The sequence below is a fragment of the Lolium perenne genome, chromosome 6 (assembly GCF_019359855.2).
Source record: "Lolium perenne isolate Kyuss_39 chromosome 6, Kyuss_2.0, whole genome shotgun sequence".
NCBI classification, from domain to species: Eukaryota; Viridiplantae; Streptophyta; class Magnoliopsida; order Poales; family Poaceae; genus Lolium; species Lolium perenne.
The window spans coordinates 61143363-61215451 of NC_067249.2; the positions used below are offsets into that span (position 1 = coordinate 61143363).

At 43.5% G+C, this 72089-nt stretch overlaps 3 protein-coding genes across 3 annotated transcripts; all 3 read left to right on the plus strand.

The window, feature by feature from the left end:
• Positions 1-24654: 24654 nt before the first annotated feature.
• On the plus strand, positions 24655-25269 carry LOC127310517 (uncharacterized). The gene has a single exon (XM_051341186.1). It carries the CDS (start codon positions 24655-24657, stop codon positions 25267-25269), a length of 615 nt encoding a protein of 204 aa, XP_051197146.1.
• A 3709-nt stretch (positions 25270-28978) lies between these two features.
• On the plus strand, positions 28979-30840 carry LOC127309686 (desmethyl-deoxy-podophyllotoxin synthase). Its single transcript, XM_051340440.2, has 2 exons — positions 28979-29898; positions 30134-30840. The coding sequence occupies exons 1-2, from the start codon at positions 28984-28986 to the stop codon at positions 30749-30751; spliced, it is 1533 nt and encodes a 510-aa protein (XP_051196400.1). The 5' UTR covers positions 28979-28983; the 3' UTR covers positions 30752-30840.
• A 25685-nt stretch (positions 30841-56525) lies between these two features.
• On the plus strand, positions 56526-58280 carry LOC127309687 (zealexin A1 synthase). The gene is made up of 2 exons (XM_051340441.2): positions 56526-57509; positions 57607-58280. Exons 1-2 carry the CDS (start codon positions 56592-56594, stop codon positions 58231-58233), a joined length of 1545 nt encoding a protein of 514 aa, XP_051196401.1. The 5' UTR covers positions 56526-56591; the 3' UTR covers positions 58234-58280.
• Positions 58281-72089: the final 13809 nt, after the last annotated feature.

Below are 72089 nucleotides of genomic sequence, written 5' to 3' on the forward strand. Positions count from 1 at the left end.
TATCTTATGATTTATCTCAATGTTCAGATGGCCCCTCCAACCCGCAGCAACAACCAAGATGCAATGCTGCAGATTCTACAAATGTTGGTGGCAGATAGAGAAGTCGAAAGAGCTGAGAAGCAAGCCAACCTTGTCGTATTGCAGCAGCTAGCCCAGAACAACCAAGGACATGGACCTCATGATCATCCTGGATCTAAGTTGAAGAATTTCCAGAATACTAATCCCCCCATGTTTAGAAAGACTGAAGAGCCCTTAGATGCAGATGACTGTCTCCAATCAATGGAGAAAAACCTGGAAGTTGCAGGAGTTGAAGCCGCTGAGAAGGTGTTGTTTTCCACCCACTATCTGTCAGGACCTGCCAGAGCCTGGTGGAACATTGCCTGTGCAATGAATGATGGATAGATGATGACTTGGGAGGACTTCAAGCTCAAGTTCGGCAGATACCATGTGCCACCGGGTTTGATCAAGAAGATGAGGGATGCGTTCAGGGAACTCAAGCAAGGAAGGATGTCTGTGGTGGAATACCGTGACAGGTTCCTCACTCTGTCTAGGTACGCCCCGGATGAGACCGACACCAATGAAAAGAAGAAGGACAGATTTCTGAATGGGCTGCATGATGAGATGCAGACAGTGCTAGTGAATATTCCGTTTGCTGACCTAGAAGCCCTAGTTGATTCTGCCATCCAGATGGAAGGAAAGCTACACCAGGAAAATGAGAACCGCAAGCGCAGAATGATGCACCAGAATGGACCCAACCATGCACAGAAGTACCGCACCAGTTCACCTGCAGGATTTGCACCAAGATCCAACAAGCCACCTGTTCCGACGTTCCGTCCAAACTTCACCAACAAAAATGGAGGACACCCGAAGCCCGGAGGTAACAACAACAATAACCACAACAACAACAACAACAACAACAACAACAACAACAACAACAACCATACTAGCAATAACAACAACACCAACACTGCCCCAAGGACTGGAAGCAATGCTGTACCCATTGCTCCAAAGGACAAGTCAACTGTGACCTGTTATGAATGTGGAGTTATTGGTCATTACTCCAATGAGTGCCCCAAGAAACTGGCAAAGACAGCCCCCAATACCGCTGCACCTGCCCAGCAGCAACGCCGTGTCTCAACTGGAAGGAACCCGAACAACCGCAATAGTCGTTTCTATCGCATGAATGCAACAAAAGCCCAGGAAGCGCCAAATGTCGTGCTGGGTATGTTTTCCTGTTAACCCATTTGCCCAATCTCTCTTAGGTTCCTATCTTTTCTTAAATCTCGGGACGAGATTTTGTTTAAGGGGGGAAGGTTTGTAACACCCCAAAATTTCAAAAACAAAGAAGAATCAATTTCCATTTATCAAAAATTTAGAGTCAACAAAAAACTTGCCTATTTCAAAATATTTCCTATTATGTGGATGAATGAATGTTTGCTTAGGCCATGATTGTGTTGATAGATGAATTTGAAAACCATTCTAAACTCAATACACTACTTTTTAGATCAAAGAGGAACAAAGCCAAAGAAAATAAAAATAGACACATATATGAGCATATGGCCATTTTGCAAATATCAACCTATGTCATGTTTACTTTACCTAAATGGTTTGAAACCATTAATAAACTCAACCTAATACTCAATGAGCCCAAAACAATCACATTTGAATCAAAGAAAAGCAAAACAAAAGAAAATAATAATAAAAACCAAGGCACATATGATAATAGCCACTTTTGCAAATTCTTTCCCTTAGTGTTTGTGAGTGAATTGTTTGCCTTTGCCATGTTATCTTTGTTTAGATTATTTGCAAACAATAAGAAAATCAACATAACACTCACTGAACCAAAAACAAACAAAAGAGAAAATAAAACTATGCACTTATATGCATATGGTCATTTCTGCAAGAATTATCAGGATACCTACTTTGAGCCCTTGTGGTTAATCTTTTCTAAACTAAACTTCCCATCTCTTTGCCCATCATCCAAGAACACATCAAGGTGATCATCTTGGAGTTAGCCAACCTTGCTGATTCATTTTCAATTGCTTATAATAAACATCCAAAGTAGCAACATTGAAACAGATTTAAGATCATATCAAATTTAATTTTCATCAAACCAAACCCATTTTGCAAACCAATGCCACCAAGGTATGTCAAACAATATTAGAGTAACACCCATAAAATATTTTGGCAAAATTCAATTTAAAGTTCTTGCGGCCATTGTGTCGAGCACCTTATGTGCATGTTTCAACTATGAGCATACACTCTAAAATCCAATGTATATTAGCCTAAACCATCACCCCATTTGTGATCAACAGTACCTCCTTGCACCCTCTGGACCAAGCCAAGTCTTGGCACCACTGTTCCCTGGCAAACCATGACCATGGCATGGCCATGTCCCCCTCCATGCCACTCACCATGCTCCCCATGTCACTCTCCCTCTCTGGTCCCTCTCACCTTGTCAAATATACGTGCCTGACTCTGCTGAACCTACCAGTACTATCCCTGGTCGAAGAGGAGCTCTGCTCGACCCAGACCAGCCCGCGCCCATGCCGGCTAGAGACGCCAGCGCGTGCATGGCCACGTCCACGGGCACACCAGAGCGCGGACTCGCCCCGTCGCTGCTGACCTCCCCTCGCCCTGCCCTCTCTCACCCACAACCACCACGGTTCCAGCTACCCCCAGGACACCTCCATTTCCCCGCCCGAGCCCTGTAGCCATCGTCACCGTCGACGACCACCCTCCACGGTACTGCAAGTACACCGACGTCACCGCACGCTCCCGTCCACCCCCGGCTGCGCCAGGACCACCACAAGGACCGCCAGATGACGCAACACCGTCCCCGCTCCTCGCCTTGCCCCTTCGCAGCCCAGAGAGCCACCTCCATGATTGATATGTCTCCAACATATCTATAATTTCTTATGTTCCATGCTTGTTTTATGACAATACCTACATGTTTTATTCATACTTTATATCATTTTTATGCATTTTCCGGGACTATCCTATTAACAAGATGCCGAAGCGCCAGTTCCTGTTTTCTGCTGTTTTTGGTTTCAGAAATCCTACACAGAAAATATTCTCGGAATGGGACGAAACAAAAGCCCACGGTCTTATTTTCCACGGAGCATTCCAGAACACCGAAGAGGAGATGAAGAGAGGCCACGAGGCGGCCACACCATAGGGGGGCGCGGCCCCACCCCTGGCCGCGTCGCCATATGTGGTGGGCCCCTCGGGCGTCCCCCGACTCTGCCCCTTCGCCTATATAATCCTTCCGTCGCGAAAACCCTAGTACCGAGAGGCACGATACGAGAAAAGTTCCTGAGACACCGCCGCCGTCAACCCCATCTCGGGGGGTTCTGAAGATCGCCTCCGGCACCCTGCCGGAGAGGGGAATCATCACCGGAGGGCTCTACATCACCATGCCCGCCTCCGGACTGATGCGTGAGTAGTTCATCCTTGGACTATGGGTCCATAGTAGTAGCTAGATGGTTGTCTTCTCCTCTTGTGCTATCATGTTTAGATCTTGTGAGCTGCCTATCATGATCAAGATCATCTATTTGTAATGCTACATGTTGTGTTTGTTGGGATCCGATGAATATGGAATACTATGTCAAGTTGATTATTGATCTATCATATATTTGTTGTTTATGATCTTGCATGCTCTCCGTTGCTAGTAGAGGCTCTGGCCAAGTTGATACTTGTGACTCCAAGAGGGAGTATTTATGCTCGATAGTGGGTTCATGCCTCCATTGAATCTGGGACAGTGACAAAAAGTTCTAAGGTTGTGGATGTGCTGTTGCCACTAGGGATAAAACATCAATGCTTTGTCTAAGGATATTTGTATTGTTTACATTACGCACAATACTTAATGCAATTGTCTGTTGTTTGCAACTTAATACTGGAAGGGGTGCGGATGCTAACCCGAAGGTGGACTTTTTAGGCATAGATGCATGTTGGATAGCGGTCTATGTTCTTTGTCGTAATGCCCTAAGTAAATCTCATAGTAGTCATCATGATATGTATGTGCATTGTTATGCCCTCTCTATTTGTCAATTGCCCAACCGTAATTTGTTCACCCAACATGTTATTTATCTTATTGGAGAGACACCACTAGTGAACTATGGACCCCGGTCCATTCTTTTACATCTGAAATACAACCTACTGCAATCATTGTTCTCTGTTGTTCTTTGCAACCAAACATCATTCTCCACACCATACGTTTAATCCTTTGTTTACAGCAAGCCGGTGAGATTGACAACCTCACTGTTAAGTTGGGGCAAAGTATTTTGATTGTGTTGTGCAGGTTCCATGTTGGCGCCGGAATCACTGGTGTTGCGCCGCACTACACTCCTTCACCAACAACCTTCACGTGGCCTTCATCTCCTACTGGTTCGATAAACCTTGGTTTCTTACTGAGGGAAAACTTGCTGCTGTACGCATCACACCTTCCTCTTGGGGTTCCCAACGGACGTGTGCTTCACGCGCCATCAATGATCGACTGCCGGTGACCTCCACCCCGCTCGACGCGTCTATAAATAGAGACCTCCCCGACCTCCATTCTTCACACCACTCGACTCCCCTCTCCTCCTTGAGCACTCTAGCACACTCGCCCCTCCACATTGCTTCCCGGTTCGCCGGAATTTGGCCGGAGTTCGCCGCGGCAGTAGCCAGAAGGAGGCGACGCTCCCGTCTTCCTCAGCCTCTCCCCCGACCCTCGTTCGCCTCGCCGTCGTCTTCCACGCCAGTTGCCCACCTCGCCGACCCTCACCGGAGCCCTGGTAATCCCTCAGCCACCCCATCTCGCCGCTAGTAGGGTTAGAGCTCGCCGGAGCCTGTTCATAGATGGAGACGAGCCCTCGCCGTCGATCTTGCTTTTAATCCAACGGTTCATGCTGCGTACCGTTTCGGGCTGGTTAAATAGACACTGACCGGTGGGGTCCATTGTCAGGCCGCCCATGCGTGCGAGACGCGCTGCTGGGCGGACCCGTTATTCTTTTTCCCTGGCCCATTCCATTTCCCGCCGAAGCCTGCGAATTCAAATTCGTTTAATTCTTTTTAATCAAAAATTCAATACTGCTGCCCACTTCCAAATTAAATAGAAAAATATCTACTAAGCCAAAATTTATGAATTAAATATTTCTGGAAATCTTATGAAATTATCTAGCCAAATAAATTGGTTTCAACATCAGAAGAATTGTAAAACACTGGTAGTAAAAATAACAAGATAGTACCTTTTCAAATTTCAAACATTTATTAAAAATCAACTATAAATTATTTTGAGTTGATTCCACTTCTCAAAATTGACATTTAAAAAACTCTTCATGAATATGTAAAAATATAATATTAGTGTTTACCATGATCATGGGCTAGAGTAAAATAATGGCTATGTGGCTATTTCTAGCCCATTTAAATTAATTAAAAATGGTAGTTAAATATTATAAGAGGATCCCCTCATTTAAATCACCTTTCCAAGTAATTCAATATGAGGTGATGACATTAGTCTACATGACCTCATATTTTATTACTTGAGAATATTAAATCTTTTCCAAAGTAGTATTTAAATTATATGAGATGTAGTATCTCATTTAAATCATTTTCCCAAATGAATAAATATGAATTGGTGACTTTGGTCAGCATGATCCATACTTTATTATTTGAGGATATTAAATCTTAGTAATATTCAATGAGAGGAAATTACTGTTCAAAAGAAAAAAATGGGAACCCTAGTAGGTATTAAATCCTAGCATTTATTTTTCAATGAGAGGAAATTATTTTTCAAAAAGAAAACAAAGCCAACCACAATATTAAAAATGGTGTGATGCTAGATTATCTTGTGTGAGCCATCTGAGTGTTAAGTATAGTACTTAAGCATTTTTTGGTGATTGTATACCCCGTATCCATTTTTAGATGCTAGTACCAAAGGCTACGAGGAGGAGGAGGTCTTCTACGAAGAAGAGGAGGAAAACTTTGATCACTGTACCAATCAAGGCAAGCTATTACCAATGCAAGCTCTACTAATGCAAACTATACTATTGCAAGATACCCTTGCAATACCATTGTGCTTAAGGATTTGTCCAAACCCAAGTTTTTATCTTGCAATCTTTTACTTTGTTTATCAAGGCTTATTTTATAGTTAACTTTGGTCTAAATGTAGAGTACTACAAGGGCATCAAACTTAGCCTAGACAGCAAAAATTTAGTTAGCACCCCTCATGACTAGTTGCTAGTGCTAAAACTAAAATTGACTACTCTAGATGGGAACATGTAGATTGATGACCCACAAGTATAGGGGATTGCAACAGTCTTCGAGGGAAGTAAAACCCAAATTTATTGATTCGACACAAGGGGAGGTAAATAATACTTATAAGCCTTAACAACTGAGTTGTCAATTAAGCTGCACCTGGAAAAGCACTAGTAACAGGGGTGATGTGAAAGTAGCAGTAATATGGGAGCAATAGTAACAGTAACACAGCAGCATTAATAGTAACACATAGGCAATGACACCAGAAAATAGTTGATACTACTTCCAATGACATGTAGGAACGAGTATATGATGATGAAAGATGGACCGGGGTTCCCAGCTATCTACACTAGTGGTAACTCTCCAATAACAAGTGTTGGGTGAACAAATTACAGTTGGGCAATTGATAGGATTGAAATAGCATTAAGACAGAACATCAAGATTATTAATCATGTAGGCATGTTTTCCATATATAGTCATACGTGCTCGCAATCAGAAACTTGCATAACATCTTTTGTCCTACCAGCCGGTGGTAGCCGGGCCTCTAGGGAATCTACTGGAAATTAAGGTACTCCTTTTAATAGAGCACCGGCGCAAAGCATTAACACTCCGTGAAAACATGTGATCCTCATATCTAAGCCTTCCCCTCCAGTTATCCCAGTTGCTGTCACTCTGGGGCCTCGGGTTTCGGACATAGACATGTGCAAACAACTTGTAGATACAATCTAAGCAATAAGTATAGAGCTTAAATCTAAGATCATGCCACTCGGGCCCTAGTGACAAGCATTAAACACAACAAGATTGCAGCAACAATAACTTCACAAACTTTATAGATAGACTAATCATAATGTAATGATGTCTACGTGTGCTTCTATTCTTGTAGACAGTGTTGGGCCTCCAAGAGCAGAGGTTTGTATAACAACAACAAGTTTCCCTTAAGTGGATCACCCAAGGTTTATCAAACTCAGAGAGGAAGAGGTCAAAGATATCCCTCTCAAGCAACCCTGCAATCACGATACAAATAGTCTCTTGTGTCCCCAACACACCTAATACACTTGTCAGATGTATAGGTGCACTAGTTCGGCGAAGAGATAGTGAAATGCAAGTAATATGGATGTATATGAGTGGTAATAGCAATCTGAATAAAATATGGCAGCGAGTAAACATGCAACAGAACAGTAAATAAACGGAGATTCGATTTTTGGAAACAAGGCCTAGGGATCATACTTTCACTAGTGGACACTCTCAACATTGATCACATAATAAAACCACTCTACACTCTCTTGTTGGATGACAAACACCATTAATTGTGTAGGGCTACAAGAGCACCTCAATGCCGGAGTTAACAAGCTCCACAACATTCGATGTTCATATTTAAATAACCTTAGAGTGCATGATAGATCATTGCAATTATACCAAGTACTAACATAGCATGCACACCGTCACCATCACACTATGAAAGGGGAATAAATCACATCAATACTATCATAGTAATAATTAACTCCATAACCTACAAGAGATTATGATCATAACCTACGCCAAGAACTTCACGATGCACACACTGTCACCATTACACCATGAAGGAGGAATAGAGTACTTTAATAACATCACCAGAGTAACACAACTAGATCACAAAGAGAGAGATGAACCACATAGCTACAGTAGAGCCCTCAGCCTCGGGGGAGAATTACTCCCTCCTCATCATGGAGACAGCGATGGCGGTGAAGATGGCGGTGCAGATGGCTTCCGGGGGCACTTCCCCGTCCCAGCAGGGTGCCGGAACAGAGACTTCTGTCCCCCGAATTGGAGTTTCGCGATGGCGGCGGCGTCCCTGGAGTCTTTCTGGAGTTTCGTCAATCCGTCTCGATGTTTTAGGTCAGGACGGCTTAAATAGGCGAAGAGTCGGAGTCGGAGGGGCCACGGGGCCTCCTCACACTAGGGTGACGCGCCCCCCTTGGGCCGCGCCGCCACCACGTGTGGGGCCCCCAGGGCACCCCTCTGGTCCCCCTCCGACTTTCTGGAAGGTTCCGGGAAAAATAAGATGTTGGGTCTTCGTTTCGTCGAATTCCGAGAATATTGCCCGAACAGCCTTTCTGGAACCAAAAACAACATAAAACAGCAACTGGCCCTTCGGCATCTCGTTAATAGGTTAGTTCCGGAAAATGCATTAAAACATTATAAAGTGCAAGCAAAACATGTAAATATTGTCATAAAACAAGCATGGAACATCAGAAATTATAGGTACGTTGGAGACGTATCAACATCACCAAGCTTAGTTCCTGCTCGCCCTCGAGTAGGTAAACGATAAAACGAGATAATTTCTGTAGTGACATGCTACTTACATAATCTTGATCATACTATTATAAAGCATATGAGATGAATTCAGTGACTCAAGGCAATGATCTATAGTTGCTAACAAATAGATAACATATAGCAAAACTTTTCATGAATAGTACTTTCAAGACAAGCATCAAAAGTCTCGCATAAGAGTTAACTCATAAAGCAATAAATTCAAAGTAAAGGCATTGAAGCAACACAGAGGAAGATTTAAATTTCAGCAATTGCTTTCAACTTTCAACATGCATATCTCATGGATAATGATCAACATAAAGTAATATGATGAATGCAAATAAGCAAGTATGTAAGAATCAATGCACAGTTGACACAAGTGTTTGCTTCTAAGATGGAAAGAATTAGGTAAACTGACTCAACATAAAGTAAAATAAAGGCCCTTCGCAGAGGGAAGCAGGGATTAAATCATGTGCTAGAGCTTTTCAAGTTTTGAAATCATATAGAGAGCATAAAAGTAAAGTTTTGAGAGGTGTTTGTTGTCGTCAACGAATGGTAATGGGTACTCTAACTACCTCGTCAACCAGACTTTCAAGAGCGGCTCCCATGAAGGACGTTATCTCTACCAGCAAGGTAGATCATCCCTCTTCTCTTTTGTTTACACATGTATTTTAGTTTTATTTATGGTTGACACTCCACCCAACCTTTTGCTTTCACAAGCCATGGCTAACCGAATCCTCGGGTGCCTTCCAACATTCACATACCATGAAGGAGTGTCTATTTGCAAAATTAAGTTGCTTACTGATAGATCAGGGCAAAACATGTGAAGAGAATTATTAATGCAAGTTAATTAATTGGGGCTGGGAACCCCTTTGCCAGCTCTTGTTGCAAAATTATTGGATAAGCGGATATGCCACTAGTCCATTGGTGAAAGTCTGTCCGAAGTAAATGACAAGATCGAAAGATAAGACACCACATACTTCCTCACGAGCTATAAAACATTGACACAAATAAGAGATAATAGCTTTTGAATTGTTTAAAGGTAGCACATGAAATATTTGCTTGGAATGGCAGGAAATAGCACATAGTAGGTAGATATGGTGGACATAGATGGCATAGGTTTTGGCTCAAGGTTTTGGATGCACGAGAAGCATTTCCTCTCAGTACAAGGCTTTGGGCTAGCAAGGTTGTTTGAAGCAAACACAAGTATGAACCGGTACAGCAAAACTTACATAAGAACATATTGCAAGCATTATAAAACTCTACACTGTCTTCCTTGTTGCTCAAACACTTTTACCAGAAAATATCTAGACCTTAGAGAGATAAATCATGCAAACCAATTTCAACAAGCTCTACGGTAGTTCTCCACTAATAGGTTCAAACTACATGATGCATGAGTAAACATGATCTACTTGAGAGCTCAAAACAATTACCAAGTATCAAATTATTCAAGACATTATGAAGCACTTTCTGTTTCCAACCAAATATCGATAAATGCAGCAGTTTTCAACTCCGCCATGAACATTAAAATAAAGCTAAGGAACACCAGTATTCATATGAAAAAGCGGAGCGTGTCTCTCTCCCAAACAAGGATTGCTAGGATCCAAATTTATTCAAACATAAACAAAAATAAAAACAAACAGACGCTCCAAGCAAAGAACATATGATGTGACCGAATAAAAATATAGTTTCAATAGAAGAAACCTGATAAGTTGATGAAGAAGGGGATGCCTTGGGCATCCCCAAGCTTAGACGCTTGAGTCTTCTTGAAATATGCAGGGATGAACCACGGGGGCATCCCCAAGCTTAGACTTTTCACTCTTCTTGATCATATATCATCCTCCTCTCTTGACCCTTGAAAACTTCCTTCACACCAAACTTCTCATAAACTTCATTAGAGGGGTTAGTACACAAAAAACTTTAATCCACTTTAGCCCTGTAGTGACACATTGCAAGAACTCAATAAAACATTAGCTACAGCTCTCCACATCTAGAAAGCCTTGCTTAAAGTCCACAAGAGACAATGCAAAAAACAGAGACAGAATCTGTCAAAACAGAACAGCCAGTAAAGACAAATTTTTAAGAGGTACTTCCGTTGCTCAAATCAGAAAACTCAAAACTAATAAAAGTTGCGTACATATCTGAGGAACACGCACGTAAATTGACAGAGTTTTCTGAGTTACCTACAGAGAACCCTGCCCAGATTCGTGACAGATAGAAATCTGTTTCTGCGCAGAAATCCAAATCTAGCATCAACCTTCTATTAGAGACTTCACTTGGCACAACATTGCAATAAAATAAAGATAAGGAGAGGTTGCTACAGTAGTAACAACTTCCAAAACACAACAAAACAGTAGCAAAATAAAGACATGGCTTATATCCCAAGAAGTTCTTTCTTTATAGCCATTAAGATGGGCTCAGCAATTTTAATGATGCACTCGCATGAAATAAGAGATGAAGCAAAAGAGAGCATCAAAAAGCAAGTATGAAACAAATTTAAGCCTAACCCACTTCCTATAAAAAGGAATCTTGTAAATAAACAAGTCAATGAAGAACAAAGTGAATAGCATAGGAAGACAAAACAAGTGTAACTTCAAGATTCTCAACATAAAGAGGGGAAACTTAATATTATTAAGATGCATATAACCATGTTTCCCTCTCTCATAATAACTTTCAGTAGCATCATTGATAAAATCCACAATATAACCATCACTTAAAACATTCTTATCATGGTTCATATGCATAAAAGTATCATTAATTTTGGCATAAGAGGAATTCTTCTCATTAATAGTAATTGGAGCAAGATCATTATCAAGAATTTGAACATGGTAAACAAGTTGCATACTAAGGAATTGTTTTTGGCAATCCAATCATAACTATGACAAGTTCCATAAGGATAGTTATAACCTATATCATAGCATTCTTTATAATAATCATCAAAGATTGGAGGCACAGTGTCATCATAAGAAATAGAATAGTTGTCTTTCACAGTATGTTCATCTGTGACCATACCATCATTGTTACTAGAAGGAGATGTATCAAACATATAATGATCAGTAGCAAAAGTATTTTCAAACACCTCATCCCCAAGCTTAGAGCTTTCTATATCATTATGGGAGGAAGCATGGATAGTACTGGTACTATGGCAATTATTAACATTATCATTTTCAGAATTAGTTTCCCAGAGATTTGCAATATCAAAAGTAGTGTGCTCTTTCAAATCATGATCACTAATGTAGGTAAAGGGCATAGGAAGATCATTGTACTTAGATTCATTATCATAATAATCATCAGGAGCAACATACTTAAGGTTACCTATCGTTATCTCATGCATGCGGGGATATGCTGTTACCTCTTTCTTTTTATTCCCCTTCTTCTTCTTCTTCGTTCCATTCTTCTTCTTCTTCTTCTTCTCATTCTCCTCGTTCCTTTCTTTAGGAGGGAGAGGCTTGATGAGAGGCTTCTCCACATAACCTGTTTTATTTCCAGAAACAATAGAAGAAACTTGGGAGGATTCCTCCTTTTCATTAATGAGTTCAAAACACACAGAGGTCCTATCATATTTTGGCAAAGTGTCGTCTTCTAAAATATTTTGTATGTAAGTATTTGTATGGCAATTATTAATACAATAAGAAAAACACCCATGCAGGACATCATCAATATCAAGATCACTCATATGTAACAAAGAGATTTTTCTTGATAACTCTTCACACCACAAAAATAAAGTAAGTTCATCATGCTGATTAGGAGTAATTTCATCATCACAATACAAATTTGCAGCACTCATGGGGTTCGAATTATCATTGGAGGAGCATTGAAAATTAAAATGACCCGCTCTATGGCAAAGTTCACAAATAAAAGGATAGAGGGCACAAACTTTTTTACCAAGGTCATCTAGAGCCCTAGACCACTTTCTAGTTTTTTCATTAATATGATGGATACAATATTCATCTTCGATTTGATTAATTCCACAAGGTCTATGCATTCCACAAAAATTAACATGCTTATAAGAAATAGTATTTTCAGAAGTTTGGGCATGCTTATTGCAATCATTAATAACGATTTCATCCTTCATGCAAGCGTCTTTAAAAGGTTCATGATACTTATCAAAATTCTTCCTAGGCAATTCAAAATGAGAGGCAAAAGCTTTATAAAGATTTGCAACAACTTGAGAGTCAAGACCATATGTAGCACTCATATTTCGAATTTTATCAGTATCCATAAAAATTTCAATGCATTCATAATCATAATTTATACCTGACTCTTTACCTTTGTTGTTCTCCCATCCTTCAGCGTTCTCCTGAATCCGATTAAGAAGGTCCCATTTAAACTCTTCTTTATTGCGCGTGAATGATCCAGAACAAGCAGTATCTAGCAAAGTTTTATCTTGAAAAGAAAGTCTTGCATAGAAATTATCAATGATGATATTACCAGGAAGCTCATGATTGGGGCATTTGAGCATTAAAGACTTTGATCTCTCCCATGCTTGAGCAATACTCTCTCCATCACGAGGCCAGAAATTATATATGCAGTTTCGGTCTTTGTGAATTTCACTTGGAGGATAGAATTTAGAATAAAATAGAGGCACAATATCCTTCCAATCAAGAGAATGCCCATCCTTCAGCAGTTATGCGCCGCTTCACCAGACAACGACATAGAGAATAATTTCTTCTTCACTTCATCCATAGAGATACCTGCACACTTGAATAACCCGCATAATTCATGCAAAAATAGTAAATGATCTCCAGGATGGATAGTTCCATCCCCTTCATAGCGGTTATCCATAACACGTTCAATAATTTTCATAGGTATTTTATATGGAATACTTTCAGTAGGTGGATTTAAAATATCACAAGCATCATTAGAGTTATCGCATATGGGAGATAAAGTATTATCAGAGCAAATTTTCTCCCCTAAAGATGGGAAGCTAAAAAGATCACAAAAACTAGCTTCCCCAAGTTTAGACTTCTCCATAGCATTAGCAGTAATTGCATTCATACTAATAACATCGCTACTAGCATGCAAATAAGGTTCCATAGGTTTTTTAATTTTTGCATCAAACAATTCTAACTCAGGAAATAGCTTAAAAAGCTCACAGTTGTTTTCCATTATGCCTTACTAGTGTAAAACAAGAAAAAAAAAGATGCAATTGCAGGATCTAAAGGAAATAGCTTCGAGCGCACACACAACGACAACAGAAAAGTACTTAGTTACCTGGGACCAGAGTATGAGTGCCTTTTACCTTTCCTCCCCAGCAACGGCGCCAGAAAAGTGCTTGATGCCTACGTGTGCTTCTATTCTTGTAGACAGTGTTGGGCCTCCAAGAGCAGAGGTTTGTAGAACAGCAGCAAGTTTCCCTTAAGTGGATCACCCAAGGTTTATCGAACTCATGGAGGAAGAGGTCAAAAATATCCCTCTCAAGCAACCCTGCAATCACGATACAAGAAGTCTCTTGTGTCCCCAACACACCTAATACACTTGTCAGATGTATAGGTGCACTAGTTCGGCGAAGAGATAGTGAAATACAAGTAATATGGATGTATATGAGTGGTAATAGCAATCTGAATAAAATATGGCAGCGAGTAAACATGCAACAGAACAGTAAATAAACGGAGATTCGATGTTTGGAAACAAGGCCTAGGGATCATACTTTCACTAGTGGACACTCTCAACATTGATCACATAATAAAACCACTCTACACTCTCTTGTTGGATGACAAACACCATTAATTGTGTAGGGCTACAAGAGCACCTCAATGCCAGAGTTAACAAGCTCCACAACATTCGATGTTCATATTTAAATAACCTTAGAGTGCATGATAGATCATTGCAATTATACCAAGTACTAACATAGCATGCACACCGTCACCATCACACTATGAAAGGGGAATAAATCACATCAATACTATCATAGTAATAATTAACTCCATAACCTACAAGAGATTATGATCATAACCTACGCCAAGAACTTCACGATGCACACACTGTCACCATTACACCATGAAGGAGGAATAGAGTACTTTAATAACATCACCAGAGTAACACAACTAGATCACAAAGAGAGAGATGAACCACATAGCTACAGTAGAGCCCTCAGCCTCGGGGGAGAATTACTCCCTCCTCATCATGGAGACAGCGATGGCGGTGAAGATGGCGGTGGAGATGGCTTCCGGGGGCACTTCCCCGTCCCGGCAGGGTGCCGGAACAGAGACTTCTGTCCCCCGAATTGGAGTTTCGCGATGGCGGCGGCGTCCCTGGAGTCTTTCTGGAGTTTCGTCAATCCGTCTCGATGTTTTAGGTCAGGACGGCTTAAATAGGCGAAGAGTCGGAGTCGGAGGGGCCACGGGGCCTCCTCATACTAGGGTGGCGCGCCCCCCTTGGGCCGCGCCGCCACCACGTGTGGGGCCCCCAGGGCACCCCTCTGGTCCCCCTCTGACTTTCTGGAAGGTTTCGGGAAAAATAAGATGTTGGGTCTTCGTTTCGTCGAATTCCGAGAATATTGCCCGAACAGCCTTTCTGGAACCAAAAGCAACAGAAAACAGCAACTGGCCCTTCGGCATCTTGTTAATAGGTTAGTTCCGAAAAATGCATAAAATCATTATAAAGTGTGAGCAAAACATGTAGGTATTGTCATAAAACTAGCATGGAACATCAGAAATTATAGGTACGTTGGAGACGTATCAAGCATCCCCAAGCTTAGTTCCTGCTCTCCCTCGAGTAGGTAAACGATAAAAAGAATAATTTCTGTAGTGACATGCTACTTACATAATCTTGATCATACTATTGTAAAGCATATGAGATGAATGCAGTGACTCAAGGCAATGATCTATAGTTTGCTAACAAATAGATAACACATAGCAAAACTTTTCATGAATAGTACTTTCAAGACAAGCATCAAAAAGTCTTGCATAAGAGTTAACTCATAAAGCAATACATTCAAAGTAAAGGCATTGAAGCAACACAGAGAAAGATTTAAGTTTCAGCAGTTGCTTTCAACTTTCAACATGCATATCTCATGGATAATTGTCAGCACAAAGTAATATGATGAATGCAAATAAGCAAGTATGTAAGAATTAATGCACAGTTGACACAAGTGTTTGCTTCTAAGATGGAAGGAAGTAGGTAAACTGACTCAACATAAAGTAAAAGAAAGGCCCTTCGCAGAGGGAAGCAGGATTAAATCATGTGCTAGAGCTTTTTAAGTTTTGAAATCATATAGAGAGCATAAAAGTAAGGTTTTGAGAGGTGTTTGTTGTTGTCAACGAATGGTAGCGGGTACTCTAACTACCTTATCAACCAGACTTTCAAGAGCGGCTCCCATGAAGGACGTTATCTCTACCAGCAAGGTAGATCATCCCTCTTCTCTTTTGTTTACACAAGTATTTTAGTTTCGTTATTTATGGATGACACTCCTCCCAACCTTTTGCTTACACAAGCCATGGCTAACCGAATCCTCGGGTGCCTTCCAACATTCACATACCATGAAGGAGTGTCTATTTGCAAAATTAAGTTGCTTACTGATAGATCAGGGCAAAGCATGTGAAGAGAATTATTAATGAAAGTTAATTAATTGGGGCTAGGAACCCCATTGCCAGCTCTTTTTTGCAAAATTATTGGATAAGCGGATGAGCCACTAGTCCATTGGTGAAAGTCTGTCAGAAGTAAATGACAAGATCGAAAGATAAACACCACATACTTCCTCATGAGCTATAAAACATTGACACAAATAAGAGATAATAGCTTTTAAATTGTTTAAAGGTAGCACATGAAGTATTTACTTGGAATGGCAGGAAATACCACATAGTAGGTAGATATGGTGGACACAAATGGCATAGGTTTTGGCTCAAGGTTTTGGATGCACGAGAAGCATTCCCTCTCAGTACAAGGCTTTGGCTAGCAAGGTTGTTTGAAGCAAACACAAGTATGAACCGGTACAGCAGAACTTACATAAGAACATATTGCAAGCATTATAAAACTCTACACTGTCTTCCTTGTTGCTCAAACACTTTTACCAGAAAATATCTAGACCTTAGAGAGACCAATCATGCAAACCAAATTTCAACAAGCTCTACGGTAGTTCTCCACTAATAGGTTTAAACTACATGACGCAAGAGCTTAAACATGATCTACTTGAGAGCTCAAAACAATTTCCAAGTATCAAATTATTCAAGGTAATATGAAGCATTTTCTGTTTTCAACCAAATACAAATAAGTGCAGCGATTTTCAGCTTTCGCCATGAATATGAAAAACGAAGAACACAAGTGTTCAAATGAAAAAGCGGAGCGTGTCTCTCTCCCACACAAGGATTGCTAGGATCCAATCTTATTCAATCATAAACAAAAATAAAAATACACAGACGCTCCAAGTAAAGCACATAAGATGTGGAAGAATAAAAATATAGTTTCACTAGAAGTGACCTGATAAGTTGTTGATGAAGAAGGGGATACCTTGGGCATCCCCAAGCTTAGACGCTTGAGTCTTCTTGAAATATGCAGGGATGAACCACGGGGGCATCCCCAAGCTTAGGCTTTTCACTCTTCTTGATCATATATCATCCTCCTCTCTTGACCCTTGAAAACTTCCTTCACACCAAACTTCTCATAAACTTCATTAGAGGGGTTAGTACTCAAAAAAAAACCTTAATCCACTTTAGTCCTGTAGTGACACATTGCAAGAACTCAATAAAACATTAGCTACAACTCTCCACGTCTAGAAAGCCTTGCTTAAAGTCCACAAGAGACAATGCAAAAAACAGAGATAGAATCTGTCAAAACAGAACAGCCAGTAAACACGAATTTGTAAGAGGTACTTCCGTTGCTCAAATCAGAAAACTCAAAACTAATGAAAGTTGCGTACATATCTGAGAATCACGCACGTAAATTGGCAGATTTTTTTGAGTTACCTACAGAGATACCTACTCAAATTCGTGACAGATAGAAATCTGTTTCCGCGCAGAAATCCAAATCTAGCATCAACCTTCTGTTAGAGACCTTACTTGGCACAACAATGCAATAAAATAAAGATAAGGAGAGGTTGCTACAGTAGTAACAACTTCCAAGACACAACAAAACAGTAGCAAAATAAAGACATGGGTTATCTCCCAAGAAGTGCTTTCTTTATAGCCATTAAGATGGGCTCAGCAATTTTAATGATACCCACATAAGGATGAGAGTTGAAGCAAAAGAGAGCATCAAAAAGCAAGTATGAAACAAATTTAAGTCTAACCCGCTTCCTATGCATAGGAATCTTGTACACAAATAAATTCATGAAGAGCAAAGTAACAAGCATAGCAAGATAAAACAAGAGTAACTTCGAAATTTTCAGCATATAGAGAGGCGTTTTAGTACTATGAAAATTTCTACAACCATATTTTCCTCTCTCATAATAATTTTCAGTAGCTTCATTAATAAACTCAACAATATAACTATCACATGCAGCATACTTTTCATGATCCATAAACACATAATTTTTATCAAGCTTAAAAATAATAGGATCAGAACTTTCAAACCCACTTTTATCAATAATATAACAAGATGATTGATCAATCTCAAAAGATATGGGACTCCTAGATAAAGTCAAGACTTCTCCAATCCCATTTTCATTAGTAGTACAATTAATATTATCAAGTAACATAGGACCATCATCTAGAGCTTTATCATAAACTTTTGCTAAGCAAAACTCTTTAGTATCATGCATTTCGATATCAGGCACAAAAAAAGCATTATCATAAGATTTATCAAAATAGCATGGATTATCATAGATAACAGTAGCATAATTATTCTCACAAGTTTTACTCATAGGGAATATTTCAAGAGAATCCACAGGACCATGGAGGACAATCAAATAGTGTAAGAGATAAAGAGTTACTCTCATTAGAAGGTTGGCATGGGTAGCTAATCCATTCTTCCTCCTTTTGTTCATCACTCTTCTCCTCTTTTTCATCCAATGAGCTTTCAGGTTCATCAATTTCCTCCTCTTTTTCATCCAATGAGCTTTCAGGTTCATCAATTTCTTCTTCCACTGGTTCCTGCAAATTGTGAGTGCATTCTTGTGCATTAATGAGCCTCTCTTTATAATCAATGATATAAGGATTATCACTGTAACTTTCTATGAAAAAATTAAGGATAGAAGAGACATAATCTTTAAGGTCCTTACAAACAACACAAGTTTCATAATTTTTAGACATGAAGGATTCTATCTCAGAAGCTCCCATAAATAAGACAAATTGTTCTACTTCTTCGAACCCAAAATGAATATAGTTATTCCAATTATAGTTCTTAATTAAAACTTCTTCACTAAAGCCACATTGGAATTTAAGATGTTTAGTATCCTGTTTAGAGCAACAGTTTATATCATGGCGTTTAAGCAAGATTTTAGCAATTGTATTCAATTTTTCTATCACAACACTCATAACTTTTCCCGTTCTTGATTCTCTATAATTATTATATAATTCAATAAGCTCCAAATAGGTTGTGGGTTCTCCCATAACAACAGTTTTTAATTTTTCGGTTTTTCAAATTTTTATGGATTTTTGGGTATATAGGGAAAATAAAACAAAACAAAAAGAAACTAGACAAAAGTAAACTAAGCAAAACAACATAAAATAAAAACAGAGAGAGAGAGGTAGAGTGTACTCCTCAGGTGAACTTATGAGTAGAGCTATGCCTCCCCGGCAACGGCGCCAGAAAATAGTCTTGATGACCCACAAGTATAGGGGATCGCAACAGTCTTCGAGGGAAGTAAAACCCAAATTTATTGATTCGACACAAGGGGAGGTAAAGAATACTTATAAGCCTTAACAACTGAGTTGTCAATTCAGCTGCACCTGGAAAAGCACTAGTAACAGGGGTGATGTGAAAGTAGCAGTAATATGGGAGCAATAGTAACAGTAACACAACAGCAGTAATAGTAACACAGAGGCAATGGCACCAGAAAATAGTTGATACTACTTCCAATGACATGTAGGAATGAGTATATGATGATGAAAGATGGACCGGAGTTCCCAGCTATCTACACTAGTGGTAACTCTCCAATAACAATTGTTGGGTGAACAAATTACAGTTGGGCAATTGATAGGATTGAAATAGCATTAAGACAGAACATCAAGATTATTAATCATGTAGGCATGTTTTCCATATATAGTCATACGTGCTCGCAATGAGAAACTTGCATAACATCTTTTGTCCTACCAGCCGGTGGCAGCCGGGCCTCTAGGGAATCTACTGGAAATTAAGGTACTCCTTTTAATAGAGCACCGGGGCAAAGCATTAACACTCCGTGAAAACATGTGATCCTCATATCTAAGCATTCCCCTCCAGTTATCCCAGTTGCTGTCACTCTGGGGCCTCGGGTTCCGGACATAGACATGTGCAAACAACTTGTAGATACAATCTAAGCAATAAGTATAGAGCTTAAATCTAAGATCATGCCACTCGGGCCCTAGTGACAAGCATTAAACACAATAAGATTGCAGCAACAATAACTTCACAAATTTATAGATAGACTAATCTTAATGTAACAATCCATCGGATCCCAACAAACACAACACCGATTACATCAGATGAATCTCAATCATGTAAGGCAGCTCATGAGATCATTGTATTGAAGTACATGGGGGAGAGAGTACCAACTAGCTACAGCTAGAACCCGTAGTCCATGGGGGAACTACTCACGGAGCATGATGGAGGCGGTGGCGTCGATGGAGAAGGCTTCCGGGGGCACTTCCCCGTCCCAGCGGCATGCCGGAACAGAGATTCTGTCCCCCGAATTGGAGTTTCGCGATGGCGGAGGCGCCCCTGGAGTCTTTCTGGAGTTTCGTCAATTGGTATCGTGTTTTTAGGTCGAAAGGGCTTATATAGGCGAAGAGGCGGCGCAGCAGGGCGCCTGGGGGTCCCACCCCATAGGGCGACGCGCCCCCCTTCCAGGCCGCGCCGGCCTATGGTCTGGGGGCCCTAGGCCTCCCCTCTGACTCCCCTTCGGTGTCCTGGTCCGTCTCGGTGAATTATGATGTTTGGTCTTCGTTTCGTCGAATTCCGAGAATATTGCCCGAACAGCCTTTCTGGAACCAAAAACAACAGAAAACAGGAACTGGCACTTCGGCATCTTGTTAATAGGTTAGTTCCGAAAAATGCCTAAAATCATTATAAAGTGTGAGCAAAACATGTAGGTATTATCATAAAACTAGCATGGAACATCAGAAATTATAGATACATTGGAGACGTATTATAGATCAAATGACTTTGAAAACCTTAGAATGATGAGTCATTCTACTGAAAGTTTTGAATGTGAATATGAATTTTAAATGACAAGGTGAATGTGACAAAAAAAGATGGTTGGGTTCGGATGCGATACCATTCCAACTTTAGAGTACCCCCACAATACCTGATAATGGGTAGGGCTTAGCTGGAAATTTATGTGCTTTAGTATGGGTTCCCTCTGAACAAGCGTCATAGGGGTTATGCCGAGGCTGCCTCCGTGAAAAGTGAAATGACGTGAAATAGAGGTGAATGTCCTACCCAAGCCCTGTGCAGTTCCCAGGATGGCAGATTGCTATCGCTGGGAGGCCAAGCTCATAGGGGAGGTGCCTATACTAGGGTATGTAAGTGAAAGGTTAATGGTTGATGATCCGCATACTGAGTATGATTATTCAGGGCTATCCCTGACGGATGTAATTACAAGTTGTGACACAAGTGTACAACCTCTGCAGAGTGTTAAACTATTCGAATAGCCGTGTCCGCGGTCATGGACGGTTGGATGGCCATACTGTTCCGTTGTCAGATGTTTTCTAAAAATGACTTGTGACTTGAAAGGTGAATCTGACTTCATCACAACAGAGTTGTGGGTATGACACTAATGTTCCCACTTGAGTAAAATTTAGACAACTAAAGAATCTTTGACTATTAAGCATTTATGAAATAAAACTAGCTTTGTGCAAATAAACCTAAAAGCTTAGAACCATGATTAGAGCTACTAGTTCTTCTATTAGTGATAGTTTGCGAGTACTTTAAAAGTACTCATGGCTTTATCCCTGGCTATTCAAATGGCCATACTATGAAGAGGAGCACCAGTACCAGGAAGATGGACAGCAGGACGTCTATGATAACTAGGATCACCTCCTGACGTCAAGAGTTGCCTGTGGAACAGATGGACCGCTACTACGTTTCTTCCGCTATGTGGTTTGTAATTGATCTTTAGATCAACTGTTGTTGTAAGTGGAACATGAGATCCCGTGTTGTAAGACGATTATGGTTTGTAATGAATAATGTCTATGATATCAACTGTTGTATCTCGCAAAAACAATCTTCCTGCGATTGCGATGTATGGCATAATAGGCATCTGGAATTAAAAATCCGGGTGTTGACACTGCTTTTTTCAACTCCCCTGATCGGACCTGGAAGAAAATACCAACGATGTAATTTAATTTGCACGTCAGTGGTACGGGATGCGGAGACCAGTCGACGAGCTGATCGACTTTTTTTTTCCCCGTTAGCGATTCGGATTACCAGTGGTGCACTTTCGATTTTGCACCATTGATACGTCTCCAACGTATCGATAATTTCTTATGTTCCATGCTTGTTTTATGACAATACCTACGGATAGGGTGTTTCTGCACCCGGGTGCATATGCACCCTTTATTTGAAATGCATATTAAACATATTTCGAAATATCAAAAAAATACAAATAAAAATGTCTCGTGTATACCTTGATATGTTACATGTTCACAAAGTTATTTCAGCAAAAACCGATATGTTTCGTGCCCTGTACTAAAAAGACAATTTTTTTATGTTAAAATAGTATATTTCTTGAGGCATTATTTGTCTTTTTTACACAGGGTATAAAAATTATTAGTTTTACGTGAAACTTTGCGTGTACATATAGAACATGTCCCTCTACATGCTAAATTTTTTTCCTAAATTTTTTACTTTTTGAAATATGTTTTATACATACCGGGTGCATATGCACCCATGATCAGTTTTGGTTTTCCGCAATACCTACATGTTTTATACACACTTTATGTCATATTTATGCATTTTCTGGAACTAACCTATTGACGAGATGCCGAAGTGCCAGTTCCTGTTTTCTGCTGTTTTTGGTTTCAGAAATCCTAGTAAGGAAATATTCTCGAAATCGGACGAAATCAACGCCCAGAATCTTATAATTCCATGAAGCTTCCAGAACACCGGAGAGAGACCAGAGGGGAGCCAGGGGGCCCCACACGCCAGGGCGGCGCGGCCAAGGGGTGGGGCGCGCCCCCCTAGTGTGTGGTCCCACCAGGGCCCCTCCGAGGCTGCCCTTCCGCCTACTTAAGGACTCCGTCGCGAAAACCCTAAAAGAATAAGCCACGGGACGAGAAAAGTTACGCAGCCGCCGCCATCGCGAAGCCAAGATTCGGGGGACAGAAGTCTCTGTTCCGGCACGCCGCCGGGACGGGGAAGTGCCCCCGGAAGGCATCTCCATCGACACCACCGCCATCTTCATCGTCGCTGCTGTCTCCCATGATGAGGAGGGAGTAGTTCTCCCTCGAGGCTAAGGGCTGTACCGGTAGCTATGTGGCTCATCTCTCTCTCCCATGTGATCTTTATGTGATCATGGGCTTTGTGATCTAGTTGAATATCATCTATGTGCTACTCTAGTGATGTTATTAAAGTAGTCTATTCCTCCTTCATGATGTAATGGTGACAGTGTGTGCATCATGTAGTACTTGGCGTAGGTTATGATTGTAATCTCTTGTAGATTATGAAGTTAACTATTACTATGATAGTATTGATGTGATCTATTCCCCTTTCATAGTGTAATGGTGACAGTGTGTGCGCTATGTTAGTTCTCGGTATAAATTGCAATGATCTATTATGCACTCTAAGGTTATTTAAATATGAACATCGAATGTTGTGGAGCTTGTTAACTCCGGCATTGAGGTGCTCTTGTAGCCCTACACAATGAATGGTGTTTGTCATCCAACAAGAGAGTGTAGAGAAAGTAGTATTTGTTTATTCAGTTATGTGATCAATGTTGAGAGTGTCCACTAGTGAAAGTATGATCCCTAGACCTTGTTTCCGAATAAGTTACACCACAGAGAATTGCTTCCCACGCCAGCAAGCTATTTTCTGGCACCGCTTGTTTACTGTTTTACTGCATCTTTACTTCCTGCAATATTACCACCATCTATACCACCTGCGTTTTAATATCTCTTCGCCGAACTAGTGCGCCTATACATCTGACAAGTGTATTAGGTGTGTTGGGGACACAAGAGACTTCTTGTATCGTGATTGCAGGGTTGCTTGAGAGGGATCTCTTTGACCTCTTCCTCCCTGAGTTCGATAAACCTTGGGTGATCCACTTAAGGGAAAACTTGCTGCTGTTCTACAAACCTCTGCTCTTGGAGGCCCAACACTGTCTACAGGAATAGAAGCGTGCGTAGACATCAACCATGCGAGTTTTTTTTTTGGTTATAAGCATTTTCCTAGTAGTGGCAGTTTCCCGAGGCAGTGATGGTGAATCTTCCAATTATGAAGTTGCTTGATTTCCTTAAAATCTTCATTAAATGACTTGATGTCTTTTCTAAAGTGTTTAATACTTGACACTAGTAGAAAAAGGGCCTTTGGTCAGGCACCTTTGGTCCCGGCCGTGTCCTGGGCTGGGACCCAAGGCCTGGCCTCGTCGTCTTGTAAACGCTACAGCGTACGGCACACGTAGGTCCCGGTTCGTAAAGACCCAAAGGTCCCGGCTCGTCTCCCAAACCGCGACTAAAGGGTTTGCGCCACGCGGTGTGTGCGGCACACCCTTTAATCCCGGTATGTATTCCCAACCGGGACCTAAAGTCAAACGTTCAGTTTTCCGCGGAGCCCGATCACGCGTCGCCATTACTGGCCGCGTCGAAACCGAGCGTCGGCGTGGAATCCGAGCCGCCGGCGCCGGTGCAGCCATCCAATGTTCATCTTCCTCTTCCCATTGCTTTATATGCTCACCATTTTCTTCACCATTGCCACACACTCTCTCTCCATCCGGCCTCCTCTCCTCATCCACCATTTGCAAAAGCCACTGTTCATCCGACCCTCTCTTCGTCGATGGAGCACCTCGTGCGCGACCCGGCTCATCGGAGATGAGTGTACTACCTCAAGGCCGAAGGGATGGAGGCGGTGTTCAAGGTCACGGTCACGCTCCGCACAAGAATGGTGGACAAGTGGATCCGGCGCGTGAAGAGGGACATTCTCGACGCCGCAACGACCAAGTGCGTCGGGTTGGACTGCGAGTTCACTGACCCTCGCAAGAAGGCCGGTGAGGAGCAGCGCGCCACCTTCCTTCAACTCTCGGTGGCGTCCGAGATGTTGGTGTTCCAGATGATTCATGCCGATATAAAAGTGCCACGAGTGCTCAAGGATTTCTTGGAGGACGGGAACATCAGATTCTGCGGCGCCGCTATCGGCAACGATGTGAAAAAGCTAAGACTCGAGGGCATTCACATCACTTATGCGTACGACCTCCAGAAGGTAGTCCCGAACCCCACCACCAAGACCACTCCAAGTCTATATGATTTGGCAAACCATACCACTGGGACAAACCTTGAGCAGAAGAAGAAGTACAACCACAAGAAGATGGACGTAGCCGCGCAAGAAAAAGAAGAGGAGCTGATTTTTGGATGGGTCAATTATCCATTGAGCTATGAGCAAGTGCACTATACAGCACTAGACGCTCACCTGGGCTTCGAGATTGCTAGGAAGCATTTGATGCTAGTTGGCTACTAGCCATGTTGATCATCTAAATATTTAGAGATGATGAGTAGTGGTGGTCTTCTATATTTGTATGAACTATGAATCGATCGTTTCAATATATATGAACTATGTGTCTTTCATATATATGAACTATGTGTCTTTCATATATCTAAACTATGTGTCTTTTCATATATATATATGAACTATGTGTCTTTCAATATATATGAGCTATGTGTCTTTCATATATATGAACTATGTGTCTTGTGTCCGTGCTTGCTTGCTTGCAGCACAGCGTGCCTGCTTGCTTGCTGCTAAGCGCAGTCCTTTTACCATGTGGGAATGAACCAAATGTATTCACTAAACCAAGTACAATTTAGTCCAATTTAACCGTCATGATAATTATGAAGTGAAGATAGAGATCTTTATCCAATTGTTTCCTTCAAAATGTAGTTGACTGCACTTGGATCGCCGATATAGTAGGGCCATCGAGCGCTCTGGCACTGCGCCACCTACTCACAGGCTGCTCGTTCTCCAGGATGGTTTGGTTTGAGGTCCCGTCGTGGATTCGATCCACTTCAGGTCCTCCCACGGCTGAGGGCGACTTCGCGAAGTGGTGGTCGCTGGTGGTGCGGACCGCAGTGGTCTTTGACAACGCACGGCCTTCGGTGACGTCCCTATTCAACGACATCGTGGCAGAGGCGCGGGAGCCCGGGATGTGCGCCACCTACTCACATTTTTCTAATTCCGGTTTACAGATTATTTCATATTCAAATCACTCACATTTTTTAATAATAAATCATATATTATTTATCCAATTCCGGTTTACAAATTCGAAGATATTAATTATTTGGTAATATTATATGAATAACGCATATATTATTTGATAATAATAATAATATATTAAGAAATACATAATTATTTCATATTCAAATCACTCACATTTTTATAATAATAAATCATATATTATTTGTCCAATTCCGGTATACAGATTTCAAGATATTAATTATTTGGAAACATTATACGAATAATACATATATTACTTGATAATAATAATAAGAAATTAATAAATACATAATTATTTCATATTCAAATCACTCACATTTTTATAATAATAAATCATATATTATTTGTCCAATTCCGGTTTATAGATTTCAAGATATTAATTATTTCGCAATATTATATGAATAATGCATATATTATTTGATAATAATAATAAATTAATAAATACATAATTATTTCATATTCAAATCACTCACATTTTTCTAATAATAAATCACATATTATTTGTCCAATTCCTGTTTACGGATTTCAAGATATTAATTATTTGGCAATATTATATGAATGATGCATATATTATTTGATAATAATAATAAATTAATAAATTAATAAATACATAATTATTTCATATTCAAATCACTCACATTTTCTAATAATAAATCATATATTATTTGTCCTATTCCGGTTTACAGATTTCAAGATTAATTATTTGGCAATATTATATGAATAATGCATATATTATTTGACAATAATAATAATAAATTAATAAATACATAATTATTTTATATTCAAATCACTCACATTTTTCTAATAATAAATTATATATTATTTGTTGAATTCCGGTTTACATATTTCAAGATATTAATTATTTGACAATATTAAATGAATAATACATATATTATTTGATAATAATAATAATAAATTAATAAATACATAATTATTTCATATTAAAGTCACTCACATTTTTTTAATAATAAATCATATATTATTTGTCCAATTTCGGTTTACAGATTTGAAGATATTAATTATTGGTAATATTATATGAATAATGCATATATTATTTGATAATAATAATAATAAATTAATAAATACATAATTATTTCATATTCAAATCACTCACATTTTTCTAATAATAAATCATATATTATTTGTCCGAAATGTGACACAATGATATAAGAATTAATAGAATTGTGATGCAATGGTATAAGAGTTAATAGAATTGATATGGTAGTATTTACAACAAGGTACAATCACATTCGCGGGAGCGCATCAGGAAAGAACCAAAGAGTTAAGCGTGCTGAGGGGTGGAGTAGTGTGCGGATGGGTGACCAGCCGAGAAGTGATGACCAAGTCTACAAGTGTAATTAGTATAAAAAATGGTCCAAGCGAGAGAGTCACAAGTCAAACAAAAATAAAAAATTAAAATTAAAAATAATATGAAATTAAAATGAAAAACATAATTACTGAAAATAATATCTAGTCGCGATTGGAGTTACGGGCCGGGACTGAAGGTTCTCCAGCCCAAAGCCTGTGACGCGACCACGTGGATGACCATTAGTCCCGGCTGGTAACTGGACCACGACTAAAGGCCCCCCTTTTAGTCCCGCCTAATTAATCGCGGTTGGCCAACCGGGATCAAATGCTCTTACGATGCGGGACTGAAGGCCGATCTCCACTAGTGTGAAACTCACATGAATAAGTCTACAAAGACAGAAACTACCCAAATACAGAAACACCAGACAAATGATAGGAGAATGAGTTTCGACCTAAATTTCTAACAATTAAGCGAAATATGTACTTTACCTAAATACAGAAACACCAGACAAATGATAGGGGACAGAGTTTTGACTGGTGATGGAGAGGTTGTCGGTAGCAACATTCATTTACTAATTTGGTTTTTTGGTTTTGAACGAGTCAATACATATGGAGACAAATCGGGATTCACTGACGGATCAAACCGAGTCGACTGATCGAGCATCGGATCGAGATCCAAGTGATGCCGTCGTGTCATTGTGCTATATATACATGCTGCTAGTAAGAACGATGGATATATAGATATCCCTTTACAAACTAGAGAACGAATGAGTCGCTGCTGCCCGTGGCGCGACCTAATTGTCAGGCTTGGGATTTCTGCTGTCGCCGGAGGATCTGGTCTCCGCGCCTGCCGGCCGGCCTTAGGAAAGCGGAGGACTTGGCCGGCGAGATCGACGTCGCGTGATGTTGACAAGCGTTCGTACGGCCAAAACGAAACCACCGTCGCATGGTTTACGATTGTGCCCTCGCTTAACGCGAAAAAGAACGAGCGCCTCCCCTTTCCTCTATCCGTTCCGATCATGAGCAGGTGTGAAGCCAGTGAACTGGTCTAGCTTGGATGAAAACAGTTTCTTACGTCAGTGTTTATATGAATATTCATGAGCACTCTACAGGTTACCACTTAAGACCATTTGATCGAGTCACCGGAAAGCGGCATACAACTATACCAGTATGGGACGCCAAATGGGCATCTCGTTTCGACCATCCACTAGCTCACGTGGAGAAATACCCAATCTTTTATAATTCTTGTTCTACTTTTACTAGTACTCTCCTTCCGTTCCACGAAGATTGTTCAAGGTTTGTTAAAATTTAAATGTATCTAGATGCTATTTAGTGTCTAGATACATCCAAAACTTAACATATCTTCGATAATGATCGCGAGATGGAGGAACTAATTTAAATTTAAATTGAAACCACAACAATAGTTATGATACTTTGGATATGTTCGGCAACTTTCCATAGCTAAGTCTCCTTTATTCGACACTGAAAACGAAAGCTGGGTTCAATTTGATCGCATGCGCGTCAGCGCGTGTACTAAAACTTGTGCTCTGCGTTCAAACTACTAACCCTACCGTACGTTGTGGCGCTATATATAAGACCTGACTGACGGAACTTAAATCACTCAAAGTCTCAAACACTGCCCATCAGTCCATCACCATGGAGCAACAAGCGCACTACCTCTACCTCTTCCTGGCTCTAGTCGTCCCTCTCCTGCTCCTCAAGCTGCTCAGGAAACACGGCGGCGGCGATGACGGCGTGCGTCTGCCTCCTGGCCCGTGGCAGCTTCCGATCTTCGGCAGCCTGCACCACCTGGCCAGCAGCCCGCTTGCTCACCGCGTAATGGCCGACCTCGCGCGCCGACTGGACGCCCCGCTCATGTACCTCAAGCTCGGTGAGGTCTCCGTGGTGGTCGCCACCTCCCCCGACGCCGCCCGCGAGGTCATGAAAACGCACGACGCCGTCCTGGCCACCCGCCCCTGGAACCCCACCATGAAGATCATGATGGCCGACGGCCAAGGCGTCGTCTTCGGCCGCTACGGCGCCCTCTGGCGGCAGGTCCGCAAGATCTGCATCCTCGAGCTCCTCAGCCCGCGCCGCGTTCAGTCCTTCCGCGGCATCCGAGAGGAGGAGGTCGGCCGGCTCGTGTCCGCCGTCACGGATTTGGCATCCACCGGCCAGCCCGTCAACGTCAGCGAGCGGATCGCCGTGCTCATCACCGATTCCGCCGTGCGCACCATGATCGGGGACAGGTTCAAGAAGCGCGAGGAGTTCCTGCAGATCCTCGAGGAGGGGGTCAAGCTCGTCTCTGGGTTCACCCTCGGCGACCTCTTCCCCTCGTCGCGGCTCGCGGGCTTCATCAGCGGCACAGCGCGGCTTGCACATGAGAGCCACCGCAAGTGCTTCGAGCTCATGGATTATGCCATCAAGCAGCACGAGGAGCAGAGGGCAGCTGCAGCAGCAAAGGGTGCGGTGGAAGAGGGAGAGGACCTGGTGGAGGTGCTCTTGAGGATACAGAAGGAGGGTGGCCTCGAGGTGCCTCTCACCATGGGAATCATTAAAGCGGTTATCCTTGTAAGTACAACAATCTCCCATCTTGTTTCTTCCGAGAAATGCTAAATGTATATTTGATTGTCTCTTCTTTTTGTTCCGTCAATTCGAGATTTTCAATCCCACTTCATTCCATCCGTTGACACTTATGTCTAGGCTGTCACTTAGACTACGTAATTAAAGTACTAACATGCAACTGCATGCAGATTATTGAGTGTAATTGGCTTCCCCTAATCTGTTTATACTGGTATCTTTGTAGGATTTATTTAGTGCCGGGAGTGAGACGTCAGCGACAACTCTCCAGTGGGCGATGTCGGAACTTATGAGATACCCGGTTGTGATGCAAAAGGCACAAGCAGAAGTACGCAATAACCTCAAAGGAAAACCTAAGGTGACAGAGGATGACTTGGCCCACCTCAAATATCTCAGACTTGTCATCAAGGAGACGCTAAGACTGCATCCGCCGGCCCCGTTGCTTATTCCGCGGGAGGCCATGGAGTCGTGCAAAATTCTCGGGTATGATGTGTTGAAAGGCACAACCATTCTCGTGAACGCATGGGCGATCGGCAGGGACCCAAAGCACTGGGCTGACCCTGAGGAGTTCAAGCCGGAGAGGTTCGATTCTGCTACCGTAGACTTCAAGGCCACAGACTTTGAGTACATACCGTTTGGTGCGGGACGAAGGATGTGCCCCGGAATTGCGTTTGGACATGCCAGCATGGAGATCGTGCTCGCCTCGCTTCTCTACCACTTCGACTGGGGGCTCCCGGGAGGGATGAGGCCAAGTGAGCTGGATATGGTGGAGGAGATGGGCATCACTGTGCGACGGAAGAACGACCTGAACTTGCATGCTATCGTCCGCGTGCCACTGACTTGATTCACAATTTGCTTATTTGCGGTCACACAATTCTCATTTATAGGTTGCCCCTTTATGTGACTCTATCGAATGTCGGGATATATAAATAATGTTAAGTACATCACCTTAGAAATATGTTTTTTAAGTTAATTATCAAGCTATATCTATACACATTTGCGTCATTTAAATTGTCGATGACATCAAAGAAAATGTTGGTCACATTGAATTTAATAAAGATTGAGAAAGAAACTTTCAACCATTTTTTATTGAAATCCATAAACATCACAATTGGACACAAAACTACAGCAAGTACTCATTACAACAGTGGTTGCACAATCATAAATTCGATTTTGTTTGTTCTATTGTTTCCTATTTTGCATTTATATTTTGGAGGATTTTGATTTTTATTTATGTTTGCCTATATTTTTTGCAACTTTTGTTAGTTATAAAAACTGTTTAAATTTTTTTAAGTACAACTTTTTATGGATTATACGTTTTGTGCGTAGTTACACTTTCTATAAATTGTAAATTTTCACTACGGTAGTGCAATTCCACTATTTTGAATCATGTGTCCTGTAGTTATAGTTTTATTAGTGAAATTGATCTATTGTTTTGTGTCCAACTAAATGACACACATGAGATAAAGAGGAAACAGACTAAGTAATGGAACCACATAGAAATTTAATGTAATCGACCTTACCTATAATTTGACAATAACTACTGAGAGTGATCATTCTCTGATCCTAAAATTTTATATTCTAAATTTTATTGTAGGATGTTTGAAGTTAGGTGTAGTTGAATACTATCAATGATCGGCGCGGCGGCACGTCGCGCTGGTTGACTGATTGAACTTTTCTTCAATCATCTTATTGTGTATGCCTGCTTAAGTAAGGAGAGATGCTAGTTTAGGGTTGCGACATTTGGTCATCCTAACATTGTAAGAGGATAACATGAGTCGTTACACCTTACGGATCCCTTCAATGCGTGTGCATGACACACACAAAATAGTTGGAGAAAGAGGTTTGTGAGGAAATAGAAAAAAGATAACTGAAGAAATAAATTTTTAACTTGTGCAATAGCAAGCGGTTGGAAGATGGTCCACCATGTGTAATTTTTTTGCGACATTTTCTTTAATACGTCCACCTCGTTTTCTTATACCAATCACATGCAGTAATAAATTCGAACTCGATGAAGAAGCGCGCTTCATCGCGCCGCCTGTATGTTTTTAAACGGAAGGCACGAGTGCCCAGCTTTAAATTAATAAAGCCTTTTACGGCCAGTACAAAGGTGCTGAAGAACAGCTTACAAACCAACGACCAAACAAGCACAACAAGAAAGAAAACTAAGCATAGCTTGAGGTAACCGAGGCCCTCATCCACGAGCAGCAGCGGATTCTGGAGAGGCTAGCTGAAGAAGGATCCAGCAGACCTGACGCCATGGATTGCACCTGGGCACCGGAAACTGCACTCACACCCAGTCCATGGCCGAAGAAGGCTCCCTGGCTCCTCGTCCTGGTTCGAAGGACGCCGTACCGTCGGCCGATGGCAGCGCTCTCCCTGAGCGCCTGGATGGGAAGTGCAACCGAGACCCCCGGCGGACCACCGTGCACAGCCAGACACTGCTAGCACACGTCCTGAGGAGAGCCTCCCCGTAGTCCCGTCGCTCGCCTCCGAGAAGAAACTGCACGGAAGCCGGAGAAGAAGTGGGCGCTGCCCACCGCTGCAGCATCGCCCACCGGACACTAGCACACCTCCACAAACCGCCAGCGGCCACAGACCCCCCTCTCTCGCCCAAGGCCGCGCCTTCAGCAAGGACAGCGACACCACCGGCGCCGCCGCGGCCCAATCAAAGATCTAGGCTTTCACCTGGGGAGGTAGGGGGAAGGGAGAGGAGAAGGACAAACCACGATGGCGCCCCCAAGGAGGTAAACGGCGCGAAGGGCGTCGCCGCCGTCGAGACCAGCAAGCTGGTCAAGGATTTCTCCCGGTCGTCGATCCCCTCGCCAGCACCCCGCCAGATCGAGTGCTGGACGCACCAGCCGTGGATCTGGAGGAGTGGGACGAGGTAGGAGAGGGAGGGGCTGGCGCTTCGGATCTGGGCACGGCGGCCACGCGGACCACCTGGCCGAGACCGGCCCCCGTCGGCATCGCGCCACCCGCGCGGCCACGAGGCCATCCCGCACCTGCGAGCACCGGTCGCCGCCGAGCCGATGTTGCCTCACCAGACGAGGCCGCCGCCTCGGATCCGGAGCCCCCACCGTGGAAGCCACCCGTCAGCTCGCCCTTCTCCTCAGATCTAGCCAGGGCCAGCCGTCGGAGGAAGGGGAGCCCGTCGAGCAGCCGCCGCGGTCATGGCGGTCCCGGCGCGGAGGTCCTCCACCTAGACACCGTGCGGGGGGCCAAGGGCTCAGATCCCCGCCGCCCCCTTCACCGGCGTCGTGGGCTTAGCCCAGCAACGTCTCTGGGGGCGACGAGGAGGAGAGGAGGAGGGAGGGAAGGCGGTGGCGGCGCGGCTAGGGTTTCGCCCCCTCGGTCGCCTGGAGGGGGCGACCCGAGGAGAGCGAAGCGGCTGGAAAGAGATGAACTCGTAGTAGTCTCCGTTCCGCGCCGCCTGTATGTCATTCTGATATAGTGCATAGTGAGATTACAGGGGTAATGCCAGCGAGAGAAGCAACGAGGGGACAACCTAAGAGGAGTTTTTGAGAGCGAGACTGGAAAAGGCGACGAGAAGGGGCGAAAGGCGATGACTTGAGCGCTGCCGCCGCCGGAGTTAGCTTCCGCCGCCGTGTCCTGCTTGCGATGACGCCGGAGCGTTCAGGGGAGTCCCCGCAGGCGGCGGAGACGCCTGAATGTATCCGAGGTCGACGCTGGGCGGACGTGGGGGATGAGGCCGACGCCGAGGAGGCCGCCCGTGCGGAGGCCATCGCGCGCTGCACGCCGCCTGGGGTGGCGACGCTTGGGGACTACCTGGCCGTTGCGCGTCGTGGTCGCCCTCGCCGTTCGCCTCCCCAGGTTCGGCGACCTGTGGGGCGGGGGCGCTATCAGCCGCAGGTGGCTCGGGCTCCGCCGGCGCGGCGCGGGTCCTCGACCCCGTTGCCGGGCGGCGCTGCCCTCCCCACCTCGCCGTCGACGCCGGCCTTGGGCGGATTTGGCTTGCTGGGTGGAGCGCCGGTGGTCGGGAACGGGCGGCGCTGGTGACCCCGCGGCGGTCGCCGCCGCCACCACCCTGGTCGCGTTGGGTCGACGGGTGCCCCTCCTCGTCCGGCTGGGCCATCGTGGCGTGGGCCGGTGCCGGCTGGAGGCGCCAGGCCACTCGCGAGGTTGGACCCGCTGGGCCCGTAGGGCCCGCTCGCCCTCACTTGCCACGTTGGCTGCGGGTCCGTCGGGCGGACGCGACCTAACCCTAGCCAGCGCCGCGCGCCACGACCAGGTCCGCCGCCACGCCGCCGGTGCCCGCTCCATCCACGTCCATTCCCCCCCCCCGCCGCTCTGCGAGTCGTTCGCCGCCATGGTGCTCAAGCGGCCGCGCGCCTCCTCCCAGCCGCTCGCCGCCGGAATAGCATCACCGGCGGGTGCGGGTCGCCTCCCCACAGCAACCTCCGCAGGAACCTTACCGACCCCCGGCTCACCGCTCCCCGTCGCGCCGCGGCTCCTCCCCGCGTCGCTCGTCCCCGCCTCACCGAGGCACCTCCCCGCGCCGCTCCTCCCCGCGCCGGAGCTCCCCCCGCCACCTCTCCCCACGCCGGCAGGCTGAACGGCCGCGCGCCTCGGATTCGGCCAGGGGCAGTGCCCGGGACGAAGCCCACGGTCCCCTGGGTCGTGGCGAAGACCAGGGGCTGCACGCCCCGCGCCGGAGGTCGCCGGCACACCGCGCGCCTTCTCCCGGGGGAGCACGCAGGGAGGCTGCGGGAGGAATTGGCGTCGCATGACCAGTACTCCTCGCGGGGCAGATACAAGGTGACGTGGCGTGCCGAGCGGGGTCGTTCGCCGCTGCGCCGTGAGGAGCAGTTGCCCCATGCCGCTGCCCCTACCGCGACGAAGAAGAAGAGGAAGCCGAAGAAGAAGAGGGTCGGCACAGGTGGTGCTGTGGGTGGGAGCCAGGTTGGGCACCCGCCTATGGCACCTCTGCGGGGACAGGTTTTCGACGGCCGTGCCGACACTCAGTTGGCGGTGTCGGCGCCGCCGGAGAAATCCCCCACCTCCAACATCGCTTCAACTGTGGAGAGATGGGGCACTTCCAGTCAGACTGCACGGCGCCGGAGCAGTGCCTTTTCTGCGGTGACCCTGCCCACCTAGCCGCGGCATGCAAGGAGCGCTTCAACAACAGAAGAAGGAGGGAGGTCATTGAGTACCTGGGACATGGGATTGATGGAGGCTTCTACTACATCGACCCGGGGGGGCGGAGCTCAGTACCCCTCAGCACCTTGCAGAGATCACCGTTCTCCCAGAGCAGGACCCCCCGTTGCAGATCGAGGTGACAGTCGACACGATCCGCGCCGAGCTCGCTCAGTTGGAGTCGACTTGGGTGTGGAACGTGAGAGAGATCTCGCCTACTGAGTTTGCAGTGGCGTTTCCCTCGGCTGAGCTCCTTCGCGCCCTATCCTGGGGCAACTCGACCATCCTTCCGACCAACAACATCAACGTCTCTGTCAAGCCGTCTTGTGTGGATCCCGATACTGTGGCTACTTTGTCTGAGGTTTGGGTCCGGGTCCACGGCATTCCCGAGGAGGCTAGGAGTGACCATATCATTGAGCTCATTTCCCAGACCATTGGCAAGCTTGTCACCGTGGACCCCCTCTCTCTCCCAGGCACCGGGCCGGTGCGCATGCTGATCCTCTGCCCAGACCCCGCGAAGCTCGCCTGCACTCTTCCACACGTCTTCTTTGGGAAGGGTGGTCGGGCCCTGACGGTTGAGGTGGAGGGAGATGAGGCCCTGGAGGGGTCTCAGACTCCTCCCCTCGACCCCTCTCAGTCCCACCATGATGACGATGCCGAGGATGATGATGATTCTTCCGACGGAGACTCTGAGGATGACTTGGGCGGCGACGGTGAGGAGTCCTCCTAGCGACAGATTCCTGGTGCCGGAGCCGGGACTTCAGCAGCTCTGGACGCCAGGCCTGGGGCGCAGTCGGCTCTGCCTGGGTCGGCACGGACTCACAGGAGCACGCCGGCCAAGTTGGGGACGACTTTCCCCCGCGCCCCTCCAGCCGTCACCGTGGAGTCCTGCGGCCTGTCCATCTTGGAGTACGGGTCCAACTTCCCCCAGGAGTCGTCGTCTGCGAGCGTGGGGCTGGACGTGTGCCCCCCGCAGTCACCGAGGTCGCCAGGGCTGGTCTGCTACACGCGCTCCCGAGCTCTACTCCCACCTCGCCCCTGGGCCCTGCGACCCCTGGCCCTACTGTCCTAGAGCCAGCCTCGGTCTTCCCCGACACTCCCGTGGCTGGTGCCAAGGTGAGGGCCCAGCGGCGTCAGCGCCAGTCCACTCAGCCGGCCCGCCACAGCGCTAGGCTCGCTCGCTCCCGCACCGGGACCGAGGCGATGGAGCCAGCTGTGGCTGAGCAGGCAGAGCGGCGGGTGGCAGCCCGCAACCTTGACTCAGGTACCCGCCCCACGCCCCGCCCCTCCCCCTCTGTTCCTCCTTCTCCCCCCTCGGGCTCTCGGTTCTCTGTTCTTGCTACGGCGTCGCACGACCACCTTGGTCAGGTGGCGTCGGATTGTGGTGTGATTTTCAGGGGTGAACGCGGCCCTCGGGCTGAACAGCTGGCGGCGATTCAGGCTAAGGAGGTCTACGATGGCATGCTCGCAGCCTCTCGCGCTCAGTTGGAGCGCGAGAGGGCGACCTCCGCTACCCTGACCGACCCTGTGCAGCTGGCACCTGGGTCTGGTCTGGAGCCTTCCAATGGGTCTATCCCTTTGGATAGCTCTGACGCGGCCCCCCAGGTAGGGGGACCACGAGGGAGACCTCCTAGACCTCCGGCCGGTCCCTCGACGCGTAGTAGGGCTCGATCGATTCCCAGTAGGGGAACCCCCCAATCGGATGTGATCCAATGAGTGATCCCTTCTTCTCACTCATCTGGAACATCAGGGGGTTCGAGGCCCCGGGTCGCAAACAACAACTGAAGGAATACATGCGGCGCGAGAACGTGGATATTGTAGGGCTCCAAGAGACGATTAAGGAGTCTTTCCTCCTCCACGAGTTGGAGGGTCTTAGTAGACACAAGTTCGCCTGGCATTGGCGTCCTGCTTCGGGTCACTCGGGCGGCATCCTCCTAGGCGTGAGGGAGGATACCTTCGAGGTCGAGGATATGGAGCACGGCGAGTTCTTCGTGAGTATGGCCGTCACCCATAAACGATCTAACCTCAACTGGGAGGTTATTATTGTTTATGGGCCGGCGGACCATTCGAGGTCTCAGGCCTTCTTGGCGGAGCTGCGGGATAAGATCGACCGGTGTACCACCCCCGTGGTGGTGGCCGGCGATTTTAACTTGATACGCTCCCCGGAGGACAAGAGCTCGAGTCGCGTGGACATCCCTAGGATGCGGATGTTCAACGATTGCCTTGCGGATCTCGCCCTTAGAGAGATCACAAGAGTGGGAGCCCGGTTCACTTGGAGCAACAACCGCATTGACCTGGTCCAGAGTGTGCTGGACCGGGTCTTTGTGTCAATTGAATGGGAAATGGAATTCCCATTATGCACCCTCAGGGCGGCCACCATGATCGGGTCTGACCACTCCCCACTTCTACTGTGCTCGGGGGGCTCTACCCCCCCGAGGCTAAACCGCTTCCACTTTGAAAACTTCTGGCTCAATCTGCCAGGGTTTGTGGAGGCGGTTGGCTACAAGTGGGAGCGGGCGGCGGAGTCCCCACCGCGAGTCATCAACGCAGTTGATGTTTGGCATCACAGCACGAAGCTTGCCCGCCAGTTTATGAGAGGCTGGGGGGCTAACCTCGGGGCGGAGGTTCGCCAGAAGAAGGACCTACTCCTCCGCCAGATCCAGGAGTTAGATCGCGCCGCGAACGAGGAGGGCTTAGCCGCTGAGGAGTGGCTTCAGCGCTATGCCCTTGAACACTCGCTCATGGAGATCTACCGTGGGGAGGAGGTCTTCTGGCGACAACGGAGTCGCCAGAATTGGCTCCTCCAGGGGGATGCGAACACTGCATACTTCCATGCGATTGCGAATGGCCGTCGCCGGAGGTGTTCCATCCCCTGTCTTTGGGATGGTGATCTCCTTTTGGAGGAGGCCGGGGAGATCACCACCCATATCTATACCTTCTATAAAGGTCTCTTTGCGGCTGGCCCCAGAACAGGGGTTGCCCTCGCGGTAGATCTATGGCTAGCTAGGGCCTGGGTCTCAGACGATGAGAATGCCGCTCTTACCCTTCCGTTTCTCCCAACGGAAGTCCGGAGCGCACTTGAGGGCATGAAGGCTAGCTCGGCCCCTGGCCCTGATGGTCTTCCGGTTGTCTTCTTCCAGAAATTCTGGGCGAAACTTCAGGAGACCATCATGCCAATGTTTCAAGAGTTCTACGTTGGAACTCTTGATATGGGGCGTCTGAACTACGGTGTTATTACCTTGATCCCCAAGTTAGTGGGGGCCACGGATATACGCCAGTTCAGGCCAATTACTGTCATCAACGTAATCCAGCGGTTGTTCTCCAAGGTGTGCGCGGTGAGGTTGGCTCCGGTGATGGAGCGGATTACGCACCAATACCAGTTTGCCTTCCTTAAGGGCCGCCACATCCATGATGGAATTCTAGCTCTGCATGAGATTGTGCACGAGGTTAGGAGTCGACACCAGAGGGGTGTCTTCTTAAAACTAGAATTCCAGAAAGCGTACGACCGTTTGGATTGGTCCTTCCTCCGACAGGTCCTTCAGAGGAGAGGCGTTGACGACCGGATGATTGGCTGGATTATGCAGACGGTGATGTCTGGCAGCACGGCCATTAACATTAATGGGGAAGTGGGTCCCTATTTTAGGCCGGCGTGTGGAGTGCGACAGGGTGACCCCCTCTCCCCTATCCTCTTCAACGCGGCGGTTGACTCCCTGGCCGAGATCCTGGAGAGGGCTAGGATCTCGGGCCATATTACTGGAGTGGTCGGCCACCTCATCCCTGGTGGAGGGGTGACCCACCTCCAGTATGCGGACGATACCATGATCATGTTTGAGGGTTCGGACCTAGATATCCAGAACACCAAGTTCCTACTCCTCTGTTTCGAGGCCATGTTGGGCCTCAAAATAAACTTTGACAAAAGTGAGGTAGTGGTCTTGGGGTACCCTCCGGAAACTCAACAGCGGATCGCTGACAAACTCAATTGCAGGTTGGCAACCTTCCCTGTGAACTACCTGGGAGTACCTGTTAGGGATTCTAGGATCCTTATTAGAGACCTCGCCCCCTTAGTGGGGCGAGTTAGAGCGAAGGCTGAACCGTGGTGCGGGAGGTTCACCTCCAAGGGTAGCAAGACGGTTCTCATTGATTCGTGCCTGTCTAGTCTTCCCATGGATATCATGGGCCTGTACATCCTTCCTGAAGGGGTACATGCGGCCTTCGACAAAGAGCTCTCACGCTTCTTTTAGCAGGACAGGATAGGCCGTCAAAAATACCACATGGTCAAATGGGCCGATGGGTGCGCCCCCAAGGATCTTGGGGGCATAGGGATTATCTCCTCTCGTCACATGAATGTGGCCCTCATGCTGAAATGGGTTTGGAGGATCCTCTCTGATGACGGGGGTCTGTGGCTTAAGTTAATTAAGGCAAAATACCTACGGGGCCGGCCACTGCTTGCTTGTGACCGTCGGGAGGGATCTCAGTTTTTGGAGGGCCCTCCAGGACATTAAGCATGAGATTAGAGCGGGACTATCCCTCTCCATAGGCGATGGTAGAGGGACCATGTTCTGGCTTGACCCGTGGTTGGGCGCTCGCCCCATTTGCCTTGACTTCCCGGACCTTTTCGCCATTTGCGCCGACCCCCCTATTCTTGTTGCCGACGCCGCCCAGGGGGGCTGGGATACCCTGTTCCGTCGCGGTCTTACCCAGGGAGAGGCCCTGAGTCTGGCCCTGCTGCGGAACCTCCTCCCGGACGTTCTGCCGGGAGGACTAGATTCGCCCTCTTGGCGCTTGACACCATCCGGTTCGTTCTCCGTGCAGACTGCCTATAGGGCCTTGTTTAGGGGGCCCCCGCTGCTCTGGACGGCCCCTCTTTTCAAAGCGTCTATCCCGCTTAAGACGAAGATTTTTCTATGGCAGTTGCTTAGGGATCGCCTTCCCTCTGGGGTGGAGGTTGCGAAGAGGCACGGGCCGGGCGACGGGCTTTGTCCATTGTGTGCGGTCCCGGAGACGACGACCCACATAATGTTCTCTTTCCCCGCGGCCCGTTTCCTCTGGAGCTTCCTCCAGGAGGCGCTGGGGCCTGAGTGGCAGGCCTCAGTCCTCGGAGAGTTTATTGAGGCCCATGCGAACAACACCGGTAGGAGGAGGCGCCTCTTCTGGTTGGTGTTCGCGGCCTTAACCAGGACCCTGTGGACTGTGCGTAATAAGACGGTCATTGAGCGTATCTTACCTCGACGCGCTTCTGACTCCTTATACTCTTTCTTGGCTTTGTTGCAACAGTGGTACCCGTTGTGTAGGCAGCGGGACAGGGAGCGCCTGGACGACATGTTGGAGGATCTTCTTGCGGCTGCCCGTCGCCTTCCTACGTCGTCCAGCCTCTGTGTGGCCCTTCTCTATGGGGTTGTATCGCTTTTCTAGTTCTTCTGGGCACGTTGTGCTGTTGCCCCAGCAGACTGTTGTTGTGTGTGGTGTGATCGTGGTGTTGTATCTGAACCTTGTATGGATGTGGTTGCTTTATTTATAAAGCGGGGCGAAAGCCTATTTCGAGGATTACAGGCGTTTTGATATAGAATGGCCAGTGTAGTACACAGTGAGACGCTTTGTTTTGTGACACCATCCAGCACAACACGCTTGTGTGTTCAATTCTTATTTCTTAGTAGCACTCAGTAGATGTAAGCAGCTAATTGGAGCGGTCTATGCAGTACGGTTTATGTGTGGGAGATGCCGTGCATGTGCCATCTGACCTACCGTTGTTTCTGCTTGAGAGGTTATCATATATTTTATCAACTTAATGTTTAATCTTAGATTCATTATTTTTCTTAAATAGCTAGCTACTTTTTGCTTAGAATATAACTGAAGATTTCTCTAACATGTCATTTCTACTTACAAATTAGTAAACCATGCAAACATTTTATGAAAGAACCATGCAGAGTGGCCCTTATTGGTATCTGACATCCCATCAAAATTTCCTACAACAAAGCAATCTATTAGCCTATTTATAACATCAAGTAGCTTAAACATGAGCAATATCAGTACAACTACAGAGGGCCGGCATTACATTGTGAATTTACAGGCATAGTAGCCTGATGAAGTTTTGAAAACACACAACGACATGGCCTACTTTACACGATATTGTACATGTCTAAGCACACCATTAACAAAACTCATGGTTATCAAAATAATGGTAAAAGAAACAGATAATTCCTAGGCAATAGTGTGTTCCTTCAAGATCAGTACCAGAGAAGATCCCTGCAAAAGAATAACAATCGGAATAAACAAAAAAGACAAACACATACTAAATTAGGAGCCTTTGAGGAAATGCAGGCCCTGAACTGAAAACTAAAGGATGAAATCCTAGGTATGGGTTCTGGTGTACCTTTCAGTACTTCAGTGGCAGCAAGCAAAAAAAACTCCAGTAAAAGTTAAGAAAGTCAATACTTCTAAATGTAAAGATTTTAAGTAATAGCATTCAAACCAAAGAACTCAACAATTCAACATCACAATCAAGGGCTTGGTGCACGGTGCGACAGCGCCCACCCTCCGAGAGTTGCAGCATGTTCCACCACTACGGGAACCAGTCAAGGTGCCGACGGCCGGCGGCCGTCGGCACAGCTTGCTTTGCCTTCGGCACAGGCTTGTGCTGACGGCAGCCGTCGGCACCTTGCCGTCGGCACAATAACGCCTCGGCACAGGCAAAGGTGCCGTCGGCACAGGCTGGCCGTCGGCATAGAAATAACGCCGTTTGGTAATTCTGGCTCGAATTTTTTCAAAAAAAAATTTTTTAATGTTTTTTCAAAAAATTTTAATCTCTCACATGCACCATTTTAACTCTAACTACACTTAATATTAGGTCCAATTCCACTCATGGTCAAACTTCCCGGTAAGTCACCCATCCTCACACTACTCCACCCCTAGCACGCTTAACTTCTTGGTTCCATTTAGACTAGATCCCATGAAAGAAATGACACCTTGTTGACAATAATACCATATCAATACTATTAACCCTTATTACTTGATGTTACACATCATTATTTTTTGAATTCCAAAAAATTACCTACATAAACTACAAGAATAAGTATATTAATCTTGAATTCAAATGGACAATAAAATGATTTATTTTTTTCTTTTTTATTTAATATGGAATAATTAATATCTTTAAATCTGTAAATCAAAATTTGACAAATAATATGTCTAAATCGATTAGAAAAATGAGAGGAATCCAAATATGACATCTATATCATATTTTGAATCTAAAAATAATTTTTCCAAAAAATCTTGAGCATTAGATCATGTACCAGTATTTTAAATCTGGCCGGCCTCCTACCGATTCGGCAGGAATTTGTCTTTTTTCATGAGGGATGGACGTAAAAGTTCCAGATACACCGGTTGGGAAATTTTACATCTTCGTTGGTCTAGTATTTTAAAAAAATATGTTGGTACCAATGTGAAACTTTAATTTGGTGGTTGCTTCACAAAACACCCCATTTTCGGCACCTCAAAAATGGAAAATGGTTTTTTCGTGCGATGAAATGGAAAACTTCCTCCTGCAATATCATAAGACATCCCAATATGCACATGTATGCACAATATGGGCATATTATCACAAACTATGTCGCAATTCTATCCATAACATGGTCGTTTGACCTAAATGTCATTAAACCTCGAACATGATAGCTCATTTTGTGAAGGATTTTTTTGTGATGTTCGCATTTTTCCAACTTTAATATTTTTTTCTTGCAACTATGACACATAATATGACACCACACGAAGGTTTCACATTGTTTGGATCGTTTTCGAATTTTTTATGCCTATTTCAAACTATATTCAAAACGGCGAGCATGAAGATCCTTTGCCTGGGGTTAAGGCTCGCCAAACTTGCACTGGATCTCTGATGAAATAGCATGTTGTGAATCTAAAAATGATTTTTACAAAAAATCTTGAGCAATATATCATGTACCTTTAGTTCAAATCTGGTCGGCCTCCTACCGATTCAGCAGGAATTTGTCTTTTTCATGAGGGGTGGACAGAAAGGTACCAAATACACCGGTTGAGAAATTTTGCATCTTAGTTGGTCTAGTATTTTTTAAAAATGTGTTGGTACCAATGCGAATCTTTAATTTGGTGGTTGCTTCACAAAACACCCCGTTTTCGGCACCTTAAAAATGGAAAATGGTTTTTTCGTGCGATGAAATAGAAAACTTCCTCCTGCAATATCGTAAGACATCCCAATATGCACATGTATGCAGAATATGGGCATATTATCACAAACTATGCAGCGATTCTATCCATAACATGGTCGTTTGACTTAAATGTCTTGAAACCTCGAACATGATAGCTCATTTTGTGAAGGATTTTTTGTGATGTTCGCAATTTTCCAATTTTAATATTTTTTCTTGCAACTATGACACATAATATGACACCACGCGAAGGTTTCACATTGTTTGGATCGTTTTCTAATTTTTTATGCCCGTTTCAAACTATATTCAAAATGGCGGGCATGAAGATCTTTTTCATTTTAAATATTTCAAGTTTGATATTTTTCCAAGATAGAACTTATTTTTCTGAAAATTTTGATATATTATTTGTATTTTTCTGAATTATAATGATTTAGTTATGATTTTTTTAAGATTAATGTGGTAAAATGGAAAATATATATGCCGACGGCAAAGGGCTGAAATATATGCCGACGGCTTTGCCGTCGGCACAGGCCTGACGCTGTTAGCTCGCCGTCACGGCGGAGAGGCTGTGCCGACGGCCGAAACTGTGCTGACGGTTGCCGTCGGCACAGACCTTCATGTGCCGACGGTTTACCTGTGCCGACGGCTGACCTGCTGGCCTGACCAAAATGAGTCATGTGCCGACGGCCCCGATATTTTGCCGTCGGCACAGGATCTGGCCGTCGGCACCTTGACTGGTTCCCGTAGTGCACAACGATGATGTGCCGTACATCTCTACCTCCAATGCACCTTGGAGCAGCTGTAGAACATACACCGTTGTAGCCTTTACAACAACAGCTTAATGGTGCAATATAGAATCTGTTATGTTGCATACATAACAGCACTTTCCAGTTCTTCTGCATAGTTTTGATGGTTGTTCACTGAAACAATTACCATGGACTCAAGTTGTTCCCTGGTAAAAAGCAATGACGACTGGAATAAGATTGTACAAAAGTATTTCCGATAAGATACATCAAATACTTTTGAGACGATTGAAAGAATCAGTAATCATATATCATATTTTTCTGAGCTCAACAAAAGGTCTTGCATAGAGCTAGAGCTATATACAAACAAAAATGTTGATCAAGTACACAGTCGTGGAAAATCTTACAGTGCCATTTCCCTTAAATTAGGTGAGTCTAGTGGTCTCACATCTTCAATACAAAAGATTGAAAATCAATATGCGTGTATAGATGCTCAGGCTAGCAACTTTAAAAAATAAAATAAAATAGTTAGGTTTATGAAAAATGTGTCATTTCATAATAATATTATTGGAGTTAAAATGTATGCAGAAGGGTAATACTATGCTGATATAGGCCTTCATGATCACTTAGAGTGGCTGATACAGATCTAACTGGCAGAAGTCGCCCTCGCGGGCGGTTTTACGACCTATCAATGGTAGTTTATGAAACTTGCATAAACAGAACCATTAATTTAACATACAGGTGTAGCATGAGCTGCACTTTGTCAACAGAAAAGAGTACATATTGTTTAGATGAACCGATTAGAATGTCCAATTAAGTGAGACGAAGAGCAAGCAAAGACAACATTACATGACTTACAACTATATGACAACTGGGGTTTCATGAGGTAGTAATAAATTATCACCTGATAATACTGAACAAAACTTGGCATTCTTATTTCTCATAAATATCAGTAAGAACTCGTTATCCCCTTGGACACCTTTGAGTCTAGAATTTAAACAAAAAAAAATGGAGACACACATATATTTAAAACAGTTAGATATGCAAGATGCTTACCAGGGAATGCCCATCGGCATATGAAAGTGTGGCACATAAATTCACATTATGAATTTATCATTGTACCTCAGATTTACCTATGGTCAGCAGTGCACAATGACTCACTACTATGAATTGATATTGAAGTAGAAATAACCAAACTATAATTCAAAAGAGCAAATTGGGGCACTTGATACATGCTCTTAGCTCTAAAATGGGGTACGTTATTTCAAGTTACCCAGACTGCTCTGATCTCAAAGGTGACATGCGACTTGGGCAATAACTTCTAAAATGAGTGACAAAAGAAAATGTGCTACACACTCACGTCTCGGGGTGGAGCCGTTTTTTTTTTATAATGGGAGCTTTATTACTTTGAATAAGCAATTACACCCGACATCTTCATAGCTAAGATGCATACAGACGTTCGAATATCATAAAAGTTTCAAATGAAAATAAAAAAGATGAATTACATATCGACATGAGCAACTGTAAGACACCTAAGATGAAAGCGGAGGCCTAATCCTTAGATCATGTTGCCACCCATGTAGGAAAAAAGTATCCCTCGCTGTATCCTCCAACCGTGTATAGACCTTCGTAAAGAGGTCGCGGTTCTCCGCATTTTGCAGCGCAGACCACGAACGGAGAGTAGCGGTACATCTGTAGATAACCTGCAAGAGAGAATAATTCTTATCATTAAAAACTTTGTTATTTCTACACAGCCATAACAACTGTATAATGGCAAGCGCTCCCACCCTAATAAACGTTCTAAATCTATGATCAATACCATGAAGCTAATTACCGAAGATATTGGCCACACTAGTCGGGGGATACAGATCAGAAGCTACTTGGATGCATGACCATATAGATCGGGCAAAGCGGCATTGGAAGAACAAGTGTTTAATCGTCTCGTTGTGATGATAGAAAACACATTGCGTACTCTCATGCCAATTGTGTTTCATAAGATTATCTTTGGTTAGGATTACCCCTCGACGCAAATACCAGCCAAAAATCTTAATTTTAAGCGGTATTTTCATCTTCCAAATCTTCCAAATCTTCTTGTTCTTATCAACTGGTATTTCCGGTTAGATGATTGCATTGTACAATGAACTTACAGAGAACTTTCCATTGGATTGTAAGTTCCAACGAAATTCATCCTGCCCTTCGGACAATTGAATGAATTCCAAACGAAGCAGTAAGGCATTCCATGCAAAAAGTCTCGGGCCGATTAAGTCTCGTCTAAACGTCACTGCCGGAGGTGAGGTTGCCATTACTAAAGCAATGGTATCACTTTTGCGACGAACAATGCTATACAACGCCGGATATTGCCTAGAGAGAGGTCTATTCCCTAACCAGAAATCCTGCCATAACCGTATCTGCGATCGATCCTTAATATTGAAAGTACCATACCTGAAGAAAATTTCTTCTTTTCCATTTGACCAGCCCAGAAATGCGAGTCTCCCGGTTTCCAAAGGATTTGGGAAAACGCTTTCTCGCCAATGTACTTTCTTCTAACAATGGTCTGCCATACGCCATCTTCGGTTAGAAGCTTGTAAAGCCACTTACCTAATAAGGACGAGTTTTTGTTACCTCAAGGTCATGAATCCCTAGCCCACCCACATCTCTAGGTCGGCATACAACAGACCTCTTGACCAGTCGATATTTCTTTTTCTCACTATCCCCTTGCCCAAAAAATCTGGATCTATAATAATCAAGCTTGTGTAATACACCTTTTGGCAGAATGAAGAGGGATATCATATACAGCACCATGTTGGTGCACACTGTATTAATTAGTACTAGTCTACCTCCAAGGGATAGTAATTTACCTTTCCAACTACTAAGTCTCTTCTGAAGTCTTTCCTCGACTAGTTTCCACTCATCAATTGTTAATCTCCGATAATGAATCGGGATTCCAAAACAGTTGATAGAAACTGACCTTGCCCACAACCAAACAGTTTCATATATTCGGCAACTGAGTCCTGAACCTCGCCAAAGCAGAACAATTCACTTTTATGGAAGTTTATTTGAGGCACGATAAATGTTCAAAAGCCGCCAAAATTAGCTTTAAATTTCGAGCTTTATCAAGATCATGTTCCATAAACAAAACTGTATCATCAGCGTATTGTAGGATTCATAAACCCCCATCGACTAGATGTGGAATCTCCCCTTCAATTTGGCCATCAGATTTAGTTCGTTCGATCAAAATAGCGAGCATATCAGCCACAATATTGCATAAAAGTGGTGATAGAGGGTCGCCTTGGCGTAAGTCTTTTCTTGTCTGGAAGAACCGTTCAGTATCATAATTAACACGGATTGCAACGCTTCCTCCATACATAAAATCATTGATCAAAGCTCGCCACTTAGGTGAAAAACCTTTCGTCCTAAGTGTCTGGTGAAGAAAAGACCATTTTACTTTATCGCAAGCCTTCTCGAAATTAAGTTTTAAAATTACCCCATTCATCTTTTTGGTGTGCAATTCATGAACCGCCTCATGTAGAACCACTACCCCATCTAGGATATTATGTCCTTCCATGAACGCGGTTTGCGACGGCCTCACGACATGATCATCCATTGTATTCAGTCTAATGGTGGCCACTTTCGTGAATATATTAAAACTTACGTTTAAGAGACAGATATGTCTATATTGTTGGGTCCTTTCTGCCTCCTTAACCTTGGGTAACAAGATAACCTCACCAAAATTTAGACGGATAAGTTCTAGCTAACTGTCCAGCGTGTAAAACATTGAACATTTGTAGAAGGTCCTCTTTAATTGTATCCTAAAATGTCTGGTAAATTTAGCAGGGAAACCATATGAACCCGGGGCTTTGTTATGTTCCATTTGAAAAATTGCTTTATTAACTTCCTCCTCTGAATAAGGAGCCGTTAAAACAGCATTCTCCTCCTGAGACACTTGGGGTATGTTAGCTATTTGGGACTCATCTAGAGATAAGGAACTCTCATCCGGTAGACCAAATAGACCCTTGTATAATTAGTAATATAGGATTTGAGTTGCTCATGGCCTTCAATTAGGCTCTCATCCCATACTAGAGATTGAATACGCTTTTTCTCGTGACGGCCATTGGCAATCCCATGAAATTATCTCGTATTTGAATCTCCTTCTAGAATAAATTTGGATTTTGACCGCTTGGGTCGGTTGATCGGGGCATGGAGGGATCTACGCCGCCCTCTACCTGTCCTTCGCCTCGGTCGACTGTTCTTCCATCTTCGGCGAGGGAACCTCCTTTTCGTTCTCAGCTAGTGTGCCACCCTCATACTCTCCAGCCGAAGCCTAGGCGGAGTGGGCGACATGCTTTGGCTGAGGGTGGGTCGAGGGTCACGGACAAGGACATGATGAAGAAGGCGATCCGTCGCAAAGCTACCAAGAACTTTGATTCGTCTGGTATGAAGAGTTCTACCATATCTTTTATTAATTTTCAGATTCTAAAATTACATCTAATTTGAGTAGTCTAGGTGTTTCCTTGGGTCGATTTCCTGAGGACATTGCGGTTCGGCTAACGTCTTGACGCACCTGAAATATGACCGTATCACGGTTATTCCCAAGGCTTCGACGGGCCTGAAACACCTATTACTGAGGATGAGGAAAGTTATGTCGTCTCAAATGGTCGGCTTCTCTCCACTCTAGTAGCTAGCACTTCAGAGGTGGACCTGGAACTGTTGGGGGCTTGATTCCTTTTTTGATCTACAAGCTTCTCGACGTAATTCCAGTCAAGAAAAATAAGCGTAGGTCTGAGATAGCTGCAAAGTCCAAAATAGTTTCCAGATGAATGGCATGATTAGAAATAGCAGAGGTCTTCGGGACTTGGCTAAACATTCTCATATTGCCGATTGTTGTAAGGATTATAATTTGGATTTTGTAGCTATTTCTAAGACGGGGAAGAGAGATTACTCTCAAAGTCTTTTAAACTGTTTATCCCAGGGATTAGACTTTGATTGGTTTTCTCACCCTTCTGGTGGTAGGTGGGGGGGCCGGGGGGCCTGCGTGTCGGCGTTCGATCAGACACAATGGAAGTATTGACTAGTTTTGGTGATGAGTATCATATTAAACTCACTATGCAGAATAGGTCTAATAACTTTGTTTGGAGTCTGGTTGCCATATATAGTGTAGCCCATGATGAGTTTAAGGCCGACTTTTTACGTAAATTGGTTAATTTAGCGAAATATAACCCTCACCCAATTCTTATTGGTGGGGATTTCAATTTTCTTAGATTTCATCACGAAAAAAGTAGAGACCATTTTGATTGCCATTGGCCTTTCCTGTTTAACATTGTCATCGATAGCTTAGACTTGCCAGAGGTCTCGATGGTTGGTCGACAGTTTACATGGGCTAACAGTTTAGTTGACCCAACATACGAGAAACTAGACCGTGTCTTAATGGACACAGATTGGGAATATAATTATCCTATGGTGTCTGTACGTGCGCTAGAACGTATTGAAAAACTGTGATACGGTCGACAACTGGAGTACCAAGGCCGTTGTGTAAACGTCCGTTCAAGTTTGATCTTGGATGGTTACAGCTGGATGGTTTTCAGGAAATGGTAAAAAATGTATGGGAAAGACCAATGTCTGGTAACACCCCGATATTAAGGTGAAATAATAAAATGTGTGCCCTACAAACACCTTTCTAGATGAGCTAGCCATACAGCTGGTATTCTTAAAAAAGAGAAGGCTTCGCTTATTAGCTATTATTGATGGGTAGGAGGCTTTCGCTGAAGTAAGACCGCTATCGAGTCAGAAGATTGACATGAAGAGTCAGTCCAATGCTCAATTAGCGGGTCTTCTTAGGGAGGAAGAGTTGAAATGGTATCAGCGTTCAAAGGCTCAATCAATTCTCGAAGGAAATTTGAATACTAGATATTTTCATGGGATTGCCAGTGGCCGTCACAGGAGAAAGCGTATTCAATATCTACTGCAAGAAGATGAATTGACCGAAGGACATGAACAGCTCAAATCCTATATTACAAATTACTACAAAGGCCTATTTGGATCACCGGAGGAGATCTCTTTCTCTCTGGATGAAGCTCAAGTAGCCGATATACCTCAAATATCTATGGCGGAAAATAATTATTGACGGCTCCTTACACAGAGGATGAGGTCAATAAAGCAATTTTCCAAATGGAACACAATAAAGCTCCGGGGCCAGATGGTTTTCCTGCTGAATTTTATCAGACAGTTTGGGAAACTATCAAGGTAGACCTTCTCCAAATGTTCAGTGTCTTACACGCTGGACAACTAGAATTATTTTGGTGAGGTAATATTGTTATACCGAAGATTAAGAAGGCAGAAAGGATTCAACGGTATAGACCTATCTGCCTTTTAAACGTAAGTTTCAAGATTTTAACAAAAGTGGCCACCATTAGATTGAATACTGTAGCTGATCATGTGGCCCTTCATGGTCCACGTTCATGCAAGGACGTACTATCCTTGATGGGGTAGTTGTTCTACATGAGGCGGTAGATGAACGGGGTTATTTTAAAACTTAACTTCGAGAAGGCTTATGATAAACTCAAATGGTCTTTCCTTCAGCAAACGCTCGGGATGAAAGGGTTCACCAGAGTGGTGCGTGTTGATCAATGATTTTGTTTTTGGATGTAGTGTTACGATCCGTGTTAATGATGACACTGGGCGATACTTCCAGACACGAAAAGGTTTGCGCCAAGGCGATCCTCTAGCACGACTGTTATTTAACATTGTGACTGATATGCTCGCCATTTTGATCGAACGTGCTAAGGCTGATGGCTAGATTAAAGAGGTTATTCCACATCTTATTGATGGTGGTTTATCAATACATCAATATGCTGACGACACAATTCTTTTTATGGAACATGACCTCGAAAAAGCACGAAATCTCAAGTTAATCTTGGCAGCTTTTGAGCAATTGTCGGGTCTCAAAATAATTTTTCATAAAAGTGAATTGTTCTGTTTTAGCGAAGCCCAGGATTCAGCAGCTGCATATGGAAAATTGTTTGGATGTGGGCAAGGTCAGTTCCTATTAGCTTTCTGGGGATTCCGATACATTATCAGCGATTAACAATGACTGAATGGAAACTTGAAGAGGAAAGACTTCAAAAGAGACTTAGTAGTTGAAAATGTAAATTGTTGTTCCTAGGAGGAAGATTGGTACTCATTAATCCAGTACTAACTAATATGGTACTTTCTATGATATCTTACTTCCTTTTTCCTAAAGGTGTTTTACACAATCTCGATTATTATCGATCAAGATTCTTTTGGCAAGGGGACAGCGAAAAGAAGAATTATCGTCTGGTTAAATGGAGCGTAGCTTCCATCCAAAGATCACAATGGTTGGGTGTCCATGACCTTGAGGTCAAAAACTCAGCCTTACTCGGTAAATGGTTGTTTAAGCTTCTTACCAAAGATGGGGTATGGAAGACACTCATTAAGAGAAAGTATATCGGCGAGTGTGCGTTATCCCAAATCCTATGGAAGCCTAGGGGCTCGCATTTCTCGGCCAGCCTAATGGCTACGAAGAAGTTTTTCTTCCAATATGGTACTTTTCCGATAAAGGATGGATTGCAGATACGGTTCTGGGAGGACTCCTGGTTAGTGAATATACCTCTTAGGTAGAAATATCATGCATTATATAGTATTGTTCGTCGCAAAAGTGATACCATTGTCATAGTAATGGCGACCTCACCTCCGTATGTGATGTTTAGACGAGATTTATATGGTTCGAGATTAGGTGCATGTAATGCCTACTTCTTCGTTTGGGATCCATTTACCTTTCGGAATGCCCTGATGAATTTTGTTGGAACTTACATTCCAATGGAAAATTTTCAGTAAGTTCATTATACAATGCGATTATTCAGCCTGATTTACCAGTCGATAATAACAACAAAATTTGGAAGATGAAAATACCAGTTAAAACTAAGATTTTTGTTTGGTATTTACGTCGAGGAGTATCCTAACTAAAGACAATCTTGTTAAACGTAATTTGACAGTGTGTGTTTGTCACCATGATGAGACGATCAAACACTTATTCTTCAAATACCGCTTCGCCATGTCTATATATGGTCATGCATCCAAGTAGCGTCTGATCTGTATCCTCCGACTAGTGTTGCCAATATCTTTGGGAATTGACTTAATGGTATTAATCACATGTTTAGAACGCTTATTAGGGTGGGAGCGCTTGCCGTTGTATGGTCGTTTTTGCTGTGTAGCTCTCTTGCAGGTTATTTACAGATGTACTGGTATTCTCCGTTCGTGGTCTGCACCGTAAAAGTGGCGAACCGCGATCTCTTTACATAGGTCTGTACACGGTTGGAGGCTACAATGAGGGATACTTTTTCCCAACATAGATAGCAGCATAATCTACAGATCGATCCACCTATGGCTACCTAGATGTTTGCACAATTGCTCATGATTGATATGTACTTCACCTTTTTTTTTTTTTTTTTTACATCTTGTGAAACCTGAGATTTTTGGACGGCTGTGTGCATCTTTGCTATGCAAAGGAGGAGTGTAATTGCTTGTTTTGAGTAATGAAAGCGCCCATTAAAAAAAATTGCAGCACACGATTGATTGACTGCAGTTTGCGAGTATCTAGACACAAATATAGCTAAATGGGTATTCAGAAGCTAGTCCACAAATGACGATTGCAGGCATGCTACAAGAACCTCAGATACATGAAAGAAGAAAAAAATATGCAGAATCCTATATGATCTCTCTCTCGCAAAAAAATTCTCCATTTTTAAAACAACCAATTTAATCTTTATAAGTTGTAGCAGCAGTGTCTATACCTCTAAAAACATCAAATAAAGTCTACAAAGAATCTAATTCTTATTTACCTAAACTCTCTAAGAAATATTGGATAGCGCTGAACCCAGGATATAAAAAACTGTATTATTCCTGTTAGCGACAACATTTCTAAAATAAACACTTAAAAAAAGTGTCACATAGTAAACTCAATAAGACACTTTCAGAAGCATGGATACAAACACACCAGCAGTCAAACACACATAAACATGGTGCTTGGATCGCCTTAATATCCTTGGGTACAAAATGTAATTCATGGTTCTATTTACACATTGTTTTAATCCACACCTCCAAGGCGTCTTTGTACAAATCCTGGTGCAGTTCTGCCGTGAACTTGCCTTTGACAGCTTGAACCGTTTCACCGTGCTTGAGGTCTTCGATATTGATGTTTCAGCAGTAAGCCAGAAACCGCAGAACATCTCTGCTGCTTTCTCGATTACACCTTTGATGAGTTCCTAGCCGGCAACACATTTTTTTTTCGATAAAGGATGCTTTATTACTTTTTGGGAAAGCAATTACATCCAACCGGCAATACATGAGTTGAACTGTTTGGCCAACACACTGCATTCATCTATTATCTATTATATACTAAAAGTAAAATAAGAGGTTTTAACGGAGACATTAGGTTAATCCATATACCCTTAAATTATATACTTCATTGATCTTAATTTTAACGGTTGAGATTTAAAATCGTTAGGTTTTACATAAATATTGTCACATCCCGGACATACACAACACCAGCATACGTACATGGGGAAATACAAGGAAATAGAGGGTTGGTCACGTACGATTGTTTCGTTCAAATGCCTATTTTATCCGTGTAGTTTAAGAAAATACAGTCTAACTTCTACATGTTTTTTTCTGAGATCACCTACGAATACTGACACATTATTTCCTACTTAGCAAACATATGAGAGACTGCCAGAACAGATAAGCCTAAAAATAATCGGTACTTAAGACTTGTATTGCAGAAGACTCTAGAGCATCATTTAAAATCTATCGATCCTGCCTCTATTAAGAAAGATACCTATACAATCTTAGAAAAAAAACCTTAACCTGAAAACTTGCCTAAACTGTGCGATTCAAAAATGCCTAGAGGTGACTTTGGAGTTATATAATTAGCAAAGAATAGAAGACTAAATATAGATAGAGACTCATGTCGAGCACGGTGGTGCACGTGCAAATAAAAAAATTGGCTTAGATTAATTCATCTATGCGGATGTGCAAGGATACCCCAAAGAAAAAATATACTAGATTACAGGTATGTTCGGTAAATATCTAGGGTGTTTTTCGAGACACCAGGTTAACCCACATATGCTAAAAAATTATAAACTGATTTAATGTCTGAAATTAAAAGATAAAAATGTCACCTAAAACAATGTACAACAATATACGTATACAAAGCGACCGACAATGATAGACATTGCGTGCCGGTATAATCAGCGAAGGAGTAGTGGTCGCTCATCGATTTTTGGTTAAATAATAAAAAAATGTATTAGACTATAGGTATGTTCCGTCAATCTCTAGGGTTTTTTTCGAGACATCAAGTTGCTCCACATATGCTAAAAAATTATAAACTAAATTAACAACTGAAACTAAAAGTTAAAAAATTCATGTAAAACAATATACATGTACAAAACCACCGACAGTGATAAACATTGTCTGCTGGTATAATCGAGCGAAGGAGTAGTGGTCGCTCACCGATTTTTTTTTTGGTTAAAAAGTATAAAACTTAAGAAGTACTGGTGTTACATATATGTGAAATTATGCCACCTCATTTTTTAATATTTTTCTACCTATAGTGTTAAGGTGGGCCCCACAAAAGAGAAGTGCATCCATGTAAAGAACTCCATGAAGAATATTCTAATGGTAAAAGATATGTTTCGCCGGTTAATTAGGAGATCTTTGATTCTCAAGATTAAAATGTATAAGAGACTTTAGTGTCATGCCCTACTCGATTTCTCCGAAACTTAATTGGTACCAACAAAATATTATTTCTGATAAATTCGAGTATGATGGAAGCTTAATTTTAAAAACTGTAGCGAAGATAAATCGGTAGGAAAAAAACCCACTCTAATCCTCCAAAAAAATATAACGAGAAACTACCAAAGAAATAGGCCCTAGGGAAAATAAGCATACTACATATGGCACAAAAAAAGAGTAAACCACATGATTATACATTAGAACGCTATTTTTTTAAAAAAAACATAACTTCCGTAGCAAGAATACACCAGAGATGCATAAACTACTTTTCTGCAATATGGATCCCGTGCATCCGCGTTACTTCTAAAAGATTAGGTGAATTATGGACTCAAGGTAGCACTGGGCCTGGATATTCTAGGTCTATGTTCTATATGATTATTATTTTTACATCAAGATACCGGTGTCGACGGTTAAATGTAGAATACTTCAACACTAAAATATAACATGTTTCTCCACATGTATTGTTACCATGGTTAAAGGCCACCAAAGTGCCAGATATTGACAAACAATAAAAGGCTATGTTTAGAATAAATTAATAGATTTCATGCTACACAATAATACAATGCCCAACTTTCGAAAAAAAGATGATGCCCTCGCATTCCCACATTGCTAGTTAAGCATAACGATTAGATCAGCCCCACACTCGCAAGAGGCACTTGAAACACCCAATAGGTGATAAAGCTTGTTATTCGCCATATCATGGAATTTCAACTGGGCATATAGAGATAAACTAAACCCCACAAAGAAAACAACTAAGTTGTATTCAAACCTTTAGATATACCATATAGTATTCAGGCCTTTTGATAGGCCTCGTAATCTTCTGACAACACATGAAGGCTGTCTTCACTTGATCTATGCACCTCGACCTATAAATGAACACAACACAGCATAAAGCATACATATGAACTAAAAAGGAAAACCCGTGAAGTTGCAAACTGGATCAATCAGCAGGAAACAAAAGACGGAAGATTCCATTAGTATAATTGTTTGAAGGACAAACAAATGCAATACTATGAGCTGTCGTAGCAAGAAAAAGAGTGAAGCCATAGAAGTCCTTGTACATGTTTTTGGCCTGATGGAATCAGGTTTCATGTTATCCATTATTGTTCTTGTAATAACTTGGCACGAAGATAACAACGTACGAAATCGTGTATCTGTATAACAATATAATTTGTATTTTCATAGATGGCCCCTTTTGCTTCCACTAATCACAGTGAATATAAGGACTGAACCTTTTGTTACACAGCCCTCATTACTTATTTTCAGTATTTGACCACCTAATCTAATGGTCTGCGCACAAAGCAAAAATAATCTTTTCAGAGACACGTTTTTTTAGCACAAAAGAGTCCAACTTAACAAATCTATGTACAAATGAGACCAACATGATGTTACTATATGTGGACGGGCGAAGCACGTGATATAGATAAGATATATTGATCGGGAAGCCTTATTTTTATTATTATTAGATAAGATATATGTATAGATAAGTATAAAATATCCGTGTATCCTCAGGGTAGATATCGATATCATATAGTATCCACATAAACCATTAATTGTTTTCTATAAAAAAACCATTAATTGTAGCCCCTCAGAATAAAAAAATGCGTTCATTTATTTGCATAATTCCAATAGATATTATCTTCATATATATCCCCAGGATATATATACTGATCTTGGCCAGATTCAGTCAGTCTCGCTTACCTACACACAAGGTGCTCGGTCCATATAAGCTGGCCTGGGCCAAGTGCTTGGTATTGCATCCATCAGGTCGCTCCATAACTTTCAAGCTCTCAACGCGCACCACACCATGGCCACGGTGGAGCTAGTCTCCTGCTGGTTCTGGGTCGGCCTGGCTCTCATGCTGCCTTGGATCATCCTCAAGCTGTGGAAGCGTGGTGACACTGGCGTACAGAACCTCCCGCCCAGCCCGTGGCGGCTGCCGGTCATCGGCAACCTCCATCAGGTGATGGCCAGCGGCCCGCTCCTGCACCACGCCATGGCCGACCTCGCGCGCCGTCTCGACACGCCTCTCCTGTACCTGCAGCTCGGAGAGGTCCCCGTCGTCGTCGCCTCGTCCCCTGAGGCCGCACGGGAGATCACCAAGACCCACGACCTCAGCTTCGCGAACCGGCCGTGGAGCCCCAGCGTGCGGGTACTGGTGGCTGACGGCGACGCGCAGGGGATCGTGTTTGCACGCTACGGTGCCCTATGGCGGCAGGTCCGCAAAATATGCGTCCTTGAGCTTCTCAGCGCCCGGCGCGTGCGCTTGTGCCGCCACGTCCGGGAGGAGGAGGCCCGCCGCCTCGTCGCTGCCATCGCCGCAGCGGCGGCGCAGGGCAAAGCCACTGTCGACGTCGGCGAGCGGATAAGCGCGGCCATGACGGACTTGGTGGTTCGGCTCGTGATCGGCGACCGCTTCGATCGGCCAGAGGAGTTCTTGCAGGTCTTCCAGGAGGGGAAAAAGCTTGCCACCGGTAAAGTCAGCCTCGGCGACCTATTCCCGTCCTCCTGGATCGCGAGGCTTTTAAGTGGCAACATGCGCCGGGCGGAGGCGAACCACCGCAAGATGTTCGAGCTGATGGACCGTGCCATCAAGCAGCACCAGGAGCGCAGAGGCAACGTGGAGGAGGAGGAGGACATGGTGGACGTGCTCCTCAGGTTGCAGAGCCAAGATGATGACCTCGACGAGCCGCTTACCATGGGAACCATCAAATCCTTCTTGCGTGTAAGCTTGATGATCATAGTATATACTACTAGTACCTGCAATTTCATATTGACTGCCCCATCATTCTGATGCACTGATCGTTCGCCCGATCCTTCAGGACCTTTTCAATGGCGGGAGCGAGACAGCGGTGATAGAATGGGTCATGGCCCAGCTCATGAGAAACCCGAGAGTGATGCAGAAAGCACAAGCCGAGCTGCGCGAGAGCCTCCAGGGGAGGCAAAAGGTCACAGAAGATGACCTGAACAACCTCAGGTACCTCAAGCTTGTCATCAAGGAGACGCTGAGGCTGAACAACGCGGTGCCGCTGCTCATGCCAAGGGAATGCAGGGAGACGTGCAAGATCATGGGGTACGACGTGCCCAAGGGCACCACCGTCTTTGTCAATGCGTGGGCGATCGGCAGGGACCCGAAGTACTGGGTCGACGCCGAGGAGTTCATCCCGGAGCGGTTCGAGAGCAGCGCAGTTGATTTTAATGGCACCGACTTTGAGTTCATACCCTTTGGAGCTGGACGGAGAATGTGTCCAGGGATGGCGCTTGGTCTGGCGAGCCACGAGCTTATGCTCGCCTCTCTACTCTACCACTTTGACTGGGAGCTCCCAGCTGGGGTCTCGCCGAGCGAGATGGACATGACAGAGGAGATGGGAGTGACCATGACAAGCCGAATGAAAAATGGTCTTCACCTGCGCCCAATTGTTCGTGTGCCCCTACAAACGGCCACATAGGCTACCTATACTAGATGATACTCTGCTCGTTGCTGTGAGAATCTGTATTGCACATCATAAATTTTTTTTGATAATGAGCGTTTTATCTATACCTAATAATAAAGGGAGAAGCGTTTCCGTGGTTTGGTCCGTCTGGTTTCAGTCGTCCGTCTCGTACGTCCGTCCGTCGTTTCCTTATTTCCTATCGTAGTTGATCACCGTACCGTATTAGGTCTGGTCTCCCGGCCCTATTTAAAAGGAGTCCCAAAGAAAATTCTATAGAATCGCTCGAAAATACCCGCTCGGTCATCAGGGTATCCGTCGAATTTGGCTGGCGAATCTCCAGTCGATCGACTTTTCGATGGGATCCGATTGAGGCCTTTGACGGTTGCGCCGCCGATCGACTTTGCTGATGGTGTCCGATCGAGGCCTGACACAGTTGTGCCGTCGAGGGCTTGGTGATCGCTCTTCACCTGGCCTTTCTGGTGGGGGCGTGGACCAAGGATCGGTGACGTTGTGAGGAAGTTCTGGACTCTGGAGAGGGCAAGACAGCTTGGTTCGATCTGAAAATAAACCAGGGCCTTACCGTCGACTTTTGCGTCCTTCAAGGTAAAGGAAGCGACTGTGTTGGCAACCATGAGGAGACGGGAGTAGGGGAGCGGCGGCGGCCATCAGGAGTAAACATGGACATGCAGCGGCGGCGGCGCAGCCTAGATGGTGGCTTCCTTGGTGGTGTGGGTGAGGATGTCGAGTTGCAGGATGCTGAGTCCACTAGGCGATCATGGACTCGCCAGTGCCGATCCAGTGGCCAGGCGGCTTTGCCATGGTGACGGTGGAGACACGACCAGCGAAGCACCTTGTGCTCCAGAAGCATGCTGCATAGGCCCCGGCTTCCTGGTCGCCGACGTGGTCGTGGCTGTGCGGTGCATCGATCTCTTGCTGCTCGTCGCCTAATGGTCTGAGCTGTGTGATTACCGATCTCAAGTTTCAAGCAGAGGAATTACGTTGCCGGGAGCGAGCCTGCGTTGGCTACTAGCGAGTCATGGTCACGTGGAGCTGTCAGCTGAGTACGTACTACTCAGTCACAAAATAATTATATCTGCAGCATAATCTTGTACAATACATACTGGCAGCCGCGAGTCTGGAATTTCTCAAAACCCGATATGGTAAAAAGTCCATCTGTTGGAGTTCCAGTTAATTAGCCAATCAGTCTATTATTCAGAAAGGCAAGTCTCTGAATTCAGTAATTCGAAGAACTAGATGAAACAAGCACTTTGCTTAAAAGATCAAGATTCTGAAGTGGATGCACTTCATGACAACGTCAGATCTTTGAGGATGAGGTAACTAGGATCAAGGAAGATATTGACGAGACAAGTGAACGTCTTCATGCTGCAGAGAAAGAAACTGACTGAGCGCCGAGGTAAATGGCTAGGATTAAAGCTACATGCAGTAGAAAAAAGAGAAAGTAGAGAAACTGAACAACTGCCAGATTATAAGTTGGGAAATTACGGCCTGACTGAGATAAGAACGGGCTAGCCAAGAAATTTGAAGTTAGCAATGATGAAGTTGACAAGGCCAAAAAGGCAATATGGAAGGTCAGAACAAAGTTTTGCCAGCTACATCAGAATATGTGTAGAAGAGGTTATCAAAATTCAAATGGATAAATACTTGGTCCTAAAGTTCATCGGCGGGACCAAGACTGCAGGCGCAGAAGCACGTAGACGAGCACAAGTATGATCCAGCATTGGAGAAGATCGTACTAGACTTGCTAAAGGATTGTGCTACATATTCTATTTTTCAGAGATGCAAGGCTTCACACATCATATATATAATACGACAGTGAAGGAAGAGTTGGAAGGTTTGGAGGATGATGACATGCAATTTGCTTGGTGGGCTGTTGCGAGGGCGACTATCTGATGACCAACTACACGTCGAATAAAGATCAAGAGATCAGTGATAGCAGAGTCCGTATTACTCCGAACCAAAAACGCAGAGTTCGGTGTTCCAAACTGTTCCGTTTAGATGGTTTTAATTAGTGACGGCGCAGATTAGAAACCGAACTCGCGAACTGAAAACCGAAAATCAAATGTCCCGGGAAAATGTGCTGTGATGATCTTGCGAAATTGAACTCATTCTTGCTCCGATCGAGCTACATTCGTCAATAATTTACATGTAACTAGCCAAAATAGGGGGCAGATGGAGCTACATTCGTTAATTTGATACCTAAACTATTAGATTAGGCCCCGGATTATCACTAGGGCAGTTCTTGCGGCGGCGGAGGGTTTTTCCGCGCCGGCGACTCCTACGCGACGATGAGCGCCTACCTACGCGTCTTCCGCGGCCCATTGCGGACGGAGGGGTGGTGGCGGCAGCGGCGGTAGAATACCGGACAGGAGGGGGAGCGGTGGCGGAGGAAGTGGTAGCGGCGGAGGGGAGTAGGGTTTGGAAACCGAACTCCCCTCCGCGGCCCCTTTTAATACGGGGCGGCCGCCGAGTTTCTCGGGGCCCCGAACTTGTTTACGGGCCAGGCCGTGAGTTCGGGCTCCGTTCTGGCCCACTTTAGGCCTGAACCCGTAAAGTCGCCGGACTTTTTCGGTTTCGGCCCGTTTTACAGGCTCTGTTAGAGTTGCTCTTAGTGGTCGTCTTCTTTATTTCTCCCGTTGCAACGCACGGGCATATTTCCTAGTTAGTTATAAAAATAAATTATATTCGACCTATGCATAGCTAAGATGCACACAGCCGTTTAAAGAGTCAATATTCTGGAGTACTAAAAAAGGCGAATTGCATATCAGACATGAGGAAATGTAAAACGCCTAAGGTGAAGGCCGAGGCCCAATCCGTAGATTATGCTGCCACCCATGTAGGGAAAAAAGTATCCCTCGCCGTGTTCTCCAACCGTGTACACACCTCCGTAAACAGGTCGCGGTTCTCCACCTTCCGCAGCGAAGACCACGAACGGATAGTAGCGGTACATCTGTAGATAACCTGCAAGAGAGAACAATTCTTATCATTAAAATTTTTGTCATTTCTACACAGCCATAGCGACCATAAAATGGCAAGTGCCCCACCCTAATAAACGTTCTGAATCTGTGATCGATCCCGTGAAGCCAATTACCGAAGATGTTGGCCACACTAGTCGGGGGATATAGATCAGAAGCTACTTGGATGCATGACCATATATATCTGGCAAAGCGACATTGGAAGAACAAGTGTTTAGTCGTCTCATCATGTTGACAAAAAATACATTCCGTGCTCCCATGCCAATTGCGTTTCACAAGATTATCTTTGGTTAGGATTACTCCTCGACGGAAACACCAGCAAAAAATCTTAATTTTGAGCGGTATCTTCATCTTCCAAATCTTCTTGTTTTTATCAACTGGTATTACCGGTTGGATAATGACATTGTACAATGAACTTACAGAGAATTTTCCATTGGATTGTAAGTTCCAACGAAATTCATCTTGCCCTTCAGATAACTGGATGGATTCCAAACGCAACAGTAAGACGTTCCATGCAAGAAGTCTCGGACTGATTAAATCTCATCTAAACGTCACAGTCGGAGGTGAGGTTGCCATTACGAATGCAATGGTATCACTTTTGCGACGACAATGTTGTATAACACTGGATATTGTTTAGAGAGAGGCCTACTCTCTAGCCATGTATCCTCCCAGAACCGTATCTGTGATCCATCCTTAATAATGAAAGTACCATATCTGAAGAAAAATTTCTTAGTTGCCATTAGGCCAGCCCAAAAATGTGAATCTCCCGGTTTCCAAAGGATCTGGGATAGCGCTTTGTCGCCGATGTACTTTCTTCTAAGCATGGTCTGCCATACGCCATCTTCAATAAGTAGCTTAAAAAGCCACTTACCTAATAAGATTGAGTTCTTGACTTCAAGATTATGAACTCCTAGCCCACCCATATCTTTAGATCGGCATACGACAGACCACTTGACCAGTCGATATTTCTTTTTTTCTCTATCCCCTTGCCAAAAAAATCTCGATCTATAATAATCGAGCTTGTGTAATACACCTTTTGGCAACATGAAGAGGGATATCATATACAACACCATATTGGTGAGTACTGAATTAATGAGAACCAATCTTCCTCCAAGGGATAGCAATTTACCTTTTCAACTACTTAGTCTCTTCTGAAGTCTTTCCTCGACTAGTTTCCACTCAGCCATCGTTAATCTCCAATAATGAATTGGGATACCCAGATAGTTGATAAGAATTGGCCTTGCCCACAACCAATCAGTTCCGAATATTCGGTGACTGAGTCGTGAGCATCGTCAAAAGGAACAATTCACTTTTATGGAAGTTGATTTTGAGACCCGATAAATGCTCAAAAGCAGCCAAAATCAGCTTTAGGTTTCGAGCTTTATCGAGATCGTGTTCCATAAATAAAAGTGTATCATCGGCGTATTGAAGGATTGATAAACCCCCATCTACAAGATGTGGAATCACTTCTTCAATTTGACCATCAGATTTGGCTCGTTCGATCAATATAGCGAGCATATCCGCCACAATGTTGAATAAAAGTGGGGATAGAGGGTCGCCCTGGCGTAAACCTTTTCGTGTCTGGAAGAAGCGTCACGTATCATCATTGACACGAATCGCAACACTTCCTCCATACACAAAATTATCGATCAACGCTCTCCAGTCTGGTGAAAAACCTTTCATCCTGAGTGTTTGATGGAGAAAAGACCAGTTGACTTTATCATAAGCTTTCTCAAAATCTAGTTTTAAGATTACCCCATTCATCTTTTTGGTATGCAGTTCATGAACCGCCTCATGTAGAACCACAACCCCATCGAGGATATTGCGTCCTTGCATGAAAGTGGTTTGCGACGGTCTTACCACATGATCAGCAGATGGGTCTATATTGTTGGATCCTTTCTGCCTCTTTAACTTTGGGTAACAAGATAACCTCACCAAATTTAGACAGAATAATTCTAGCTGTCCAGCGTGTAAAACACTGATCATTTGTAGAAGATCATCTTTGATAGTATCCCAAAACGTCTAATAAAATTCAGTAGGGAAACCATTTGGACCCGGAGCTTTGCTATGTTCCGTTTGCAAAATAGCCTTATTAACTTCCTCCTCCGACTAAGGAGCCGTTAAAACAACATTCTCCTCCTGAGACACTTGGGGTATATCTGCTATTTGGGTCTCATCCAGAGAGAAGGAGCTCTCATCTGGCGGACCAAATAGACCCTTATAGTAATTAGTAATATAGGATTTGAGTTGCTCATGGCCTTCAATCAGCCCCTCATCTTGTAATAGAGATTGTATATGTTTCTTCCTGTGACGGCCATTGGCAATCCCATGAAAATACCTCGTATTTGAATCTCCTTCGAGAATGAATTGGGCTTTCGAACGTTGGTACCATTTCAACTCTTCTTCCCGAAGGAGACCCGCTAATTGAGTATTAGATTGATTTTTGAGATCCAATTCGATGCTCGTTAGCGGTCTCACTTCCGCAAGAGCTTCTATCTCATCTATGATAGATGATAGATGAAGCTTCTCCTTTTTAAGAATACCAGTTGTATGACTCGCCCATCCAGAAAGGTGTTTGCGAACAACTCGCATCTTTTTATTCCACTGGTCTTTTCCACATATTTTTAACCATCTCTTGAAAACCTTCCCGCTGTAACCATCCAAGTTCAAACTTAAATGGTTTCTTAGTCCACCTTATAACCGGATTGTTGGCATACACTGGTCCTCAACCCTCGGAGGAGATTTCAGTTTCGGCCAACGTCTTGAGGCATTTGGAATATGACCGTATTACGGTAATTCCGAAGGCTTCGGCGGGGCTGAACTATCTTCTCTAGAGGAGGAGGAAGATGATGTCATCTCAGATGGTCGTCTTCTTTCTAATCTAGTAGGTGGTATTTCGGAGGTGGACTTGGAGCAGTCGGGGTTAGAGTCATTATGTGACCTAAAAGCCTCTTGACGGTCTTCTAAGTCTTCTGCGGAAAAGAAGAAGAGGCATAAGTCAGGTTTAGTCACAAAATCTAAATTAGTTTCTAAATGAATGGCATGTTTAGGAATAGCAGAGGTCTTCGTGACTTGGCTAAGCATTCTCATATTGCCGATTGTTGTAAGGACTATAATTTAGATTTTATTGCTATTTCTGAGACGGGTAATCGTGATTACTCTCAAAGTTTTTTAAACCGGTTATCCGGTGGGATAGACTTTGAATGGTTTTATCGCCCACCTAGAGGTAGGTCTGGTGGCTTGCTCATTGGTGTACAGACATATTCGATGGAAGTTTTGGCTAATTCTGATGGTGAGTATCATATCAAACTCACTATTTAAAATAGAGCTGATAATTTCATTTGGAGTCTGGTCTCCGTTTATGGTGCGGCCCAGAATAACTTTAAGGCTGACTTTTTACGTGAGCTTGTGAATCTTGCACAGGACGATCTATATGTGGGATAACGTTGCATAGAAAACAAAAATTTTCCTACGGCGAACACGCAATCCAAGCCAAGATGCAATCTAGAAGACGGTAGCAACGAGGGGGTATCGAGTCTCACCCTTGAAGAGATTCCAAAGCCTACAAGATGAGGCTCTTGTTGCTGCGGTAGACGATCACTTGCCGCTTTCAAAAGCGCGTAGAAGATCTTGATCACGATCGGTTCCGGCGCCACGAACGGGCAGCACCTCCGTACTCGGTCACACGTTCGGTTGTTGATGAAGACGACGTCCACCTCCCCGTTCCAGCGGGCAGCGGAAGTAGTAGCTCCTCTTGAATCCGACAGCACGACGGCGTGGTGTCGGTGGCGGTGAAGAAGTCTGGCGGAGCTTCGCTACGCTACGCGGGAGATATGGAGGAGAAGGGGCGGCTAGGGTTTGGGAGGGGGTGGCCGGCCACTCAAGGGGGGCGGCCAGCTTGTGGTCTTGGGGTGGCCGGCCCCCTCCCTTGGCCCCTCATTATATAGGTGGATCCCCAAGTGTTGGTGTCCAAGTCTTCGAATAAGACCCGAACCAAAAACCTTCCATAAGAGGGGAAACTTAGCCCAACTAGGACTCCAACCAAAAGGTGGGATTTCCACCTCCCATGTGGGGGGTGGCCGGCCCCCTATGGAGGAGTCCACTTGGGACTCCTCCCCATCTAGGGCTGGCCGGCCATGGAGGTGGAGTCCCATGTGGACTCCACCTTCCTTGGTGGTTTCTTCCGGACTTTTCTAGAACCTTCTAGAACCTTCCATAGAACCTTCCGCGACATTTTATTTCACATAAAATGACATCCTATATATGAATCTTATTCTCCGGACCATTCCGGAACTCCTCGTGATGTCCGGGATCTCATCCGGGACTCCGAACAAATATTCGAACTCCATTCCATATTCAAGTACTACCATTTCAACATCCAACTTTAAGTGTGTCACCCTACGGTTCGAGAACTATGCGGACATGGTTGAGTACTCACTCCGACCAATAACCAATAGCGGGATCTGGAGATCCATAATGGCTCCCACATATTCAACGATGACTTTAGTGATCGAATGAACCATTCACATATATTACCAATTCCCTTTGTCTCGCGATATTTTACTTGTCCGAGGTTTGATCTTCGGTATCACTCTATACCTTGTTCAACCTCGTCTCCTGACAAGTACTCTTTACTCGTACCGTGGTATGTGGTCTCTTATGAACTCATTCATATGCTTGCAAGACATTAGACGACATTCCACCGGGAGGGCCCAGAGTATATCTATCCGTCATCGGGATGGACAAATCCCACTGTTGATCCATATGCCTCAACTCATACTTTCCGGATACTTAATCCCACCTTTATAGCCACCCATTTACGCAGTGGTGTTTGGTGTAATCAAAGTACCTTTCCGATATAGGTGATTTATATGATCTCATGGTCATAAGGACTAGGTAACTATGTATCGAAAGCTTATAGCAAATAACTTAATGACGAGATCTTATGCTACGCTTAATTGGGTGTGTCCATTACATCATTCATATAATGATATAACCTTGTTATTAATAACATCCAATGTTCATGATTATGATGCTAATCATCCATTAATCAACAAGCTAGTTTAAGAGGCATACTAGGGACTTCTTGTTGTCTACATATCACACATGTACTAATGTTTCGGTTAATACAATTATAGCATGATATATAAACATTTATCATAAACATAAAGATATAAATAATAACCACTTTATTATTGCCTCTAGGGCATATCTCCTTCAGTCTCCCACTTGCACTAGAGTCAATAATCTAGTATACATTTGTAAAGATATAACACCTTGGCCTTCTGGTGCTTTATCATGTATTGCTCACGGGAAAGGTTTTTAGTCATCGGATCTGACACGCTCAGAAACGTATGTATTTTGTAATTCATTTGCGTCTCAACGCATCACTCATTTCCAAATGAGTTGGCATTATATATGTTTGATCTTCTGGTGGAACCTTAATTCCGCTGTCTGAAATATGTCACTTATATTGTCACACACAATATAGCTTCAAAGTTCTGACTCTGTCGGAAATACACCAAGTTCTCAAAGAACCTCTTAACTTAACATCCTTTGTCATTGTCAAAACAATGACATACTCTGCCTTCTTTTGTAGATTCCGTCACAATATTTAGAACTCTTCTAAATCTAGCATAGACAACTTCTAGCTCATTGTGCTACTTTTAAAACAACACTTAGTCTAATTTGAGATTGAAATTATATTTTATATGTGACAAAACCAATATCGGTGTAACACCTTACAGCGATTTGTTTATCATTTCTTCATACAAAAATATATATATATCCTTAGTTCTTCTAAAGTACTCAAGGATATTCTTACTGTCGTCCAATGATCATCATATGAATCATTCTGGTATATGCTCATAACACTTTATAGCACATGATATCTGATTGTGTACATATTATTCGTGATCTATAATCACTCATGTGTTTTTACTCATTGAGTGTCAGATACATTCAAGTCTTGTTAAACCTTCACATGACAAGAACATTTTCTTAATATTTCTATATTGAACTACTTCAATATCTATCATATGTACTTTGACTTAAACTTATTTATGTGTTTCAATCTATCTTCATAGATCTTGACACTAAATTTGTTTCAGTCCATATCCTTTCATTGAAGTTAATTCTCAATGAAACCTTTTAATCAAGTATATAATTACATCATTTATAACCAACTATATGTCACCTACATAAAGTATTATAAATGTGTCTTAGCGCTCCCACTTAATTTCTTGCAAATGCAAGCCTCTTCATCGTCTCTGATGAAATCAAAAAATCTTTGACTATTTCATCTGGTGAAGATTCCAACTCCGTGATACTTACTTCATCCAATTTGAAGTCGTATACCTATCTAGTATTCCACGGACAAGCAAAACTCTTGGTTGTATCTTGTATACACCTTTAATACACACTTCTGATAAGTAATGTATTTTGCCATCCTACTAACATATCTCATAAAGGAAATATGTAGTGTTTACTAGAATAATCCATATAGACTTTAAGCATTGCTACGGAAGATCTAATCTTATCGTAGTCAACTCTTTAAACTTTGTCGTAAACAATTTTCCGACAAGTCGAGCTTCTTTTAAGGATATTTCATCCAAGTCTATAGATCCATTTACTTCCAAAAAGTATTCATCTATTATGGATTTCATGGCGTATGGCCATTTTAACGGAGTCAGGGCCCATCATAACTTCTTTGTTTGTAGTTGGTTTATCATTGTTCAAAATCAATCCTTTGTCCACAAATCATTTATTTGATCACAAAGTAAACCATACCTACAAGGTTCAATATGTACTTCGATCTCCATGCACTTTGTAGTCATGGGAGCCATGATCGTTGTGGCCGCTTCCAAAACCAATTCCGATGCTGCGCTACTCTGATCATTATGCTCAGGTTCATAAACCTTATCAAATTATATTGTCCTCCCACTCAAATAATTCACTAGAAACAATTTCTCGGAAATAAGAAACATTGACAAACACTTTTGTCTTTGTCTCGTGGGAAGAATTCCCAATCAAATCTCTGGGATAACCAACAAAGACATTCATCCGATTTTGGTTGTATACTCTTAGACCAAAATTTAAAGAAAGGACTATTAGGGTTTATACCCATGCCATAACTCGTATGGTATCATTTCAACGGATCATGATGATGCTCTATTCAGTGTAAAAGCGGTAGTCACTAAAGCATAATCCACAAAAATATAATGGCGTCATAAATTTTTTATCTCATCATTAATCCAACAAGGTTTGGATACATATCTTGGATACTATATCATCATTATGATACTCCAAGAAATGTGAATTGTAGAACAATTTCATAACTCTCTTAGATGTTCGCTAAAACTCGTAATTCAAATATTTCCACCATGATCCAATCATAGATATTTGACTTTTCTATTACGATGATTTCCACTTCATGCTGAAATTTATTTGAATCCATTCAAATGTTTCAAACTTCTTCCTTATTGAATATATCCACATATATATACTCAATTCATTGTTGAAAGTTTTCATGAAGTAGAAGAATCCCCCGCACACAACTATGCCTAGTGAACCACATACATCATCATGTATTTTTCCACTAAGTTTGTTGCCCGTTCAACTCTTGGCCTATGAACGGTATTTTAATCATTCTCTTTAGAAAAGATTTGCAAGCGTCAAATGATTCAAAAATCAAATGACTCCAAAAATCCATTTGCATGGAGTTCCTTCATGCGTTCCTTTCTAACATGACCTAAATGGCGGTTCCACAAATAAGTGGAATTCAAATCATTTGCCTTATGGCATTTTAGCGTCAGTTTTATGTATGTGTGTTTCACCATTAAGATTTATAATAACTTATCCATCGTATATGGAGTAATGTCATAATTTGAACAACTCATTGTTTTCATTTGACCAGAGCAAAATAACAATTATTAAGTTCTTTATTATAAATTCTAAGGGCTAGATAGAATGCTAACGACGAACATAATAACACTTTATTTTGGTCCAGTCGTGCATTCCTATCATATTCCTTGTCAGTCACTTAGGCCATTGTATTCTTGTATTGCGTTGTTTTGTATGACACTTCATACCAACCAATATAGTACTAATACCCAAGAATTTCATATTGTGACCTACTAGGAATACAACCATAACATGTATATCATTTATATACACCTGAGCTAGACTTTCTAGTCTTTTCTTTCTTTCTGCCAAAATATCTTTTGCAGTTTCTCTTTTAGCTTTCCTCATTATTCAGAAAAAAACACTTCAACATTAATAACTTCTAGGTTTGTTGGTCAAATACCAATCACCTTGAGGTTCTTACTTTGAAGTCGATCATCATATGACAAGTGTTCTAGTTTTCACTATTAGTAACTTTGTAATATGATGAACAATTTCACTCATAATTTTATCCATCAATTCATGAAAACTTTCTGAGACCATGTCTGTACATGCTAGGCTCGTAAAGTTTTAACCTTGGTATTTGCATGTGCAAATCTAGCTTGCACCCGTTGTATGCACACGTAGAATCTATCACACCCGATCATCACGCGATGCTTCGAAACGACGAGTCTTAGCAATGGTGCATATTAAGGATGGTCACTTCATGGATATGCGAATATTATTAGTGCCCCAATAGTTGGAGGATTGTGACGCCTGGCGTCTTCAACCTTCATACATTCCCATAAAACTTATGAGTTCATGTAGTCTCACCAAATTATATTCTATCATCTTGCAATAAGGTCTTAGATATCACATATATCTCATACCTTGATTATTTCTGAAAACTAAATTTTCAGCTCCTTACTTTTCAAACAGATTTGAACTTCAAGTTTCACGGAGACAAGATAACTTTAGGTACTAATTGAAACCATAGCTCTTTGAATCAACAATGTGAGGTTTACTAAAAGTTTGCAATAGGACTTAATTAATTCTTGATTCTTTAACAATACGGTACCAAACCGTAAAGTTTCTTGTCAGATTTTAACAGTATTTCTATCTCAATGACAAGACTAGCGCATAGTAGTAAACGGATGCCAATACTACAAAATTAATACAAAATACTACTCAGACTATGTTTATGATAATTAGTTCATGTTTTAATCTAATTACTAATGAACTCCCACTTAATACAACATCCCTCATAGTTGTTAAGTGGTACACGATCCAAATCCACTACACCAAAACCGATCATCACGTGAGATGATGTAGCTTCAATGGTGAACATCAACATGTTGATCATATCATCCATATGACTCGTGTTCAACCTTTCGGTTTCCGTTGTCCCGAGGCCATGTCTGTACATGCTAGGCTCGTCAAGCAAACCCAAGTATTCCGCGTGTGCAACATGGCTTACACCCGTTGTATGTGAACGTTGAGTCTATCACATCCGATCATCACGAGATGCTTCGAAACGACGAACTGTGCAACGGTGCATACGAGGGGAGAACACTTTATTATCTTGATATTAATGTGAGGGATCATCTTATAATGCTACCGTCGCGATCTAAGCAAAAAAAAGATGCATAAAGGATTAACATCACATGCAGTTCATATGTGATATGATATGGCCCTTTTGTCTTTGCGCCTTTGATCTTCATCTCCAAAGCACGGACATGATCTCCATCATCAACGAGCATGATCTCTATCATCGTCGGCGTAGCGTCAAGGTTCATGGCGCCGTCTTCATGGTTGTTCACCTCATGTAGCAACTATTACAACTACTTTGAAATACTACTCAACATGAAATTTAAAGACAACCATAAGGCTCCTGCCGGTTGCCACAATACAATAATGATCATCTCATACATATTCATCATCACATTATGGCCATATCACATCACCAAACCCTGCAAAAACAAGTTAGACGTCTCTAATTTGGTTTGCATATTTTACGTGGTTTAGGGTTTTCGAGAGAGATCTAATCTACCTACGAACATGAACCACAACGGTGATACTAATGTTGTCAATAGAAGAGTAAATTGAATCTTCACTATAGTAGGAGAGACAGACACCCGCAAAGCCTCTTATGCAATACAAGTTGCATGTCGAACGAGGAACAAGTCTCATGAACGCGGTCATGTAAAGTTAGTCCGAGCCGCTGAAGGAGATATGCCCTAGAGGCAATAATAAAGTGGTTATTATTTATATCTTTATGTTTATGATAAATGTTTATATATCATGCTAGAATTGTATTAACCGAAACATTAGTACATGTGTGATATGTAGACAAACAAGAAGTCCCTAGTATGCCTCTTAAACTAGCTTGTTGATTAATGGATGATTAGTTTCATAATCATGAACATTGGATGTTATTAATAACAAGGTTATGTCATTGTGTGAATGATATAATGGACACACCCAAATTAAGCGTAGCATAAGATCTCGTCATTAAGTTATTTGCTATAAGCTTTTGATACATAGTTACCTAGTCCTTATGACCATGAGATCATGTAAATCACTTATACCGGAAAGGTACTTTGATTACACCAAACACCACTGCGTAAATGGGTGGCTATAAAGGTGGGATTAAGTATCCGGAAAGTATGAGTTGAGGCATATGGATCAACAGTGGGATTTGTCCATCCCGATGACGGATAGATATACTCTGGGCCCTCTCGGTGGAATGTCGTCTAATGTCTTGCAAGCATATGAATGAGTTCATAAGAGACCACATACCACGGTACGAGTAAAGAGTACTTGTCAGGAGACGAGGTTGAACAAGGTATAGAGTGATACCGAAGATCAAAACCTCGGACAAGTAAAATATCGCGAGACAAAGGGAATTGGTAATGTATGTGAATGGTTCATTCGATCACTAAAAGTCATCGTTGAATATGTGGGAGCCATTATGGATCTCCAGATCCCGCTATTGGT

What these genes read in the sequence shown, in the direction of transcription:
- LOC127310517 (XM_051341186.1), top strand. Translation starts at nt 24,655, where the DNA reads ATGGAGGCGGTGTTCAAGGTCACGGTCACGCTCCGCACAAGAATGGTG.
- LOC127309686 (XM_051340440.2), top strand. Translation starts at nt 28,984, where the DNA reads ATGGAGCAACAAGCGCACTACCTCTACCTCTTCCTGGCTCTAGTCGTC. An exon ending in TCATTAAAGCGGTTATCCTT is followed by an intron (nt 29,899 to 30,133) that starts GTAAGTACAACA and finishes GTATCTTTGTAG; the next exon opens with GATTTATTTAGTGCCGGGAG.
- LOC127309687 (XM_051340441.2), top strand. Translation starts at nt 56,592, where the DNA reads ATGGCCACGGTGGAGCTAGTCTCCTGCTGGTTCTGGGTCGGCCTGGCT. An exon ending in CCATCAAATCCTTCTTGCGT is followed by an intron (nt 57,510 to 57,606) that starts GTAAGCTTGATG and finishes CCGATCCTTCAG; the next exon opens with GACCTTTTCAATGGCGGGAG.